Source organism: Moschus berezovskii, chromosome 9, assembly GCF_049115385.1.
Source record: "Moschus berezovskii isolate FMDL1 chromosome 9, NW_MosBer_1.0, whole genome shotgun sequence".
Lineage (NCBI taxonomy): Eukaryota > Metazoa > Chordata > Mammalia > Artiodactyla > Moschidae > Moschus > Moschus berezovskii.
This window is the reverse complement of record NC_142468.1, coordinates 103,473,847-103,545,935: the sequence shown is the minus strand read 5'-3', so window position 1 is coordinate 103,545,935 and position 72,089 is coordinate 103,473,847. Positions and strand designations below refer to the sequence as shown.

The 72,089-nt window shown below is 36.8% G+C and overlaps 3 protein-coding genes and 2 pseudogenes across 3 annotated transcripts; all 5 read left to right on the top strand.

Annotated features, from left to right (window-relative positions):
• Window positions 1-17,533: 17,533 nt before the first annotated feature.
• Window positions 17,534-18,594, top strand: LOC148776821 (olfactory receptor 4K13-like). The gene has a single exon (XM_088840102.1). It carries the CDS (start codon window positions 17,534-17,536, stop codon window positions 18,464-18,466), a length of 933 nt encoding a protein of 310 aa, XP_088696228.1. The 3' UTR covers window positions 18,467-18,594.
• A 15,049-nt stretch (window positions 18,595-33,643) lies between these two features.
• LOC148776820 (olfactory receptor 4L1-like) lies at window positions 33,644-34,572 on the top strand (annotated as a pseudogene).
• A 10,315-nt stretch (window positions 34,573-44,887) lies between these two features.
• LOC129535947 (olfactory receptor 4N5) lies at window positions 44,888-46,111 on the top strand. The gene is given in 2 exon segments (XM_055394717.2): window positions 44,888-46,071; window positions 46,074-46,111. Coding segments are annotated over 2 exon segments (924 nt in total). The 5' UTR covers window positions 44,888-45,185.
• Window positions 46,112-56,198: 10,087 nt separating this feature from the next.
• On the top strand, window positions 56,199-57,139 carry LOC148776819 (olfactory receptor 4K13-like; annotated as a pseudogene).
• Window positions 57,140-66,428: 9,289 nt separating this feature from the next.
• On the top strand, window positions 66,429-67,370 carry LOC148776818 (olfactory receptor 4L1-like). The gene has a single exon (XM_088840093.1). The coding sequence runs from the start codon at window positions 66,429-66,431 to the stop codon at window positions 67,368-67,370; it is 942 nt and encodes a 313-aa protein (XP_088696219.1).
• Window positions 67,371-72,089: the final 4,719 nt, after the last annotated feature.

Here is a 72,089-nt window from a genome sequence, read left to right as displayed (position 1 = left end):
AGTTCTCTCAAGAAACACATAAAGTAATTTATACACATTTTAGCATCTGTGCATGACACTTAAATATCTGTTGAAAGAATGGTTGAATAAGTGAATTATGCATTATATATTCAGGATCTAGATTAAAATTAGTTATAGAGCAAAGTCAATAGAAATTGGAAATTTTAATCATATGTCAAATTGAATGTTGAATCTTTTAAAACAGAAACAATCACCATTTTAAAATATTTGTTAAAAATATAGTTTTCCTTTAGATTACTTTTTAAAAAGTAAAAGTAGCTTATACTAATGGGGAAAAAATACCATGTCACACATAACAGGATCACTAACTGTAAGCCATTTGTATCCTAGATAGCATTCAAAAAAAATAATAACATACTAGTATAGTGTTTGTGTGTGTGTTATGTATATTAGTGTATATATTTATAAGACAACAAGTGTTCATGCTACACACATAGTCATTTCCCTTGGGTTTTTCACTTAAAAATTAAAGATATGTTCATATGAGTGCACAAAAATTATAAACTTTTTGCAGCTATACAGAATTTGATTTTACATCAATAGATGATGCATATATAATCACCCCACAAATGCAGTTGATTTTAGGATTTTAACATTTCCCATAAAAATTCTGTTTTCATCATATCATTGTTTTCTTAAAAACTTATATAAATTTCTAACTATATTATGAGTCCCCAAATGTACTTAGGTCTTCATAGTCAGCCCTTCACCAACCAATCCAATACTATTTTCTAGTATTGAAAAAATTCAACATCTCTTTCAGCAGAAACTTCATGGCTTTCTACATTCTTCACGCATTTTTTTTTCCCATCCTTGCTTGTTTTCTCCTTCTTAGCTACACAAATTCCTTTGTCGTATAACCAAACCCTTCAGAGCGCATTAAGGCCTCTCTTATACACAATAAAAACCCTCCATAAATTTGAAACTCATGATAATTTCCACTGCATTTATTATCCATTTCATGCATCCTATAACTTAACTATTTCCCATATACATCACATATGTTACATGTATTAAATCTCAGTCTTCTAAAGGAGCACTAGAACAAGAGTTGTTTAAGTTGCTAAGTCATGTCCGACTCCTTAGTTACCTTATGGACTAGAGCCCACCAGTCTCCTCTGTCCATGGGATTTCTGAGGCAAAAACACTGTAGTGGGCTGCCATTTACTTCTCCAGGGGATCTTGCAGACACAGGGGTTCAACCTGCATTGCCCACATTGGCAGGCAAATTCTTCACCACTGAGCCACCAGGGAAGCCCAGAATAAGAATTCAGTTCAGTTCAGTTGCTCAGTCATGTCCCACTCTTTGTGACCCCATGAACTGCAGCACGCCAGGCCTCCCTGTCCATCACCAACTCCCGGAGTTTACCCAAACTCATATCCATTGAGTTGGTGATGCCATCCAACCATCTCATCCTCTGTCATCCCCTTCTCCTCCTGCCCTCAGTCTTTCCCAGCATCAGGGTCTTTTCAAATGAGTCAGTTCTTTGCATCAGGTGGCCAAAGTGTTGGAGTTTCAGCTTCAACATCAGTCCTTCCAATGAGCATCCAGGACTGATCTCCTTCAGGATGGACTGGTTGGATCTCCCTGCAGTCCAAGGACTCTCAAGAGTCTTCTCAAACACCACAGTTCAAAAGCATCAATTCTTTGGCGATCAGCTTTCTTTATAGTCCAACTCTCACATCCATACATGACTACTGGAAAAACCACAGCCTTGACTAGGCGGAACTTTGTTGGCAAAGCATTACTTTGCTTTTTAATATGCTATGTAGGTTGGTCATAACTTTCCTTCCAAGGAGTAAGCATCTTTTAATTTCATGGCTGCAATAGCCATCTGCAGTGATTTTGGAGCCCCCCAAAATAAAGTCAGCCACTGTTTGTACTGTTTCCCCATCTATTTGCCATGAAATGATGGGACCAGATGCCTTGATCTTAGTTTTCTGAATGCTGAGTTTTAAGCCAACTTTTTCACTCTCCTCTTTCACTTTCATCAAGGGGCTCTTTCGTTCTTCTTTAATTCTTCTAATAAGAATTAGGCACAATTTATTTCAACACTAGGTATCTCTGACTTCTAGGGTTAAATTGCTAGTGTGTTTTCCTTCCCAAATAAGGAATTTTTAAGGTACTTGAAAATATACAAATTATTTCTCATAATACTAATACAGCTTATGAAAGCCATCAATAAAGCTGTTGAATGAGTGAAAGCATATAGATATTTAAAAAGAAAAAATTCTAAAAATTTGTTGATATTTTTACGGTAATATTTCTAAAAATACATAACTAATAATTTTTACAACCAAAGGATTTTTCTACTTTTATTTCTTTCTGTTTTTATAGTGTTACACTAATCTATGATTTTCCTTTAAAGAACATTTTTATATATAGGTTTTTAATCCAAAACCTTACACATATACATACAGAAAGCACACATACACACATACACACACACTCATACACTCACCCACACATACTCCTAAGGGTATGGAGAAGGCAGAAGACAGAGAAAAGAATCTCTTTTGTTTTCAAACAAAAGATTTGATTGTCTGCCTGTCATCTTCCCTTTCTGCAAAAGCAAAGTCCTTAACTTACCTTTGTTAGATGAAAAACTTTCAGATTATTCTAAAATGGTTGAGGATAAAGATGGCTATATGAAATCCTGAAATTAATATTTTAATTCTAATGCTCAAACAGTAAAAAATCTTCCTGTAATGCGAGAGAATTGGGTTCATTCCCTGGGTTGGGAAGATCCCCAGGAGGAGAGCATGGCAACCCACTCTAGTGTTCTTGCCTGGAAAACCCCTGTGGACAGAGGAGCCTAGCAGGCTACAGTTCACGGGGTCACAAAGAGTCGGACGTGACTGAGTGACTAAGTACAGCACATAGACTCATGTGCAGGAAGTACGACTGAACTAAGTTTTAGAACTTGAAATTTACTCATAGAAGATTATAGTCATCAAAATCCGATAAGAAAAGGACAAACTGTGGTTGATTACCTAGTGCTTTAGGGTTTCCCAGGTGATGCTAGTGGTAAAGAATCCGCTTGCCAATGCAGAAAACATAAGGTCCCAGTTTCGATCCCTGAGTCAGGAAGATCCCCTAGTGAAGGCAATGGCTACCCACTCCAGTATTTTTGCCTGGAGAATCCCAAGGACAGAGCAAACCTGGAAGGCTACAGTCCATGGAGTCACAAAGAATTGGACATGACTGAAGCAACTTAGCATGCACCTAGTGCTTTATCTAGAAAGAATAAAATGTTCAAGTATTAGAGAACAGATACAACATTTATTCTATTTAAAGTTTATATTTTTAATATTTGTAATCTTAATAAAAATGTTAAGTAAAAGTGAATATTCTTAGGTCAGATTTGCCAATTTAGCTGACTTATTTTTCTTTAAAAACAGAATAGGATAAACTGATGTGTTAGATGTGGTAGGTGGATAAGCACAAGAGAATAACACATTTCTTGGAAAACAAGAGGGAAGTTTCCATTCACCCAGTTACTGTTTTCAATAAACACTGTTTGGCATAGTTCGCCATAAAATTTTTGTTGGTAATAACATTGACATGATAAAGTTTGACATGGACGCTGTTTAGCAGATTGAAAATAAAATCACTTGAGTTGTATCAAAGTATACTCAATCATATAATGTTCTTCATGTTGTCACACACATATGAGACTATGCTATATTTGTATGACAACTAGAGTAATAATGCCTCCTAGAATTCAATAATTGTATCAGATTGTTCAGCTTCTGAATGACTTTTCACATCTGATTCTACCTATGGACAATGTGATTATAAGCCAGTATCCAGGAATGTTTCTGTATTGTCTTAATCTACATTAAAACTGACTCCATGACTTACCAACTGTACAGAGTGCTTCAGAACATCGCTTGACTCCGGGCACACTGAAACCTGAACAGTGTCTCATTTCAAAATAATTGCATTATTCCTAAAATAGTGACACATGTGAATATTCATTTTCCTAGGGAAAAAGGGATCATAAATATTGAGAGGGTGATAATAAAAAAAGGATATATTTTGAGACCTAACAATACCCAACTCATGATCAAATACCAATGGGAATTATTAAAGATGCTATACTGTTTTCCCTTAATTACAATAGTAGTAAACATTCTTTTCTAGTATCACATAATTATAGAAATTGATATGCTTTACTTATGGACAACAGATAAGAGGGCAATATAAAACCACTTTCAAGTCTGGTGTATTCAAATTATGAAAATTTACTTGAAGAGTATTAAAAGGCATCAAATGCAAAATATATGTAAAGTTTACTGTAAACTAACTTTAGTTTTTTTTTTAATGTATAATGTATTTTAAATAGAACTGGGCCTATTAAAATACAAGACTTGAAAAGATAATGTTAGGTAATTATATTTCCCTCTATTTCCTCATTTCCACCCCCCAGTTTTAAGAAAATTTTCCTGTGGACTATTTCCTTTTACTCTCATATTCAACTGAAAAGTACATTTTCCCATTAATATTAGCAGACTTCTGTGTCTGTGTCCACTCCTATTCAAAGTAAGATATGCTTTGAATTGCCTGTTTCAGTTTTCAGTAAGACCAATACTCTAAGAATGATGAGAACTGTGAATACCACGTAATTCAATGTTTCTTGGATAATTTTTGTATATTAATAAAAAAATGCCTTTCTTGACCAGAGGAATTGCATTCACATGAAGTACCCTGATAGACTCTGCAATGTTATAAATCTTTACTTGTATTCATGGTGGTTGCTTTTATAAGAGGCTAAGCAGATTTAAGAGCTGAATAGGTGTCAATTCTATTGAATATCTGTTTTTATACCACTGGGGTTTCAGGAGTGAATCCAATACAATCCATTTTCTGATTTTGTGCAGGTTTGCCATCAGAGAAATTTGCCTAAACTCATCTTCAGATTATTTTCCCCATGGGCACCGAGTTCAGTTCAGAGAAGTGGCTTCAGCAGCTGTGTAGGAGAGAAATATGCACATCTATTTTTTGTTTGATGTTCCCATGTCAATGTATTTCATGACTCCAAGTAGCTGTTTCTAAGAATTCTAAGTCATCTGAAAGAACTTGCAGATGCGTTCCAGTTTCCTGGATCTAAGTTTTGTTTTGTTTTTTTTCTCAAGAGATTTCTACATGACCTTTTAAATCTTCCTCAAAGTTCCCATGAAAGTATCCATGACCAAGTTCTCAAAATAAGAGTGGTTTTATTTTCCAATTATCTGGAGCCCATGTACTTGACCACATAGGAAGAAGGAAGAACACTGGTTTAAGAGACTATCAATGTCTGAAGATATCACTGTGACTATGAACAGAATTCCTATTGCAATACTAACATGGGATACTTGGCACATTTGTCATACAGATTTCCCTTTTTCAACATTTTTATTGCTTATTGGGACTGATTCTGGCTGATTAATAATGCAAAGAGCAACATGGGCTTCATTCTGGAAAGCCCATCGCTAAAAACGAGCCCAAAAGGCCTGTTTGGTTTGACCAGGAAAGAATCAAATGGCTTAGACTGGGTTTTCCAAGTTAGTAACTACTAGACAGACACGATTATTTTAGATAACCTCCGTTTCATTTCTCTTTTCTTCTTTTTTCCTTTCTTCCTTCTTTCTTTCCTTCCTCCTTCTGTCATACTCTCTTTCTCTGTTTCATTTCTGTGGTTTCTTTAAAGTATGTAATATGTAACTTTAAATTACATAACTTTTCCAGTCCTGGCCACAGGACTGGAAAAGGTCAGTTTTCATTCCAACCCCAAAGAAAGGCAATGCCAAAGAATGTTCAAACTACCACACAGTTGCACTCATCTCACATGCTAGCAAAGTAATGATCAAAATTCTCCAAGTCAGGCTTCAACAGTACATGGACCGAGAACTTTCAGACGTTCAAGTTGGATTTAGAAAAGGCAGAGGAACCAGAGATCAAATTGCCAACATCCGTTGGATCATTAAAAAAGCAAGAGAGTTCCAGAAAAACATTTATTTCTGCTTTATTGAACCGTGTCGATCACAAGAAACTGTGGAAAATTCTTCAAGAGATGGAAACACTAGATGACCTCACCTGCCTCCTGAGAAATCAGTATGTCATTCAAGAAGCAACAGTTAGAACCAAACATGGAACAACAGACTGGTTCCAAATTGGAAAAAGCCTTAGTCTTTCAGCTGTGTCTGACTCTTTGTGATCGCATGGACTATAGCCTGCCAGGCTCCTCTGTCCATGGGGTTTTCCAGGCAAGAATACTGGAGTGGGTTGCCATTTCCTTTTCTAGGGAATCTTCCCAACCCAGGAAACTAATTTGGGCCTCTTGCATTGCAGGCAGAGTCTTTAATGTCTGAGCGACCAAGGAAGCCCTCCAAATTTGGAAAGGAGTACATCAAAGCTGTATATTTAACTTTATATGCAGAGTACATCACATGAAATGCCAGGCTGGGTGAAGCACAAGCTGGAATCAAGATTGCTGAGAGAAATATCAATAACCTCTGATACACAGATGACACCACCCTTATGGCAGAAATGAACTAAAGAGCCTCTTTATGAGGGTGAAAGAGGAGAGTGAAAAAGCTGGCTTAAAACTCAACATTCAAAAAACTAAGATCGTGGCATCCAGTCCCATCATTTCAGGGCAAATAGGGAAACAATGGAAACAGTGAGAGACTTTATTTTCGTGGGCTCCAAAAATCACTGCAGATGGTGACTGCAGCCTTGAAATTGAAAAACAGTTGCTCCTTGGAAGAAGACCTACCTAGACCACATATTAAAAAGCAGAGACATTACTTGGCCAACCAAAGTCTGTCTAGTCAAAGCTATAGGTTTTCCAGTAGTCATGTATGGATGTGACAGTTGACCATAGAGAAGGCTGAGTGCTGAAAATTGGATGCTTTTGAACTGTGGTGTTGGAGAAGACTCTTGAGAGTCCCTTGCACTTCCAGGAGATCAAGCCAGTGAATCCTAAAGGAAATCTGTCCTGAATATTCATTGGAAAGACTGATGCTGAAGCTGAAATTCCAATACTTTGGCCACCGGATGTGAAGAACTGACTCATTGGAAAAGACCCTGACTGGGAAAGACTGAAGGCAGGAGGAGAAGGGGATGACAGAGGGTGAGATGGTTGGATGTTGGTTGGATGTCATCACCAACTCAATGGACAAGAGTTTGAGCAAGCTCTGGGAGTTGGTGATGAACAGGGAAGCCTGGTGTGCTTCAGTCCATGGGGTTGTAAAGAGTCAGGCATGACTGAGTGACTGAACTGAACTGAACTTTAAATTGTCACTTTCTGATTTCTGTCAACTTAAATACTCACAACCTAAAAGTTGAGAGCTTTTTTTTTTTTTCCAGTGAGGATTTTTAGAACTTCAAACCTAGAAGAAAGCATCTAAAATGACCCTGAGAGAACTGCTCCAAGGAGTTGAAGGGAAGAACCAGGTTATATAAAATTTTTTCAACAAAAGGCACATAGTCTGAACAACAAAATATTGTTGTTACTTAAAGAAAACTGGATAACTCAAGTTAAGGAATTTAGTTCTTTTCCATGTATGGGAAGATGCAAGAGTTTGGGCTAACTGAAATCATCCCATTTATTTGCATCTGAGCTGTGTAGGACCAGTATCTTGTGTTGGTCACATCCTGAGTTTCCTTGTGGCTCAATGTAGGGAGTGGCTATAATCTGATGGCTTCAATATGGCAGGTATTCTTCTCCTTCCGAGTTCCCTCAGAGCTTACCAGCTCACCATGGTGGTGGCTGCAATTGCTAATGACTGTAACATCTTCGTTTACTGATATGGCAAGAAAAGTTCTATTTCTCATACCTCCAGATAATTATAACATTTCATTAAATAAATGTAAGAAACTTCTTTATGCACTTTCTCTTCTATGAACTATTGTCATATTCAAATTTTATTTGTACATAAATAAATGTAAAAATTTTCATTACAACTTCATTTAACATATTTATATAAGCATCAGGTTGCTAAGAATTCTTTAATCTTTTGTATGCTTTAAAAAGTCTTGATTTCAACTTTAAGTTTTAAAGGTAGCTTTATTGTAGGTTCAAAGGTCTTCTTGATCATTTTAAGATATTTAGCAGCATTCCTTCTTCTATCCATTAAATTCCAGTAGCAGCCCCCACATGTGACATCCAACCAGGTCCCCAGATAATGCCAAATGTCCCTTCATGGAGAATCCCACTGATATATGACATCCAATCATTAGCTAATAAAAATTCAAAGAAGTAAGATATGATCTATATGATCAAGAGATACATATTCAGAAATGATTTAGATGAATAAGCTTTTAAAATTAAAAATTTTGAAATAGACATTATATAAATAAATCAAGAATTTAAAGGAAAATATGAACATGAGAGAAAAAAATGAAGATATGAAATAAATAACCAAATGGAATTGGGGGGCGGTAAAACAAAGGTCCGTCTAGTCAAGGCTATGGTTTTTCCCGTGGTCATGTATGGATGCGAGAGTTGGACTGTGAAGAAAGCTGATCGCCGAAGAATTGATGCTTTTGAACTGTGGTGTTGGAGAAGACTCTTGAGAGTCCCTTGGACTGCAAGGAGATCCAACCAGTCCATTCTAAAAGAGATCAATCCTGGGTGTTCATTGGAAGGACTGATGCTAAAGATGAAACTGCAATACTTTGGCCACCTCATGCGACGAGTTGACTCACTGGAAAAGACTCTGATGCTGGGAAAGGTTGGGGGCGGGAGGAGAAGGGAACGACAAAGAATGAGATGGCTGGATGGCATCATCGATTCTGTGGACATGAGTTTGAGTGAACTCCGGGAGTTGGTGATGGACAGGGAGACCTGGCGTGCTGTGATTCATGGGGTCACAGAAAGTCGGACACGACTGAGCCACTGAACTGAACTGAACTGAAAATATAATACAGAAACTGAAAAATTCCATTTGGGAAACAAAGGAAAAATAAAACACTTGGATAGAAAATAGAAATCATCTAAGCTAAACCAGAAACAGAACAAAATTGGAAAAAAACTTACAAGAGCCTCTATAACCTATGAAAAATATCACATAATATACCACATGTAGTACCGGAGTCAGGGATGGAAGAAAGAAATATCTAAAGACATAATGTTTAAAAAAATCTAAATTTAATGAAAAGTATGCTGGGCTGGATGTGTTAAAAGATGGAAACAAGACTGCCAGGAGAAATATCAACAACATCAGATAGGTGGATGATACCACTCTAATGGCAGAAAGTGAAGCGGAACTAAAGAGATTCTTGATGTGGGTGAAGGAGGAGTGTGAAAAATCCAGCTTAAAACTCAATATTAAAAATCTAAGATCATGGCATCCAGTCCCATCACTTCATGGCAAAGAGAAGGGGAAAAAGCAGTGACAGATTTCCTCTTTTTGGGCTCTGAGATCACTGTGGTTGGTGGCCACAGCCATGATATTAGAAGACGATTGCTTCTTGGCAGGAAAGCTATGACAAAACTAGACAGTGTGTTACAAAACAAAGACATCACTTTGCTGACAAAGGTCCATATAGTCAAGGCTATGGTCTTTCCAGTAGTCATGTCCAGATGTGAGAGTTGGACCATAAAGAAGGCAGAGTGCCAAAGAATTGATGCTTTCAAACTGTGGTGCTGGAGAAGACTCTTTAGAGGCCCTTGGAAAGCAAGGAGATCAAACCAGTTGATCTTTAAGGAAATCAACACTGAATACACTTTGGAAGCTTTGATGCTGAAGAAGAAGAAACTTTGGCCACCTGATGCGAACAGTTGACTCATTGGAAAAGACCCTTATGCTGGGAAAGACTGAAGGCAGAAGGAGAATAGGGTGACAGAGGATGAGATGGTTGGATGGCACCACTGATTCGGTGGACATGGTGAGGGATAGGGAAGCCTGGTGCGCTGCAGTCTATGGGGTTGCGAAGAATCAGACGTGATTTGATGACTGAATAACAACAATGAACCCACAGATCAAAGAACAAAATGAGGTTGATGAACTCTTTCAATTTTTGTCTGTCTCTCCTTCAATTCTCAGTGATAATCCTGCTGGGTAGAGTATTCTAGGTTTATTTTTTTCTCCTTCAGCAATTTATATCATGTCATTCCCTTCCAGACTGCAAAGTTTCTGCAGAAAATTCAGCCGATAGTCTGATAAGGGTTCTTTGGTATATGACTCTTTGGTTTTTCTCTTGCTGCCTTTAGAATTCTCTATCTTTAATTTTTGTCATTTTAGTTATGATATGACTTGGTGTGGGTCTCTTCAGGTTCTTCTTGATTAGGATTCTCTGTGATGAATATCTGAATATTTATCTTCTGCCTGAATATCTGTCTCCTTTTTTAGTCTCAGGAATTTTTTAGGCATAAATTCATCAACACTGAACACTCTGCTTGACAAAAGCAGTGTTCACTCTACTGGGGGGTTGTGCTGGAGGTAGAGGGGCCAGACTGGGTGACTGGCATGGGCAAAGGTACATGTTGGGGTACTTTCTGGAAACCAGCCAGAGCCTGAGGCAGTTTCAACCTGCTTCCTCTTCCTTGTTCCTGGGAATAAGAAAGATGTACATGCCCTTCACCAGTGGGTCTGGGTTTCTCACAGTCCTCTATAAGTTCCACTGGTTTTCAAATCAGCTAATGGGACTCATCTTCCTAGTGTCACACTCCAGGGCTGGGGTGTCAAATATGTGATTTGAACTGCTCACTCCCCAGGGAGGATCTCCAAACCCCTTTTCTTCTATGTGCCCTCTGATGGGTTGTGAGTCCTGAACTGATCTCTGCTCTTCCCTTCCTACCCAATTCTGTGTGTATCTTTCTTATAAACAAGAGTCTTTCTGCCAGTTTCAAAGTTGTTTTCAGTGAGAATTGCTCCACATGTAGATGTTTTTGATGTGTTTCTGGGGAGAGGTGCAATAAGCATCCTCCTGTTCTACCATCATCTCTGTCTACTCCAAGTTATTTCACTTAAAACATTTGGAAATTTTTTCATTAGTGAAACAAATGTTCCTTGTGTTTCTTTTTTAAAGGGATTATTTTAAACTATGGTTTTAATCTCTTTGATACACAGCATGTACATTTTCTTTCTTCTCTTGCCAGTAGTATAATTTGTGGTTTCAAGATTTGCTTGTTTCATTTAAGTTGTCCATTCACAAGATTTGGGCAAAAAGAGTTAAATAGGTATTTCACAAAAGGGAATATTCAAATAGATAATAATCATATGAAAAGGTATTCCTTATTACTAGTAATCAGGGAAATGTACACATAACCACAATTAGTATTGCTATGTACATAAGAACATAGCTTTAAATTAAAAAAGGTTGAGAATATCAAAGTCTGTGAAGGATATGGAACCTCTAGAATTCTTGTACACTTCTGGTGGGAGGATAAATTGGTGAAACAACATCGGAAACTGGCAGTTTCTAAAAGACATGCCTACCTAGGAGCCAGTAATTTCACTGCAAGGTATACACCTAAAGATAAAGAAATGATCATGTCCAAAAGAAATGTACAAGAATGCTTATAGCAGATTTGGGAATAACACATTAACCCTTTAACAGGTATGTTATTTTCTTAAGAGTATCTAAACTATGAATACGTGAAGTAATCAATATGTGAAACTGTCAATATAGAGGCAGAAAAGAAGTACTTTTGGATATTATTAACCAGGCTTTTCACTGAAATCACAATATAATTCAACAAAATAATTGGTTGCATAGGCCATTTATTGACATAAACATTGGCAGTCAAATGTGAGGAATAAATTAGCTGCTGTTTGACATGGAAGAAATAAAAAAACAGTAAATCTCTTTAATTTTAACCAAATTTTAACCAGTTTGAACTCTTCTGGAACAATGCAGTTATGGGGGAGCTTGCAAATCCAAGAGGAACTAATTACAGAGGAAAATAGAAAGGTATCAGAGGAATGTGACTCTTAGGAATAAGTTATTTCCAATATTTCCAATTAAATTTGTTCTCTTGACTTTTATTCAGATAATAGGATTAAAGAAAGAGATGTTTATGGCTAGGAAAGTATTTTTTTTTTGAAGAAATTTTCTATAATAAAGTAAATTATAATTAATCTTGTTTCTTATATTTATAAATCCTTCTTACTTTGTATTTTTGAAAATTCAATTTTATCTACACTTTATATAGACACAGTTTTTATATCCATGTCTGCTTTTTGAAATGTGGATGTATTGTTTTGTTGGCCAAGCCTTATTTTTGTCCCTTGTTATTGGGAAAAACTACACACTAATGAGAGAATTTGAATACTCTAGCTTGCCAAATACATGTCCTTTAAATTGCTGAGGGAATTCAGTTATAAGATGCCAGATTTTCCCAAGGTCAATAATTGACACATTTTTCATGCTGTCTTGTACATTTTCAAGTAAAATTCTCCTTTATTAGAATTTGCACATACAGAAAGAAGATTAAAGAAAGTGGGAGCAAGTGAAAAAAAAATTCTAGAAGAATCTCAGTGATTTTCAGCCACAACTCTCAAAGCAGGTACAAGGTATGGAGAAAAAAACTAAAGACATTTTTATGTTTGAATACATTAAATAAAATATTTATTCAAACATCTTTAATTTTAAAAATTAAATATCTTTATTACAAAATATTTGTGATGTATCAAGATATATGGGAAAATATAACCAGAAATCTAATTCTACCATCCAACTAAATCACCAAAACTTTGCTGTGTATGATCTCAAGCTATATTTTTATGGAAATTAATTTCTTTTTTCCACAGGTTCAAACATCACATATATTTTCCTAAACATTTTATACTTCACTTTGTCCTAATTTTTTTACATGGCTCTTGATATTGTCCTGTTGACTCATAAAAAATTGATATTAAGGGCATGTAAATTGACTGTTTCTCTCCAGTTTAGTTCTTGCCTCTTACAATCTTTTTTATGTTTTTGATATAATAGAGAGTTTACTCATCCTCACTGAATAAAATCTATTCACCTTTATTTTTGCCTTTTACATGATCCTAACTCAATATTATAAAATAACAAAATGAATATATTTACTTATAGGTTTATCTTGATCTTACCCAATATTAATACAAAAGAGTATATATATTCACATATATTTATGTCAGTATTTTATTTTTGAAATTATTGTCGAAATATTTTAAATATTTGAATTTATTTTTCTTTAAGATATGTAGCTAACCAGCCATATTTATTCTCAAATAACTGTAAATTTATCCTTAAGAACATATTCTTAATCTACGATTATTTTTAAATTCTCAGGTTTCTTACAGTCACTTCATTACTCCATCTAATGTTATGAAACTAAAATATCATTGTATTACTCTGCTCTGTAATACATTTTAATATCAGATTTCATTGTCCTTCACTTCAAAAATTTTTCTCATTATTCACAGAGGAAATTTTGGAAAGGCTGAAGGGTAAGGGGACAGAGATATCGTCCTGACTTGAAGTTTCCTTGTCAAAGTTGATATACAACTTAGAATATGTTTCCAATTCTGGCTAGGTATGATTGATTGCCAAATCCATAATTACCAACTTAGAGTTGCCACTGCAACTCTAAATGCTTTAGGCAGTAGATGATAAACTGGCACAGCAAGTTAATATCACAAGTTTCAGGTTACTTATGGATAATTTTAAATATTCCATTATGCTGCTGCTGCTGCTAAGTCGCTTCAGTCGTGTCCGACTATAGCTGTGTGTAAAATAAATGACTCTCTGATTCAAAGCTTTTGGTAGACAAATGCCAACTACATTTTTGAGAGCACTTATCCAGGACTAGACTCTAATTCAATTTTATTAAATTGTACAGAATTTGAACTTATAAAATTTAGAATCTTTATTAAACTTTATATGTTAATATGCCAGAGGTAGGCAGTCTTGGCAGTTTAGTGAACTGATAGTTCTCTGAAATTTGTTTGAAATATTTCATTAAAATATTGCAGCAATTTAAAATATAACATTTACAAATTTAATATGTCATATGTTTTTCCAGATCAGCACACATACATTTCCATTTTAAAATAATCCCACAAATAGTGGAATTTTGAGGAGCTTCTTGATTTTTGGTTATTAAAGACAATGATGCAAAAAGCATGCAATTATGTTTCTTTGAACACTTAGCCTATAAATCCCACAAGTGGAGGTTCTCCATTAAACTGTCGTAAAACCTTTAAATCTAAGATATAGTGCCAACTCCCCCTCCCAAAAAATATATAGGGCCAATATAAAAAAGAGAATTATTAAACTCTATCTCACATTCTGTCAAAATTAAATTTATTTTTAAATGTGATAAGTAAAATTACATATTTTGCTATAAATTGCATTTCCTTAATTATCAATAAAGTTGAGAAGGGTTTTTTAAAGATATTTGAAGTTCTACTTCTGTGAATTGCTAATCCATATGGTTTTTCCACTTTTCCACTGTTTCTTTAACCTTTTCTTACTAATCAAAGTTCTTAGTTTGAAACAGTTCTTAGTTTCACTTGTTGAAAGTATATTCTCATCTCTTTATGATCACTTTTTTATTTTTTACATTTAGTAAAGTCAAATATACTAGTCCATATCTTCCTAGAATTTAGTTTTTGCATCATATTTTTAATGAGCTATTTTGAATGGCTTAAAACATGTGCCTATGTTTGCTTTTACTGTTTTCATAGCTGTATTTTTCTAATCTAAATCTTTTACACTTCTGAGATTTATTTTCAAAAGAGAAGTGAAATTAGAGGTTTGATCTTGCCATTCCTGATTGCTAAGTAGTTGCCCCATTATCATTTACTATTTCCCTTGCTGATCCCCAAATCTATCTCTGTTAATATCTCATTTACCTATGTGTTTGTGTCTAGGTGTGGACAATACAATTGACTCTGAACACATCTGGAGAAGGAAATGGCAACCCACTCCAGTACTCTTGCCTGGAGAATTCCATGGACAGAGGAGCCTGGTGAGCTATATATAGTCCATGGGATCACAGTCAGACATGACTGAGCTACTAACTTGAACACATGGGGAGATTAGGGGCACCAACCTTCCAATACAGTGGAACTAAACAATTATATAATACTGTAGTATTTATTATTGGAAAAAATCTGCATATGCACAGTTCAAACCCTTGTTATTCAACGGTCAACTGTAGTTTTGTTTCATTTTTCTGTCTCATTCTTTCCGCTCTGGGTCCTTACTCTCTGAAATCTGTAATTTGTGGAATAAACAGTGCATGAAGACAAACACCGCTATGTCACATGGCAGAGTCATATGTGAAAAGTATGATTTAGTGGAAAAACTTATAAGTAAAAATTTAGCAAAATTCCTTCTTTTCTCATCATCTCGTGGGAAGCTGGGTTATTGCTGCATGTAGACTTAGAATGCGTCCTAGGAAAGTTATCTCACCCACTGCCTGGTCTACTTTATAATCAGGCAAACCTGAGAACAAACTGGAAGAAAAGATTAAAATATCAAATCTTTAAAGTTAAGCAATATTAATTTTGAAGCCAAATTTTTAGGAGAATATGACTAAGCCAACTAATGGTATTTATTGATACTGTGGAATTCTGACATTAGAAATGTCCTCTTTCCCAAAACAGAGCCACCAGCATCAGCTACTTATTACATACTGGCTCATCAGTAAACAGTTATATTTGTTTCTCCACAAATGTGCTTTACTATGTCATCTGTTGTTGTCATTTCTGATATTTCACTTGTTTCTTTGGTTTATTTTTACATCCTTGAACCAAAATCAAACTGTCTTATATGGCTTTATAAGTAGGTTTTGGCAGTATAAATTTAGCTTTGTTCTTCAAAACAGCCTTGGCTCATCTTGACCTTTTGTAATTCAATATACATTTTAGAATTAACATGTCAATTTTCCAAAAACTCCTACTTGAATTCAGATTGGGAGTACATGAATATATATATGAACTTAAAGATAATTGGCATATTTTACAATTTATGAATCCAATATTTATTAGATGCTTATTTTGTTGTCACTTGTAAATTATGTTACTTGCCTAACTCTTTAATTTTGTTAATTATATAAAGTGAGTTTCTAGTATTGAACCATTTTTGCATTCCTACAATAAAATCAGGTGGTCAGAATGAGAGCTAAAAAAATACCAATATTTGTGCAAAGTAGTATTTATATAAATCTTTATTGAGAAATTTGCATTATTTGATTAGTTGAAAATGACTAGTAATTGTGCTTCTGGTAATGTAATCTTGAAAAAATTTTTTACATGTAAATGGATATGTACGAGTATATTGTACAATTTTAGAATATCAGTTTGTCAGTAAAAATAAAATCATTTGCAAAATGTTGTTATGACAGGATATCACGTAATCATTTTCATGTCATACATAAACTAGATGATAAGTGAACTTTACCTCTGCCAGTATTTTTTATTTTCTTTAAAAAATTTGATGCAAAATGATAAAAATGCACATACTTGTTAATTCTTAAAACAGGATGATCTTTATTATAGTATTTTTTACTTTTCCGAATTCTTAAAATATTTAAAAATATTTTCCTTTGCCCAGCTAGAAACTCTTCCGTTTTTTGTTTTTTTTTAGATCTCTTAACAATGTGTTGTGTTACTATCTCTTCTTAGATACCTGGTATATATTCCTTGTTATTTTGTTTCAAAAATTCTGGCTAGCATTATACATGGTATAAGTGGATGTCATTCTACAAAGGTCTGCTTTACACATCCAGAGCAATATGGATGTGTTCCCTGATAAACAGATTTCCTTTTGTTTATCAGGGATCTACAAGCCAGCAGCAAGCATCCATTTAGGCTATCACTGCACTGTACTTCACAATCTGCTAAATTCATAGGCCCAAAGGAAATCAGGGCCTGTGGGAGAAGACTCAAATATTTGGACACTTCTTCCGTCTCAGAAAAAAATAAGACGAGAAGCTATCTCAGTTTGCCAGCATAGATTCATTTGTCTCAAAGACTCATCATGTTTATTATCTCTGTTCATCTAACTTTCAGCCGCAAATACAGAATGACTTCTAGATTGTTGATGCTCTATATTCCAGTTACTCAGTTTCATTTCTCTCGGTCCTGCTTATAATTAGAAAACCACTTGGCCTTTCTTTCACTTACATGACCCTTACTATTATTAGAGTTCAAGATGGTAGACCTTATTTTTTGTCTATGGAGGATGAATAAACCTATTTCTCAAAATCTAAAAACGTGGCAAGGAGCTTGAATATTCCCTCACCAGCTGAGATAATCACTTTTCTTATAATTAGCCCAAATATGAGTTACATATTGATAGTTTCAATTTTCTTCAAACATCTTGGTTTATGGTAGATATTCCTCATAATTTTTATTAATAAATTGTGTCTATCTCTTTCAAAAAGCTGGATTTAGTGTTGATTCTTTTTTATCCTTTTTAAGCATTTCAGTGAATTTTAGGGAAAAAAAGTTAAGTGACTATGCACTTATCTTTCAAGTTTAACTAACAGACTTTCTATTTTGATTTTGTTTTAGGTAACATATGCCAACAGCCAAACAAATGGAAAAACAAAATCACTCTGTAGTGGCTGAATTTATTTTGCTGGGACTCACAGAGTTTCATGAGTTACAGATTTTCTTTTTTTTCTTTTTTACCATTATTTACATAGCCATTTTATTATGTAACCTCATTATTATCTTGGTAGTGAAACTGGACCCTCCATTACAGTCTCCAATGTACTTCCTAGTGGTCAACCTGTCCTTTATTGATATGTCTCTGGCTTCCTTTGCTACTCCTAAAATGATTGGTGACTTAATTAGTAAAAATAAGGCCATTTCTTATGAAGGATGCATGGCCCAGATTTTTTTCCTTCACCTTTTAGTTGGAAGTGAGATGATGTTGCTTGTAGCCATGGCAATTGATAGATTAATTGCCATATGCAAAAATTACAAAAATATTATGAGCCACCGTATTTGCATCAGACTTGCACTTTTCTCCTGGACTACTGGGTTTGTGCACTCTGTTAGCCAAATGGTTTTTATAGTGACTTTACTATTCTGTGGCCCCAGTGTTGTAGATAGTTTTTTTTGTGACCTGCCTCAGGTGATCAAGCTTGCCTGCACTGACACCTATGTCTCAGACCTATTAGTCATCGCATTTAGTGGACTACTTTCTTTGTTCTGTTTCACATTTCTGTTCATTTCCTATAGCATCATCCTGATAACTGTCCATCATCACTCCTCCAGTGGATATTCCAAGGCCATGTCCACTCTTTCAACCCACATCACCGTGGTGGTACTATTCTTTGGACCTTGCCTCTTTATCTATATATGGCCATTCAGCCATGTTTTCATAGATAAGATCTTCTCTGTGTTTTATACAATTTTTACTCCCCTTTTAAATCCAATCATTTACTCATTTAGGAATAAAGACATGAAGAAAGCAATAATAAAAATAAAGTCCAAGAATGTGAGTTCCAGATCAGCCTTTTAACTTAAATATTACAATCATCAAAGGCATCATCGTTGTTGTTATTGTAATCATCATCCAGAGATACAGGTATAAGATTTTACACTGAACATAAGTCATATTTTGGGAAATTATTACTTTTCCTTACACAAGCATATATGCAACAAAGCATTCTGAATTGTACATCCAAGTGCAAATCATTCCAATATATTATCATTCATTTATGTTGCAATTTTAAATTTTTCTATAAATTCTTAGATTTTAAAATACTGTTTGTTGAGTTCTAACCATGTCTAAGGCATTTGGCATGCATTTTCTCTTAACCTCACACAATGAAAATAGAGAATATTATTTATATTTATCACCAGAAACTGCACATTAAAAATTTAACAAACTTGTCACAAAAATTGTTAAGTACTAGACCTAGAATCAGATCCTACATGTAACTACAAAATCTATGCTGTTATAAGTAAAATATTTTTATCTAAACTTTAATTAGTATTCATACATGTTTGCTTCCTGTCCTCTCCCTTACATGTCGTAGTCCCAATAATTAAATCTTCCCAACAAAAGGTTAAAATGATTTTCCCTTGATCTGAAAGTGAAAAGAAGCCAACAATTTCTGTTTCCTTATGCCTCTGATTCAATAAAAAGAGTTTATTAAAATAGCTAAGAAGGTTGACCCACTGAGCAAGGTGTACTAGTACTACTGATAGACAGCAGGGCAGGAAAAATCATGTTTGAAACCCACGTGATTCTCTATGGTGCCTCACAGTATGTGCATATCAAGCAGATTCATGTCAATGTATGGCAAAACCAATACAATGCTGCCGACTCTGTGTGACCCCATAGACGGAAGCCCACCAGGCTCCCCCGTCCCTGGGATTCTCCAGGCAAGAACACTGGAGTGGGTTGCCATTTCCTTCTCCAATGTGTGAAAGTGAAAAGTGAAAGTGAAGTCGCCCAGTCATGTCCGACCCTTAGCGACCCCACGGACTGCAGCCTACCAGGCCCCTCCATCCATGGGATTTTCCAGGCAAGAGTACTGGAGTGGCTTGCCATTGCCTTCTCCGTAAAACATGCTATATACATATAATGGAATATTATTTGGAAATAAAAATGAATCAGGTACTGGCATATGCTACACTATGTATGAATCTTGAAAACATTTGGCTAAGTTAAAGAAATGAGTCACTAAAAACTACACGTTACTTTAGTCCATTCGTATGAAATATCCTTTATAGGCAAACCCTTAGAAGTAGAAAGTAGACTAATGGTTGCCTAGAGCCGGGAGTGTGAGGGAAGCAAGGATGTGGTCTTTTTAGACTGGCTTCTCTTCAATGTTTTCAAGACTCATTCACGTCACAGCTTACCTCACTACTTGATGCTAAGAGTGACATGAGCATCATGAGAGGAGGAATCCCTGGTCCATTGCTCTCCAATAAACACACCAATTTAACAGCAAAGAGGAACTCAAAAGCCTCTTGATGAAAGTGAAAGAGGAGAGTGAAAAGTTTGGCTTGAAGCTCAACATTCAGAAAACGAAGATCATGGCATCTGGTCCCATCACTTCATGGGAAATAGATGGAGAAACAGTGGAGACAGTGTCAGACTTTATTTTTTTGGGCTCCAAAATCACTGCAGATGCTGATTGCAGCCATGAAATTAAAAGACGCTTACTCCTTGGAAGAAAAGTTATGACCAACCTAGATAGCATATTAAAAAGCAGAAACATTACTTTGCCAACCAAGGTCTGTCTAGTCAAGGCTATGGTTTTTCCCATGGTCATGTATGGATGTGAGAGTTGGACTGTGAAGAAAGCTGAGCGCCGAAGAATTGATGCTTTTGAACTGTGGTGCTGGAGAAGACTCTTGAGAGTCCCTTGGACTTCAAGGAGATCCAACCAGCCCATTCTAAAGGAGATCAATCCTGGGTGTTCATTGGAAGGACTGATGCTAAAGATGAAACTCCAATACTTTGGCCACCTCATGCGATGAGTTGACTCACTGGAGAAGAGTCTGATGCTAGGAAGGATTGAGGGTGGGAGGAGAAGGGGACGACAGAGAATGAGATGGCTGGATGGCATCACTGACTCGATGGACATGAGTTTGAGTGAACTCCGGGAGTTGGTGATGGACAGGGAGGCCTGGCGTGCTGTGATTCATGGGGTCGCAAAGAGTCGGACATGACTGAGCCACTGAACGGAACTGAACTGAACTGAACTGAACTGAGTGAACAGATTTTCTTTGTGGGAACCCTGAAACCAATTGAAAATCTCTTTTACCCCTGGAGAATGAAAAATCAGACTCACCAAATCAGGCAAGGAGATTCAGGTCTTGCTAGTATTGGAGCTCTTACAGGTCTGTCACAGTCTGGCTGTCTGGGGGAAGACAGAGGCAGTTAGCTGGACCAGTTATATAATTGATTCTCCATAACTCAGCACAGAATGAGTGGATAAAATATTCCAGCTCTCAGCTTCCACCTGTAAAGGAAAGAGTTAATTTACGGATCTAGCATCCCAACTTCACAGAGGATTCCCAAAGAACTAGTACTTATCTCACCAGGCTTGGAGCTGTGATGGTTCTGATAGAGTCCAGGTGCTGGGGGAGAATAGGGATAGGAGGTTGGGCTTCTAGACACCAAAGCTTCACCACATACCCCACCACGATCTCTCCACAGAGTGAGAAAACAAAAATCACTGCCAAGAGGCATGCTTCCTCCTGAGGAGGGAAACCATTGGCAGAGGTCTCCAGAACCTCCGTTCAGGTTTATTGGTGAGGACCTCCTCCTGTACAAGGCCAATCTGTGAAGACTGGCAGAGGTGCCTGCACGGTCTAATGTTTAGAGACCAATGCAGAGAATCAACAGAGAACCAGGCAAAGATGTTCTAAAGAAAGAAGCAAGGTAAATCTCCAGAAACTGACACTAATGAAACACTTCATGATTTGCCTGACTGAGAATTGAAAGTAACTGTCATAAAGATTCCCTTTGGAATGAAGAGAGCGTAGCATGAATACTCCTTTCAGTAACAGTCTCATGACTCCCTTCAATAATAGTCTCACGGCTCCTGCCAGAACATGACAGTAAAATCTCACAATTACTTTAGTATATAGTCTCTTTCATTTTTATCAGGCCCAGTGTATCCCAGGGATTATGCTGGGCTTCTACTTTAGTTATTAAGCAGAAGAGGAAGTTAGTCCAGGCCTAAAAGATGACCTATCTCCTTGCAGAAGTGACGCCTCTGAAGCTCCTTGAGCAGCAGAAAGTTCTAGCTCTTACTGATGTTGAGGAATCTGTAGAACCAAAGTCTATCAGGGCATTTATCCAGATGTACTCATTCCATACTTCAGGGTTTTAAACTTTTCCCAACCAGTGCTCTGACCTTATCATGATACACATGCCTGGAGTGTTTGTACTCTTTTGGATCCGTGTAACTGTGGAAGATCCCCTAGAGAAGGGAATGGCAACACACTTCAGTATTCTTGCCTAGAGAATTCCATGGGCAGAGGAGCCTGGCGGGCTACAGTCCATGGGGATTCAGAGTCAGACACTCCTGAGTAACAGTTTCAAAGGTGAAGGATATTCTATAGGTATACTTGTGTAACTCTGTTAGATCTTCAGTATCTTGCTTGTCTGTGTCTACTTACTCAGGAGACAAGGAACTCTTTGTAAACTACCAAAGAGTTTTTAAATCCTTACACCTAACCTTTAACGTTTGTGAGTTAACGACTTTCAATTTCTTTTTATTTCAAGGCATCAATACAACTTACAGTAACCAAACAACTGCTCTCTTTATAGGAATTTCTCTTCTCTTTCTTCCAAATAAAAGCATCATTCACCTGCAATAGCATTCCTTTCCAACAGGTTGTATTTCCAGATCACCACCCATGAAATATTTAGCCATCAGCCAACTGCACTAAGCGAGGGCCTGTGTCCCATCTACCACCTGAGTGAATGTGTGCTCACTCAGTCAGTCAGAGCCAATTCTTTATGACCCCATGGTCTGCAGCCTGCCAGGCTCTTCTGTCCATGGAAATTTCCAGGCAAGAATACCGGAGTGGGTTGCCATTTCCTCCTCCAGGGGATCATCCTGAGCCAGGAATTGAACCTACATCTCCTGCACTGGCAGCTGGATTCTTTATCACTGAGCCACCTTGGAACCCTACCATTTGCAGTGGAATCTTATCGGCCACCAGGTGATGAGCCAGCTACAAATCCCCATTTTCATCTGTTTCTCAGACCACTCCCAGTACCAACTATGTTAATTTAGGTCTTCTGAGAAATGGATACCAAGATGAGGTTACATTCATAGTACATTCACACAGTGGAATAAAACTCGGTAATACATTAAAAAAATTAAACTTGTACTTTAAACAGTCTGGATACATCTCTAAAAGACTGTTATTTTAGGGAGAAGATACTCAAAAGCATACACATTGTAAGATTTTATTTAAAAGAAATTCAACAATAGACAAAACTGATATTATGTGAGAGAAATGAGAATAGTCCTTATCTCTGCTGGTGAATGTTTATTGCAAAGCAGTAGAAGGGAAATTTTTGGTGTGAGAAAATTTTATTTAGAAATTTGACAAGTGTGGTAGTTTCATAGATGCCTGCACAAGAAAACAAAATTTTCAAACTATACATTTAAGATTGGTTCATCTTAACATCTATAAAGTATTTATCATGTAGATAACAGAATTTAAAGACTGGCTTTAAAAATGGCAAAAATATCAAATAAAGTTATTTGGGATGGTATCCTTTCAATAGTTAATAAAAGAAATTTTGAGGATGCTTTATGGAAATAATATTAATTATAATAGAGCAATATCTTGATTTGTTTTCTTACCAAAAACCTTTTTCTCCTTCTCCTGGGATGCAGCTATAAGCTCTTAAAGCCAATGTCTAACTCATTTTCCATGGTAAAAGTAGGTGTGACAGAGAGGAGTTCTGGTTTTACTGATCCTAATAGAAATTTTATTTTTATTTTTTTAATATTCTCTACTTTGGGGCATTTTTGTGTGCTATATTTGTCTTTAATTTTGCCTTATATGTTAAAATTAAACTAGCAGTGCACTAAAATTAATGCCTCTTCAAGTTTTCTATTTTTTTTTTCAGAAAAATAGATGCAATTCACTAGTAAATTACTTATTGCCTTATCCTTTCCTTTTCCCAAGCACTAAGACTACCATAAATGACCATCTTTTATAAATTAAAACATAGTTTAGAACATTATATGAACTTCTCAGTTCAAACTGAAGTAAACTAATCATCAAAGACATGGGTTATTTTATACGATGAGAGAGAGCTTCAGTTGTATTCTTTGACAAGATAATTTGTCAAGTTTTTTGGGAAAATCAAATCCTGGGTCACAATTTTATTATAAATAAATATAAGTATTTAATAAGACGTATCCCAGGGGTTCTATTTATTTTAAAATGTTCAGATTATTAATTGAGAACTTAGTTGGCAATCAAGATCCAATGATGAATGGTGGTATATCGGGTTCTTTTTTTATACTGAATTATCTCCTTTGATGATCTGCTTATTTCAATACAAGCCTTTGACTATGTGGATCACAACAAAACTGTGAAAAATTTTTTAAAATTTTTTTTCAGTTTATTATTCAGTAGAGGATCATGTCATCTGCAAACAGTGAGAGTTTTCCTTCTTTTCCAATTTGGATTCCTTTTATGTTTTTTTCTGCTCTGATTGATGTGGCCAAAACTTCCAAAACTATGTTGAATAGTAGTGGTGAGAGTGGGTACCCTTGTCTTATTCCTGACTTTAGAGGACATGAAAGAGATGAGAATACTAGATCATCTTACCTGTCTCCTGAGAAACTTGTATGCAGGACAAGAAGCAGTATTTCTAACATTACATGGGACAACTGATTGATTCAAAACTGGGAACAGAATATGTGAAGGCTGTATACAGTTGTCCTGCTTATTTAACTTCTATGCAGAATACATCATGTGAAATGCCAGGCTGGATGACTCACAGGCTGGAATCAAGATTGCTGGTAGAAATATCAACAACCTCAGATATGCAGATAATAGTCACTCTAATATTAGGAAGAAAAGAGGAACTAAACAGCCTCTTGATGAGGGTAAAAAAGACAGTGAAAAAGCTGGCCTAAAACCCAACATTCAAAAAACTAAGATCATGGCATCCAGTCCTGTCACTTCATGGCAAATAGATGGGGAAACCATGGAAACAGTGATGAACTTTATTTTATTGGGCTCCAATATCACTGTGGATGGGGACTGCAGCCACAAAATAAAAGGTGCTTGCTCCTTGAATGAAAAGCTATGACAAACCTAGACAGTGTATTATAAAGCAGAGACATCACTTTGCCGACAAAGGTCCTTGTAGTCAAAGCTGTGGTTTTTCCAGTAGTCATGTACAGATGTGAGAGGTGTACCATAAAGAAGGTTGAGTGCCAAAGAATTGATACTTTTGAACCGTGATGTTGGAGAAAACACTTGAGAGTCTTTTGGACAGCAAGGAGATCCAGCCAGTCTAAAGGAAATCAGTCTTGAATACTTACTGGAAGGACTGATGTTGAAGCTGAAACTCCAATACTTTGGCCACCTGATGCAAAGGAAAATGCATTGGAAAAGACCCTGATGCTGGGAAAGATGGAAGGCAGGAGGAGAAGGGGATGACAGAGGTTTAGATGATTGGATGGCATGACCGACTTGATGGACATGAGTTTGATGGACATGAACTGGCTTCAGGAGTTGGTGATGGACAGAGAAGCCTGGCGTGCTGCAGTCCATGGGGTTGCAAAGAGTCAGACATGACTGAGCAATGGAACTGAATTGAACAAGTGTAGTGTTACTACAGAGGAATATTTTCTTCAAAATTTTCAGCTAGAAATAAACAAGAACAAGCGAATAATTGCAGAGTAATGAAATATTTCTAAGTTTAAGATAACATAAATTTAGGAACTAAAATAGAAGAAAGAGAAATAAATTTCTGGAATGCTGGGAAACAACGAGCAAGCCTGAATCATGGAAGACACGGCTGGAGCAGAAGCTTTGAAAAGGCAGGGTAGTGCAGGAGAAACAGGTATCAGAGAACAACCTCAGGGCTGCTTTTTTTTTTTTTTTGATTTCTGTCTTCAAGTCATCCAGTAAACATGCCACTGAGACACCAAACTTACCAAGTAGCTCTCCTATGTCCCCTGTATCTCTTAAAAAATTTTTTTTTTTGTTTCTTCTCTGTTGTTTTCTAAGCTGCTGATTATCTTCTGCTTTTAAAATCAGAAATTTATGATTAAATGAAATACAATTTTAAATTACAGGTTGTGTTACACGATCAAGTGCTCTGTTAATTTACTAAAATATTAAAAATCTCTTTGTAGCTATTCATACCTTATTTGCTAACCTGGATATAAACGAGATTGACTGGTGTTACATCTTGTAAAAATGAAAATTATTTATTTTCAAAATAGAAGTAGCACTTGTAAGTATTTATGCACTCAGCGTAGGAACTCCTAAATACATAAAGCAAATATTAACAGACATAAAAGGACAGTACAATAATGGTAGGGGACCTTTAACACACTTCTTATATCAACGGATATTCTTCCAGATAGAAAATCGTAAAGAAATATTGGTCTTTAATGACAGATTAGAACAGAAAAACTTAACAGATATTTATCGAACGTTACATCATTTTTTCAATTGCACATATTTTTTCAATTGCACATAGAACACTCTCTATGGTTGATATCAAGTTAGGAGATAAAATAAGTCTCAATAAACATAAGATTGAAAATTATCAAACACCTTTTCCAATAATGTCATAATGAAACTACTGATAATTTTCTTTGAAATATTAATAGTCATATAATAATCAATGGAAGGCTTTAACATTTTCACTTAATGTAATAGAAAGTGTTTTAGAATGTTTCTTATTAATAGCAGATGAACAAAGCCACATTCCACTGAGAAAATACTTGTTTTTCTGCTATTCTGTAAAAATGGGTAAGATGAGCAATATGACAATAAATAAAATGCATTCCTTATCAGCAAATACCATGGAAAGGTACACACAAACCATTTCTAAGGCTTGCAAATATAGTGATAGAATAAATTAAATCTTGTGGAAAGGAATTTCGCTTATTGTAAGACTATGGGAGATTTTAACATTTGTATATGAGAAATTCCCATCAACTACAATGACTCTTGCAAAAAAGCAATATCTATGCAGAAACTCTATATGAAACCATGGGTTAAATGATGAATTTGACTAGAATTAAATAAAGATTTGGAGATAAGGAACAGAGATGTCAACCAATTCAAAAGTTATTCAGGGCAGCCCTTGTTATCAAGTTATTGAAACAGACTTTGAAGCCTGTGTTGCAGAGTATACCAGAAATATCAATATGATTATTTCAGTAAAAGCAACACCTTACAAAATAAGAATTTATTATATTTTATTTTAAAAAAGATAATGATGATGAAAGGGCTTCCTGGGCGGCACAGTGGTAAGAATCCCCCTGCCAATGCAGGAGATGCAAGAGATGGGTTTGGTCCCTGGGTCGGGGAGATCCCTGGAGGAGGAAACAGCAATCCACTCCAGGATTCTTGCCCGGAAGATTCCACGGACAGAGAAGCCTGGCAGGGTACAGTCCACGGGGTCACAGAGTCAGACACAACTGAGCACACAGCACAACAGTGCCGGGAGCCAGCGAGGGAAATCCTACCCGTGGCAAAGGTCAATTGGGGAAGAGGCCTGACGGGCAAAGTCGAGGAACCCCCTGGACTTACCTGAGCATCTACCCCAAAGAAAACTGGAGTCTGACTGCCTTACTATCTTACGCCTCTTATCAAGTCCTCTAATACTTATGGGGGCTTTCCCCCAACCACTTTCTCTGAAAACATTAATTCAGAGCTGTAGTTAAAAAGTTCTCCTTGGCTTAATTGGAGTGTTCCAATCCAAGCCCCTCTGATAGCTTTCTAACTTGTATGACAAGTTTGTCCGGGCTCTTACAACTATGAGTGTGACTGTTTATAGCCTCCCAGCCATGCAAGGACAGAAAGCCTAATATTCTAAAATACAGGAATCTGTTGAAGAAGTTAAAATCATTAGAATAGTACTAAAAAAGATTTCGTTGTTGAATCATTGCTTGCTGCAAAGTTTCCTCTATCTATTGTATCCTTGGAAATATATTAATCACATATAGAGAATATAAGTAGTAGCCTTTGATTTAACCACATCAGATCTTAAGTTAATAAATTCCTTTCTTGTAGCTCACTACACCTGTGCCTTATAGGAATGTAACCTTGTCATGTGTATAGCACCTGACTCTAGGAAAATCATCTTAAAAGAATATAAGACTTTTTCTAGCTAACTAACCTTTGTTAGGAGAGAGGGCCATAAACTGTTAGCAGGCCACCTGGCCAGAAGATGATGTAAACCACCCAAAACTTTTGTATATCACAAGACATACAAAAATGAGCCCTGATCCTGATAAGGGTCAAGACTGCTGACCCCGCCTGATTTTGGCGTGACTCTATACCTCTCTTTCTCTATTTTTTATGTGCACAACTTAGGGTATAAAAGCAGCACTGGAAAATAAAGTTTTGGGCCTTGCTCACTGAAGCTTGGTCTCCCCGTGTCGTTCTTTCTCTTTTTCCATCCTTTTCTATATTCTCCTTTTTCTGGTTGAGATCCTTGGAGCGTTGGGCCCTCTGAGTTTACTTATCTGCCTGGGCTTCTAAGACCCATTCGAGGGGGTGCCCTGGTGGGGTGCCTCCAGTGATTCGAGAGGGCGCCTGCGGCCTATGTAAACAGAGCAAACCCCGTGCTGGGGTTTTATTGGTTTCCAGCGTAAACCAAGGAATCATCAGCCCCTCTCTCTCTCTAACGCCGACGCCGTTCATCCCGAGGATACCCTGGGCCATATTGAGGCTGGTCCCCGATACAACAGCACATAGAAATGATTATGAAACTATTTTGTGCCAAGTATAAACATTCTCTCAAAATTTCATAGAAAGATACCTGAATAACGAAAATAGCTATACTTTAGTTAGCTTAATGATTAATCATTAATGAATATTAATTTTAAATAATTTAACATAATTTATTTCAATTTTATCTTTTAAAATTTCTACTGTAACATGTAAACATATACATAAGATGTGCTTTTATACAATATGTGTAGATCAATTTTTATATTAATATTTTGATGGACAGAACGATTTTTCGATTATTCATCTCAAAAATTACTGCAGAATTGTTAGAAGGAATGTAAGGAAATTTCTTGGGAGTGAAGTGAGGAAAATAAAGTGTGTGTTAAATCAAAGCTGTCTACACTTACTATATCACAATCAACCAACACTCTCATGCCTATTTTAATCATTCCAACTTCCCACCAGGGAAGCCCCTCATATTCAAGAGAATAAAGGAAAATTTGAATACTCCAGGAAATGACAGGAGAGTGACAGTATATTCCAGGATCAGAAATTAAGTGTGAACATCTTGCCTCAGTGATTTAACTACTCCCACTGAAATTTGGATTCCCAGAGATCCAACAAGTCTGCCTCCAAGGTGGTTCACATTTTTATAAAACAGGCCTAAAATAGTACCCAGAACCATATGAATGGAATCACAGAGAGTGAAAAGTAGATTTGTCATTTTGAATAAACCCTTGAACATGCTGCTCCTAATATTGTGCCTTTAGAGCAGGTAAGTGAAAATGTTACAGAGAGCTAATTCATTAGAAGGTTCATACACTGAAAAAGGTATTTTAATTACTCCTGTATTGGCTGAAAGGAAAAGGCTATGGATTTTAAGATATGAAATCACATCCTTATTTCACAATGAGCTATAATCAACAATTTTCATGAAAATTTAAAGGATAAATATTCTCAAAATGATATTGCAAAGTAAGATATGACAATAGATGATGTGATTAGGAATCATGACTAAAATTAAGAAAAGTAAATCCTGAGTATCCAGGTAATTCACACTATCATTGAAAATAATGGAAAACCTAGAAACTCATGATATTTTCTGCAGAATAGGGATCAAGCTTCAAGTGTTGGCAGAACATGTAAGTATGCATATATAATGACAGTTGAAGCAGGAGTTGGCAAGGTAGAATTAGGTAGACACAAACTAGATATTTAGAAAATCTCTGTATAAAACGTACCATTAATACAATGAGATTTTAAATAAATCTGAAAGAGTGAGAAGTCCCTACAGGATATTCGTATTAAAGTGCGAAGTCGCTTCAGTAGTGTCTAGCTTTCTGCAACCTTATGTACTGCAGCTGGCCAGCTCCTCTGTCCTTGGGATTCTCCAGGTAAGAATACTGGAGTGGGTTGTCATTTCCTTCTCCAGGACCTCATCTTGACTGAGGGATCGAACTAGGGTCTCCTGCATTGCAGGAAGATTTTTTTATTGTTGAGCCACCTGGAAATCCTTCATATTCAAGAGTGCAGTTCAGTTCAGTTCAGTCACTCAGTCGTGTCCGACTCTTTGTGACCCCATGAACCTCAGCACTCCAGGCCTCCCTGTCCATCACCAACTCCCGGAGTCCACCCAAACCCATGTCCATTGAGTCGGTGATGCATTCCAACCATCTCATCCTTTGTCGTCCCCTTCTCCTCCTGCCCTCAATCTTTCCCAGCATCAGGGTCTTTTCCAATGAGTCAGCTCTTCGCATCAGGTGGCCAAAGTATTGGAGTTTCAGCTTCAACATCAGTCCTTCCAATGAACACCCAGGACTGATCTCCTTTAGGATGGACTGTTTGGATCTCCATGTAGTCCAAGGGACTCTCAAGAGTCTTCTCCAACACCACAGTTCAAAAGCATCAATTCTTCTGTGCTTAGCAGTCTTTATAGTCCAACTCTCACATCCATACAAGACCACTGGAAAAACCATAGACTTGACTAGATGGATCTTTGTTGACAAACTAATGTCTCTGCTTTTTAATATGCTGTCTAGGTTGGTCATAACTTTCCTTCCAAGGAGTAAGCATCTTTTAATTTCATGGCTGCAGTCAGCATCTGCAGTGATTTTGGAGCCCAGAAAAATAAAGTAAGCCACTGTTTCCACTGTTTTGCCATCTATTTATCATGAAGTGATGGGACCAGATGCCATGATCTTAGTTTTCTGAATGTTGAGCTTTAAGTCAACTTTTTCACTCTCCTCTTTCACTTTCATCAAGAATTTCTTTAGTTCCTCTTCACTTTCTGCCATAAGCATGGTGTCATGTGCATATCTGAGGTTATTGATATTTCTCCCGGAAATCTTGATTCCAGCTTGTGCTTATTCCATCCCAGCGTTTCTCGTGATTTACTTAGCATATAAGTTAAATACGCTTGGTGACAATATATAGCCTTGACATACTCCTTTTCCTATTTGGAACCAGTCTGTTGTTCCATGTCCACTTCTGACTGTTGCTTCCTGACCTGCATACAGGTTTCTCAAGAGGCAGGCCAGGTGGTCTGTTATTCCCATCTCTTACAGAATTTTCCACAGTTTATTGTGATCCACATAGTCAAAGGCTTTGGCATCATCAATAAAGCAGAAATAGATGTTTTTCCGGAACTCTCTTGCTTTTTTGATGATCCAACAGATGTTGGCAATTTGATCTCTGGTGCCTCTGCCTTTTCTAAAGCCAGCTTGAACATCTGGAAGTTCATGGTTCACATATTGCTGAAGCCTGGTGTGGAGAATTTTGAGCATCACTTTACTAGGATGTGAGATGAGTGCAATTGTGCAGTAGTTTGAGCATTCTTTGGTTTTGCCTTTCTTTGGGATTGGAATGAAAACTGACCTTTCCCAGTCCTGTGGCCACTGCTGAGTTTTCCAAATTTGCTGGCATATTGAGTGCAGCACTTTCACATCATCATCTTTCAGGATTTGAAATAGATCGACTGGAATTCCTAGCTCCACTAGCTTTGTTCATGGTGATGATTCCTATGGCCCACTTGAATCACATTCCAGGATGTCTGGCTCTAGGTGAGTGATCACATCATCGTGATTATCTTGGTCATGAAGATCTTTTTTGTATAGTTCTTCTGTGTATTCTTGCCACCTCTTCTTAATATCTTCTGCTTCTGTTAGGTCCCTACTATTTCTGTCCTTTATTCAACCCATCTTTGCATGAAATATTCCCTTGGTATCTCTAATTTTCTTGAAGAGATCTCTAGTCTTTCCCATTCTATTGGTTTCCTCTATTTCTTTGCATTGATCACCGAGGAAGGCTTTCTTATCTCTCCTTGCTATTCTTTGGAACACTGGACTGAAGGAAAATTTGAATATTCCAGGAAACTAATTATGAATATTCAAAATAGTATGAAAAGTATGAAGAAAACTGTTTAACAAGAACAGAGAAGAGCAAGTTTCCAAATACTAAAGGTAGCCAAAATTATAAATTCAAATAGGGGATATTAATACATTTATAAGTAGATTCGATTGGACTGCAGTAGGTCATTAATTATCTCACAATGAAATATATTTGAGTATAAGCAGTTGTACAGTACTAGAAAACTATAATTTACAAACACAAAATTTTAACAAGAATAAAAGTTAAAAATGTATAATGGTTTACATTTTATTGAATATAATTCACATAGTATACATTTACCCTTTTTAAGTACACATTTCAATGATTATTTTTATACTCATATATTTGTGTATCTATCACCACAATCTGATTTTAAGTCATTATCATCAGCAGTGCCCATTGGCACTCACATCCCAACTCACGGGGACTACTGACATAATTCTGTCTTTATGGATTTTTGTTTTTAAATATTTCATATAAAGCAAGCTATATAACATGTGGTCTTTTGTGTTAGGTCTCTTTTATTTAGTTTTTGAGATTTGTCTAGGATAAGTGTGCATAGGTTTTAAAAAATATAAAATGCATCAATATTGAAATTATGTTTGTCTTCTTAAAATGTCTATAATAAAACGGAAAGAGAATATTTAATTGTTACATTAAGTAATGTGTATTGTTCATATCTGATAATAAAATAAGCCTTGGTTTATTTCTTTTCTAATAGGGATTTATATAAATTATTCTCAGACTTTAATCGTGGATTTATATGAATAACTGATCAATATACGCCTTCTTGGTGCTCATTCTGTGCCAAGCCAGGAGATTATATATACACTATCTCATCTAATACTCACTACACATTCTTGGGAGTGGTCTTGCCTTTAGGACGCGGGGAGATTTACTTACTTACCTAGACCTTGATTTTTCATTTACTAAATAAGGTGTGGAGAAAAGTGATTAGAAAGTTCTTTCCTAGTGCTAATGCATTATTTATCTACCTTCAATTTTCTCCAAAGTAGATCATAAATTTGTGAAAGTAATAAAATCTAATTGGCAATTAATTATTTAAGAGGAATAAAAGTTTTTTTACCAATACATGTTGTTGTCTAAGCTATATAATAATTTCTTTCCTTTCATTTATGTTACCTTTGTATTCATAATAGAAGAACAGGTCTATTAAGTGCAGAAATAAATATTTTGAGAAGACTTGCTCAGGAAGAGAATAAGAGACACAAGCGCTGGGAAAGTCATCAACCGAAAGTCATGCCGTCTTTCCCTCTGAAATAAAGTAAAAGGCCAATATAAGTCTTTTTAATCAATTTCTGCTTAATTGAATTAATTTCATATTCAGGTTTTTCTTTTGTTAGTTGTATCATGGGTTGTAAAATTTCATGTAACATAGGAACTATGTGAAAAATACAGTCTGTTTTTCATTAACAGGAGCATTTATAATAGAAACTTTTCTTTATGTTTAGTTTTAAAAAATAAGAAAATATAATTCTGGAAGGAAAAAAGAAATCCATGTGACAAAGGCAATGGTTCCCAAATTATAGCTGGTTTTCATTTTAATAGTTATTGAGCCTTGTCATTTCTCCATAGTGCATGTAATTATTGCATTTACTGCCACAAAAGTGTCAATAGTAATATTTATGCTCATGTACATTTTATTCATGTAGCACAACTTTTCATAGAAGGCTTAGTGTGCTTCTGTCCTCTGTGTACTCCCCAGGTAAACAGTCAACATTTCAGTATCCACTCTGTATGCTTCTGGAGGCTAACCTACAGTAACAACATTATTTTCATTTTATTTTCTCTAATTTGAAGGCACTAATCATTTCTTGAAAATATCTGAGATAAGAAAAACTTCTGGAACTTTTTTTGAGTTGAGTAAATGGATCTGAAAAGTGGATCTGTAGTGACTGAGTTTATTTTGCAAGGATTTTCTGCAGGATGGGAACTTCAGGTTGTCTTCTTCGTGACATTCTCCTTGATCTATGGGGCTACTGTGCTGGGAAACGCTCTCATTGTGGTCACAGTGACACGCAGTTCCACCCTTCGTTCTCCCATGTACTTCCTCCTCGGAAACCTCTCCTTTTTGGACACGTGTCTCTCCACGGTCACCACACCCAAGATGATCAGAGACTTGCTCACTGAACACAAGACCATCTCTATATGGGGATGCATGGCTCAGATGTTCTTTATGCACTTGTTTGGAGGTGCTGAGGCAACTCTTCTGGTAGCCATGGCTTTTGACAGATATGTGGCTGTATGTAAACCCCTGCACTACAGGAAAATCATGAATCAAGGTTGCTGAACGGCTTTGTTATACTCTCATGGACAATTGGTTTTATACACACCATGAGTCAGATGGTATTAACAGTAAACCTGCCTTTCTGTGGCCCCTGCATCGTAGACAACATATTCTGTGACCTTCCCCTTGTGATTAAGCTTGTGTGTGTGGAAACATACACCCTGGAATTATTTGTCATTGCTGACAGTGGACTCTTGTCACTTATATGTTTCCTCCTCCTGCTTATCTCCTACACTGTCCTCCTGGCCACTGTGCAACGAAGATCATTGGGAGGCCTCTCCAAAGCTCTGTCCACACTGTCTGCTCACATCACTGTGGTCAGTCTGTTGTTTGGGCCGTGTATCTTCATCTATGCCTGGCCATTCAAGAGTTTTGCCAGCAATAAAGTCCTTGCTGTATTTTACACTGTATTCACACCCTTATTGAATCCTATTATTTACACCTTGAGAAATCAGAAAATATAAGAGGCCATGAAAAAATTAAGGTTCCAAAATGTTAGCTCCACATAGAATTTTTAGATTTTTAGTTCAGTTCAGTTCAGTCGCTCAGTCGTGTCCGACTCTCTGCGACCCCATGAATCACAGCACGCCAGGCCTCCCTGTCCATCACCAACTCCCGGAGTTCACTCAAACTCATGTCCACAGAGTCGGTGTTGCCATCCAGCCATCTCATTCTCTGTCGTCCCCTTCTCCTCCTGCCCCCAACCTTTCCCAGCATCAGAGTCTTTTCCAGTGAGTCAACTCATCGCATGAGGTGGCCAAAGTATTGCAGTTTCAATTTAGCATCCGTCCTTCCAATGAACACCCAGGATTGATCTCCTTTAGAATGGACTGGTTGGATCTCCTTGCAGTCCAAGGGACTCTCAAGAGTCTTCTCCAACACCACAGTTCAAAAGCATCAATTCCTCGGCGATCAGCTTTCTTCACAGTCCAACTCTCACATCCATACATGACCACGGGAAAAACCATAGCCTTGACTAGACGGACCTTTGTTGGCAAAGTAATATCTCTGCTTTAGATTTGCTTTTAGAATTGTATAAATAACCCAGCTTTCAAATATAAGGCTAACATAATTTGAATATATTATATGTAATACATGGTTTTACTCTTTTATTTTAAATCATAAGTGGTGCAGAAAAAATTAATGATAAAATGCTTTAAATTCACAGTTAATGCTGTTATAGCACATAATGATAATTAGTTATCTGCAGCAAAATAGACATATAATGTCATTAAATACTTTATGATATATTCAATATTTATTTATTAGTGAAGAGATAAATATAAAAATATGTAGTGTTGCTATTAGAATTATTTTAATATAGATTGCTAATGATTATCACTAACTACTACTACCATAAATGCGGTACCCTGAATAAATCATGATTAAAAGAATGATAACAGCAAAGGCAAAAATTTAATTTCAACCTCTTGAACCAATGAGATAAAGAACAAAAATAAATAAATTTGATAATATAGTTACTATAAGATGACAGAGTGAATATGAGATACCAGAAAGGAAAAAGAAATAACGGAAGGACAATTTCAATAGAACTACAAAGAGCAGCCTTGAAACCACATGCCGGTAAGTGTGATTTGACTTTCAAATGTCAATTAAAAAAAAGAAGTACATTGCTTGATTTTATGCTATATATCATAATTTAAGAATATTTGCCATAAGAATTATATTCAACTCTTTTTCTACATAGTAAACAAAAATATCTCAGTCCTACAATATAGCACACCTGATATTAAAGGAATCCTAACTAATTGCAAGGTAAAGTATCCAATCAGTGGTAGATGGAATTATATGTCATTTCATAAAATATTATGTAAGATTATTGGGTCTATCAGTATAAATCGCTCAAGCTCTTCAGTCACTTGGTTGACAAAACATATAGAATTGTCAAAAATCATTTAAAATATTTTTTAAATTCATGATTTTTAAAAGAAATTTAAAAAATTCACACCTGAATTCTAGTTTGAACTTTGAATGGCATTCCAGGAAAATACACCAACATGGAACCATTACCTACTTTGAGAACATCTAGAGAATACACTGCCTAGAGCCTGCTAGTAAAACTGAATTTGGGAGAGCACTGTGGACTAGACTTTGAGCTTGAACAGGGATGGCTCAGACTTCGCTTGAACGAGAGCTCAGAGTCTGGGGGAAAAGAAAGAGAAAATCAGTAGAAAGCTTGCCCAGCAGAAGCAGACAGCAAGAAAAAAAAAAAAAAAAGTTTCTCAAACTTGATTTTTAGTGGAGTTGAAAATAAGTGCTTCCCTAACAAGGGTTTGTCTTGTCATCAAATTATTTGTATGTCCTAAAACATCAAGGCGAGAATTTTCTTTTAACATGCAACTTCAAAGTGATAGGCTTGGGTATTTGGTAGAAGAAAACACAAGAGTTCACTGAAAAAACTGTGGTTTGAAACACTGGTTAAAATACAAAATTCAGCTGAGTAAATTTGCAGATCTAATTGGCTTATTAAACAATTCATGTCAGGTAGAAAGGCTCATCTGCCAGAAAGATACTATGAGATACACATGGAAGCTTTGATAGTGAGGAGAGTAGATAAGCAAAGGAAGTCACGTAAGTAAAAAGAAGAAAGTTCATTGAAAGAAAGTAAAAGTTCAGATGAAGTCTGAGCTTAGGCATTTTCCTTTGGCTTGAACTTGTTGCTGGACAAGAAGAAAGTATTCTTTCCTCCTGCTGGGAAAGTAGAATGATTGTCCTTCCTTTTTGGGAGAACTATATACATCTATTCCCGTTGAGGTTAGTGCCTGATTACTTCCTGTTTGGGGTAACTGAGGATAAATGGTGGGGCATGAGAGCTCCCTTTACAGGCCTTCCCAAATCCAATTTTAGTTAAGGTTTCCTCTTAATTTTCAGACAGGCTATACTTACTCTCATAGAAATATTTTAAAAGAGAACTCACAATAAAAGATGTTTCCATGGTGGCTCAGACAATAAAGAATCTGCCTGCAATTCAGGAGACCCAGGTTCAGTCCTGAGGTTGGGAAGATCCCCTGGAGAAAGGAATGGCTACCAGTTCCAGTATTCTTGCCTGGACAGAGGAGCCTGCCAGGCTACAGTATTCTTGCCTGAAGAAAACCATGGACAGAAGAGCATGACCAGATGACAGTCCATGGGATCACAAAAGAGCTGGACATGACTGAGAAACTTTCACACTTTCACAATAAAAAGACCCAAGACAAGCAAAGAAAAAGTTCAGCATAACTGAGAATTGGGAGAAAGGGAAAAGAAAATACACAGAATGGTATAAATCGATTATAAATCATATGTCTGATTAGGGACTTGTATCCAGAATGCAAGAATTTAGAAAATTCTAGAATCAAAACACAACTCAATTAAAAATGAGCAAATAATCTAAATAAATGTTTCCATAAAAGATATACAAATGGCCAATAAGTATCTAAAAAGATGCTGAACATCATTGGTATCAGGAGGAAACCCAAATAAAATTCACAATAAGAAATCACATCACACCCACTGGGATGGCTATAATCCAATAGATAGACAATTCCAAGGGTCAACAAAGATGTAGAACAATTGGAACCCTAATACATAGCTGGTGAAACATAAAATGGTGCAACACTTTTAAAGAAAATTCTGGCAGTTTTTCAAAATGTTAAGCATAGAATTAACATATGACCTAGCAAGTTTATTTCAAATATCAATGCAACATAAACAAAAACACATATGCACACAACAAACTGTAGACAAATGATTACAACAGCCTTAATCATAATAATAAGAAAGCTAAAACATCCTCAAGTGTTCATCAGCTGATGAATGGATAGAACAAAATGTGCTGTATCCACAGTATAGAATATTACTTGGTGATTGAAAACCTCAGCTCTCAATTTCTCCCTGGGGAGGGAAAGAATCGAGCCATGCACCTAACACCTCAACTTCTCAGAGGCTTCTCAAAGAACTAGAATCTTTCTTATCAATCAATACTGAAAACTGAGATCCCTGAGAAATCTGTAATTATATAAAAAAGCAATAAAAACCAAAACCAAAAACCACAACAAAAGGCACTGCATTTCCAGAGATATTTCATCTCTCTCTGACACCCTCCTCTCTCTGTCCCCTCTCTCCTTTTTTTGTATCTGCATACATGCCTCTGTGGCACAGGCATCTCTGTGGGCATGGTTTCTTTGTCTCTACATCTTTTCTCCTATTTTTTCCATTATGTCTTTCCCTTCTCCCCTCTTTTCTCCTGTCTTTTCCAATTACATTTCAATCTGTCTTTCTGGGAATTTATATTATTATATTCATTTTACCCAAGCAAAATGACATATATTCAAAGTTATTTATGTGCACCACATATGGCTGAATTGGATATAAATTTGAATGAAAGTACACTTGATCATATATTGTATTCCTTTTGTAAAAGATGTTTGTTATTTTAATTTTAATGTAATAGGTTTATTTCACTTCTTAAACAAAAAGTTAAATTAAGTTTTTACAATTAAGTATTTTTCTTCCATATATCATTAATTTAGAAACTAAAAATTCTTTATTTTGTTACAGCTGAACACACATTAAAAAAGTGAATACCTATAAATACAAAAATAACAGTAGAATAATTCTTTTATTTGAGACAGCATATCCTTAGAGAGACTATTCTACAAGACATCATGAAGTTCTCTTATTTAAGGAGAATTATTCCAGAAAAACATTTTGAGCATAATATATTCTCTGTCTAATTCTTCTATACAAAGAAATGCAGGTAGTAACATATTTATCATTGATTTATTTTCACTATTTAATTTCTGATTAAAAAACCCAGCATTTTCATCACTTGTATGAATTGTATAATAAGATCTAAAATAATCTCCCTAGACTTTCTACTTTCATTATGCTTAATAAACATATGTGCCATTCCATGATCACTGTCACTGATAAATTGTCAAATTCTAAATCCTAACAAGACCTGTGTGGCTCTAGCTGGTACATTTTTTAACAGTTAATCCTTAAAATATTCTCATCTTTCCCTCTTTCTAATTCTAATATTGCCACTGGAAGTACTCTGCAGGCTTAAAGTAGCTATAATACCCCAAGCACTCCTTGTTGCATTATAAGTAGTAGAACAGATTTAGAATTCATCATGTTTCACCATGAGAATATATATTTAAGGAAAAATTCTGGAATGATCAGTTAATCTCCTTTTCATCAGGAGGAAGATAATAGCTATTTGTTTGAGAGTAACAATAAACACCTGGCGAGGTGAAATTTTTGCTCAGTCTTCCTATTTGAAAGACATTGAAAGGAAGAAGATAATAGAAAACAATTCACATTGTAACTGTCCGGGACGTTTGCTGCCTGAAAATGCATGATGATAGGATACTGTTGCAGGAACAGAGAAAAGGTGAGATCTACATTCCAACAGCACTTCTACCCTGTGCCTCAAATACACCTCCTGCCACATCCTCGTGGTGCTTAGTGTTACTTTAAAGAAATTAAAATTTTTATTTCCACTATTATAAAAAAGTGTAAATGCCAGTAGCTTTAGGAGATTAATCATCTGAATTTAAATTGGGATATCATACGAATGATTTTTCCTCACGCTAAATCAGATATAAAGGGAGGAAGAATCAGAGTCCTAAGAGTCCCAGAAACAAACTACACTGACCTCACAAGTTTGCAAATTTCTTGGATCATGCACTCAATGGGCATGAGTATTTTCTTTTGCATCTGGTCCTAACATACAAAAACGTAAGGCTCCAAGTTAAGGATCTTAAAACAAGAAAGACTTGATTCACAAACCCTAGCTGAAATAGTTAAGAAAACTTTACCTGGGCACTTTCTTGAACATCCACAATCTTCTACCCTGAAATGATTCAGATCGAAGCTGTCATCATCTTTGATGGAATAAACTCCATGGCAATGACCAAAGATCTATTGACATAGTGTCCATTTATCATTTTTTACCAGAATTTGTCTAATTACTGGATGTTTTAGTTCAGTCTAAGTAGATGTGAATTGGCTACTGATCGTCTCATTTGACCCCGAAAGATGGGATATATTATTTCTCCTTTTAAGATTAAAAGAAGATTTTAAAACACTAAGTGACTTGCCCAAGGTTATACAGTTACCAAACTATAGAAATAGTCACTTATGTTAAATAGAACATCTTCAAATAATATTCATGATATTATATAAAATCTTGGAGTATTAAAGGAAAATAAAAATTTCTATGATCTAATTTAACTATTCCATTTAATTTATAAGATACTGTATGGGTGAAGATTTGTGCAATCGAATAAAATTTTACATAATCCTCAATTCTACTGTCAATTAAATATTTCTTATTCTTCTGCCTGATCCACATTTTTTAAAATTCGTAGTAATGGTAACAATATATTGTATTAAAATATAGAAAACATTACATTACCAGAAACCACATTGTCATATTTGAACTTTCATCTTGGCAAGGGTGGTATTAAGGAGATTAATTTTAGAGCACAAAGTCATTCCGTATCTATCAGAATGAGTTAAAAACAGACAAAACATGTGAGAGAATGTGTGATTGAGTGACTAATGTGTGATTGAGACTGAGTAAATTTCAGAGGATAGTATTCAGGAGAAAAGGCCTAGCACTGAAGACCAAGTGAAGAATTTTCAGTCTGTAGAAAATCCACTCTAAGTGAAAATTTAGGAAGCACCTACCATACTCCCTCTACCATGGAATGAGAAAAACAATCTATTATCTCAGAACTAATGGAAAGACAGGCATGGAACACGATGAAATAGAATACATATAGAGAAGAAAGTGAAAAGGATTTAACACTGAAAGAATTTGGGCAAAAAGAGGGAAAAGAAAGAGAATGACAAGAAAGGAAGCAAGGAGGACGGGAAAGCAAGAGCTCTAACAAGGAAGAGAAACTGCAAGAAAAAATAAAAGAATAAAATTGAAACTAAAAGAAGCTAAAGAAAATATAAATATAAAAAGAATAATTGAGAAAATGAATGTATTAAGGTAGAATTAACAGGAAGAGAATGGGAAATTATAGAAAAACAAGAACAGGAAATAAATGGGGAAAGATTAAAGAGCGAGATGCCAGGGTGGTAATCAGGTCCCCAGAGGGGAGCTGATCTGACGGCAGCTGGAGGCTAGGCATGCTCAGCATTGCTTGTGGATGGAAGCTGCGGGTCCGCACTCTGAGAAAGAGGGAAAAGAGATAGACATCTCTCCCCGTGCATCTTCAGTGCCAGATGTGTTTTTGTACCAGTTGAAATAACAAGGACTATTAGAGATGATGAGAGCATTCAGAGCTCTATCTTAGCCTACGCTGACAGTACTTCTTTGCTTTATAGGATTAGGACAAAAGCTTGTCCCTCTAAGAGCCACTGTTTGGGGCTTTTTTTTTTTCCCAGAATGCTTTTTTTTTTAAATTTAATTTCCTGTTTTAATTGTTAGAAAATTATACAAAGAAATACAGTAGCAATTTATTATATATATATATATATGTTTATAGCATATTAAAGAATATGAAAACAAGAGCATAAAGCATGGAGGGAGAAATTACAAATGATACTCGAAGCCATTATTTTCTATGTACAGTATGATGGTATTATTTGAATTTGAACCATGGTACCTTAAAGATGTATATTTTTAAATTTTATTTGCCTATTTGTTTTTAATTGAAACATATATGTACAATATTATATTAGTTTCAGGTATTCTACATAGTGATTTGACATTTGCATACATTATGAAATGATCACCACAGTAAGTCTAGCAGAATGCTTTTTTTTTAGTCATCCAAGGCACACCTGTCCTTTATCTCTGTGATGAGCACAACTTGAGAATCACTGGAATAGAAGGTATGTACGTGAGAATGGGAGAAGAGTAGTGAACTTAAAATATTAAGTGGTATAGAGTTTCATTTGTTAATAACAAATAGGAAGTAGAGGTGGATGATGGAAAATAAAAGGTGGAGTGGAAGAGCTTGTAACTCATAGTGATCCCTCTGTCCTGGAACTATTAACCCAAAGAAATAACCTTGAGCACCTGAAATGCACAAAACTTAAGAGCAGATAGAGGGAGCTGTAGACTTACTTTCCTAAGAACATGTTTCTACAGGCAGAATGAAGAATGAATGTGGAGACAAATCAGCGTTTAAGTGGATAAAAGAAAGAAAGACGCTCCTAAACTAATCTGAAGGTCACCAAAGGTACTTTTTTCCTATTTAAATTTTCTTAGACTCACAATGTGTGAATACGTATTTTTATGCACAAATATGTGCCCATGAGTTATGGTTTGGTTGGTTTAGTCCCAAAGTCGTGTCCAACTCTTGCAACCCCACAGACTGTAGCCTGCCAGGCTCCTCTGTCCATAGGATTCTCCAGGCAAGAATATGGGAGTGGGTTGACATTTCCTTCTCCAGGGGATCTTCCCGACCCAGGAATCGAACTCAGGTCTGCATTGCGGGCAGATTCTTTACTGCTTAAGCTATGAGGGAAGTCCACCCCTGAGTTATAAACACCTTTTTTGTCACACTTGGCTGCTCCTTACAAATGTTACTAATCACACAGAACACATGTTCTGATGTTTCTTAATAAGTGTGCCTAAAATACTGGTGGATTGTCTGAATTTCCCATGAGTTCCCTATACAGACTTGTTAAAGCTGATCTTCCTTTACTCTTTCCTTTTCTTTTTTCCTCTTTCTAGGGATACTAGTAATAATTATGTCAAATTTCAATTAGAAATTTTTTCCTCTCTACTCTTCTCTGCCACACTAAATAGTAGTTAAAGAAATCTGGAGAAGGAAGTGACAACCCACTCCAGTATTCTTGCTGGGAAAATCCCATGGACAGAGAAGCCTGGCAGGCTACAGTCCACGGTGTCACAAAGAGTCAGACACAACTAGAGCGACTGAGCACAGTACAAATAATACTTATTGAGATACAAAAAGCATATCATAAATTTACCATTTAGACCGTATTATTCAGTGCTAAGTGTATTTAATGAGCTATGCAAGCATCAACATGATATAATTTTAGAACATTCTGTCACTCCCCATGAAATCTCATACTCATTAACAGTCACTCTAATCCCATTCCTATTCCTTGGCAAACTCTCTTCTACTTTCTATATCTACAGATTTGCCTTGTCTGGACATTTTGCATAAATTGAATTAAACAATATGTGGTCCTTTGTGACTGGCTCCTCTTATATAGCATAATGGTTTTGAGTTATATGCATGTTGTAACATACATCAGTACTCCATTCCTTTTCATTGCTAAATTGCATTCCACTGTATGCATAGCATTTTTGAAAATCAACATTGTGTGCAATTAAAAATCAAGGGAAATATTGCTACATGTCACATTATAATATTTTGTTATAGTCAACAACCTTTCTTCTTTTACATCATTCTTCTCAACAAATATGCACAAATATCACATATGTGAATATTTACTTACAGAATGTTTCTACAACTATAGCAATGTAAAACTTAGAAATCAATCACAAATACTTTTAAAAATTCAAAGCATGATTTATAATAATATATGGAGAAGTTCCACTGTTTTTATGCACCCTAATGGATTATCTTGTTTATCCACTGAGATGAGCATATTCCATTTTGGAGACCACTATATAGACTAAACCTTCATTCTGGATGTCATGAACAGAATTCTTTAGATCAGATTATAGCCCACAAGGACGAAGCATTTACATAAGCAAATAGCAATTATTTAAGCACCTAAATAAAATCATACAAGTTGATAGTAGTAACTTTATTGCCTGGAAAGTCCCATGGACAGAGGAGCCTGGTGGGCTGCAGTCCATGGGGTTGCAAAGAATCAGACACAACTGAGCACACACACACAATCTGTTTAAACTGAGGAACACATACCTTTTCTCCCCTATGACTTACTAATTAGAATAAAAAAGAAAAGTGTCATTGTAAATTTAAGAATCTTAACTGAAATTGCTCTATTTTTCTCATCTGTTAAATGATATATTAGACTACATGTTCTATATGGTCATTTCCAGATCTAGCTTTGATTTTATTAGTTGAGATAGTCAAGATATTTTATATATTCTAATAAGGTTTACATTACAAGAAAATATTTGTGGGAATAGCATTTGGCTATCATCCTGAGATCTGAGGGAAAAGTAGACTGTGGATATATATGGTGAGCAAGTAAGACCAGACTAGTATTCATTAGAATTTAAGAACAGGGTGTGGAACACATGCAGGATTGGGGACCAGTCAGAGGTGTAAGTCGGGGAATGTGTGCTTAGTTGCTCAGTCATGTCTGACTCTTTGTGACCCCATGGGTTGAAGCTCCTCTGTCCATGGAATTACCCAGGCAAGAATGCTGGAGTGGGTTGCCATTACCTCCTCCAGGGGATCTTTCTGATCCAGGGATCAAACTTGCATCTCCTGTATTTCCTGCATTGGCAGGTGAATTCTTTAGCACTCAGTCACCTGGGATGCCCCAATTAGGGGAATACCTCTGAGTTAGGTGTAACGTAGTGGACTTGCTGAGATCCAGGTGACTAAATGGAGTAAGGTTGCACAAGGGCACCAAAGCAAAACACTGTGATGGAACTAATAAGGCACAAATTCTGAAAACAAGGTACACAGCTGCAAATCAGGAACTGGGGATTCTGCAGGAACTGGAGGAAAGAAGCATCTGCAAAATATCTTTGCTCTGTGGAGATGAAGAAGGGGACCAAAACTCAGCACCTAACCTAAGCATTAGAGACAGTGCACCACTGACAGCAACAAGAGCAACAGCAGCCTGACAACCTTAATAGTGACCAGTGTCGCTTTGATCAGGAGTTTTCTAGCATGCTTCAAGCAAAATAGCTTAGGAACACAATTATACAGAAACACACGCTTAAATAGGAATGCAAGTGTGGCCATAAGATCAGTGTCTTGGAGAATCAGGAAAATGAAAGGTAGAAAATTTAACTGAAAACACAGGAGACCTATGATGCAAAAACTGCATTCAGCTGGCAAGGTGCTGGATGTGGAAAATATCATTTTTATTTGGAGCATAGCTAGGGGATAGATGGAAAGGTGGGTATAACAGATGGTATTCTGCTCTTGGTTATTCCGCAGACTGAGCACTGATGGAGGGGGAGAACAGCACTGCAGTGACAGCGTTCATCCTACCTGGTCTGACCCAGTCTCAAGATGTTCAACTCCTGGTTTTCACACTAGTCTTAATTTTCTACCTCATCATCCTCCCTGGAAATGTCCTCATCATCCTCACCATCAGGTCAGACCCCGGCCTCACGGCCCCCCTCTACTTCTTCCTTGGCAACCTGGCCTTCCTGGATGCATCCTACTCCTTCATCGTGGCTCCCAGGATGCTGGTGGACTTCCTCTCTGAGAAGAAGGTGATCTCCTATAGAGGCTGCATCACTCAGCTCTTCTTCTTGCACTTTCTTGGGGCAGGGGAGATGTTCCTTCTTGTTGTGATGGCTTTTGACCGCTACGTTGCCATCTGTCGTCCTTTACACTATTCAACTGTCATGAACCCTAGGGCCTGCTATGTCTTGCTGTTGGCTCTGTGGCTTGGGGGATTTACTCATTCCATTGTTCAAGTGGCTCTTATTATCCACTTGCCCTTCTGTGGTCCAAACCGACTGGACAACTTCTTCTGTGACGTGCCACAGGTCATCAAGCTGGCCTGCACTGACACCATTGTGGTGGAGCTCCTGATGGTCTCCAACAGTGGCCTGCTCACCCTGCTGTGCTTTCTGGGGCTTCTGGCCTCCTATGCAGTCATCCTCTGCCATGTAAAGGGGCACTCCTCTGAAGGGAAGAGCAAGGCTCTTTCCACGTGCACCGCACACATTATCATCGTGTTTCTCATGTTTGGACCTGCCATCTTCATCTACACCCGCCCCTTCAGAGCCTTCCCAGCTGACAAAGTGGTTTCTCTCTTTCACACTGTAATCTTTCCTTTGATGAACCCTGTGATTTATACCCTTCGCAATCAGGAAGTAAAAGCTTCATGGGGAAGTTGCTGAGTCATCACATGGTTTGCTGAATGCAATGGAAAGACTGGAAAACCAAGGAAGGGAGTAAGTTCATTTGGAATTAAACAAGTTATTTACTCATTAACACACCGAATCAATCAAGCATTTAGCAAATAATGTATTTATTAAACACTTTCCGGTTACAGGCATTATTCTAAGTATATGAATGGGACAGATAAGATTCCAGATCTGCTGTATTTGAGTGGATAAAGACAGGTTATACTATTAAACTGAAAAAAAGACACAATGTCTGAAAGAGATAATGCTCTAAAGTTAACTAAAAATAATGGCATGTTAGAGTTTGACTGAGAGATGGTAGTTACTTTATTTTTGGTTGTTAAGCAAGATATTGAGTGGTATTTAGCTGATATCCAGATGATTTGAAACAAACAACCATGCAATAACCATGGGAACTGAATATTCTAGGCAGAGAGGATGACTAATACAAGGACACAAAGATCTTATAAGCTTGATCCATTTGAAAATCATAAAGAAAAATAGACTGGCTGTAGCATAGTTAGTGTGAAAGTGGTAGAAATTGAAGCTAGAGAGATTGGTATATATATTTTAGGTGATAAAAAGATGTTCAATATATTCAAATTTCAAAGAGAGGCCAAAAAAGGTATTAAGTAAAAGAGTGACTAATGTTTCATATTTGATTTAAAGCAGGATTTTCGAGATTCTAAATAAAGGGTTTTGCATAGTAAAATATCATTAAGTACAAAGTATCATACTGTTACATAATTTTAATGGACACTTAAAGATGTAGTTGTTTGTTTCTAATTTGGTGGATTGAGGTAAAGAAAGCTGTTATATCCTACGGAAAATGGTCATGAAAGAGTTTAACTTCACATTTCAAAGTTTTGGAGAGTTTTGTGGTTATTCATAATGGTAATTTTTTAAATCTTAGAAAGGAATTTGAGTTCAGTCAAAAATCTTTTCACTTAATACAATAATGATAGGTATTTTGTATACAGTATATTTGGTATATTATTATTTGGTTACAGATAACTAAACTTTTCTGGTTATTTTGTAAAGAAGGTAATATAAGGCATTAAATGCTTACAAAATCATGGAAAGTGCTGTAAAGGTATATTTGGTATGGTACTCAGTGATAATCCAAAAACATTGCCAACAAATTGGTATATAAAACAAGTTACTGTCCTCATAGCAATTATAAAGCTGGGGGATATAGAAGCAGATTGTCAATTATGTTGATACATGTAAAAAAGTACATACTGAAAATTGACTGTACAAAAAATAGTAGATATCTCATGAGACTTATATATATGACATATGTATATACATGTATAAATTCATGACAATAGTGCAAAATGAAAGATCACTTATATTTAATGATATTATTGATATGACTACATTAAAATTTGTTTTCTTGCCAGATGTTTTGTATTACTCTATTTTTTCTGCTTTCTTTTGGTTTAATTGAAAAAGGAGAAGAAATGAGGGCTTCCCTGGCAGCTCAGATAGTAAAGAATCTGCCTGCAATGTAGGAGAATGCGTTCGATCCCTGGGTGGGGAAGATCCTCTACAGAAAGGAATGGTAACCCACTCCAGTATTCTTGCCTGGAGAATGCCATGGACCGAGAAGGCTGGGGCCTAGAAGACTACTGTCCCTGGAGTTGCAAAGAGTCAGACTGAGTGACTAACACACACACACAAGGAAATGAATTCTCTCCTATAGCTTACAGAAAGAAATGCAAATCTGCCAACACTATGAATTTAGCCCAATGAGAGTGCATCAGACTTCTGACCTAAAAATTGTAAGATAATAAATTATGGCATTTTAAATCACTAAGTTTGTGGTAAATTTTTATAGCAGCAGAGGTAAATCAGCACATCACAATTTAATTAAACAATAACATATTAGCATACTTTTCTTTTTCTGTCTTTTTACTTTTAATCTAAGTATTAGATTATTTTAATGATGGCTTTAACAATGGCTTCTTGTCTGCAACATATATTTTACCAATATGACAATCTCTGTGTTTAATTGGGTTATTAAGCCATTTATATAAATCATGATTACAAGTACAGCTTGGTTAAAACTGACAAAACTCTCTATTTTATATTTGTTTCACCCATTTTTTCTGATTTTGTCCTTTTTCTTTCGGGGGATATATTTAAGTATTTTCCATTATTAATTTATATATATTCATATTAATAATGTTGACATAGTTATATTTTTCCTGTGGTTTTTAGTGGTTATTTAGGGTTATAAATATACACTGTACATCTTCAGTTCAGTTAAGTTCAGTTAATTCACTCAGTCATGTCTGACTCTTTGCGACCCCATGGACCTCAGCACGCGAGTCATATCTGTCCATCGCCAAATCCCGGAGTCACAGAAACCCATGTCCATTGAGTCAGTGATGCCATCCAACCATCTCATCCTCTGTCGCCCCCTTCTCCACCTGCCCTCAATCTTTCCCAGCATCAGGGTCTTTTCAAATGAGTCAGCTCTTCAAATCAGGTGGCCAAAGAATTGGAGTTTCAGCTTCAACATCAGTCCTAGCAATAAACACCCAGGACTAATCTCCTTTAGAATGGACTGGTTGGATCTCCTTGCAGTCCAAGGGACTCTCAAGAGTCTTCTCCATAATCACAGTTCAAAAGCATCAATTCTTCGGTGCTCAGCTTTCTTTATAGTCCAACTGTCACATCCATACATGACCACTGGAAATACCATAGCATTGACTAGATGGACCTTTGTTGGCAAAGTAATGTCTCTGCTTTTTAATATCCTTTCTAGGTTGGTTATAACTTTCCTCCCAAGGAGTAAGCATCTTTTAATTTCATGGCTGCAATCACCATCTACAGGGATTTTGGAGCTCAGAAAAATAAAGTAAGCCACTATTTCCCCATATATTTGCCATGAAGTGATTGGACTGGATGCCATGATCTTAGTTTTCTTAATGTTGAGCTTTAAAGCAGCCGTTTCACTCTCTTCTTTCACTTCATCAAGAGACTCTTTAGTTCCTCTTCCGTTTCAGACATAAGGGTGGTGTCATCTGCATTTCTGAGGATATTGATATTTCTCCCAGCAATCTTGATTCTAGCTTGTGCTTCCTCCAGCCCAGCATTCCTCATGATGTACTCTGCATATAATTTAAATAAGCAGGGTGACAATATACAGCCTTAATGTACTCCTTTTCCTATTTGAAACCAGTCTGGTCTTCCACGTCCAGTTCTAACCGTTTCTTCCTGACCTGCATATAGGTTTCTCAAGAGGCAGGTCAGGTGGTCTGGGATTCCCATCTCTTTCAGAATTTTCCACAGTTTATTGTGATCCACACAGTCAAAGGCTTTGGCATAGTCAATAAAGCAGAAATAAATGTTTTTCTGGAACTCTCTTGCTTTTTCCATGATACAGCGGATGTTGGCAATTTGATCTCTGGTGCCTCTGCCTTTTCTAAAACCTGCTTGAACATCTGGGAGTTCACGGTTCACATATTGCTGAAGCCTGGCTTAGGGAATTTTGAGCATGACTTTACTAGTGTGTGAGATGAGTGCAATTGTGTGGTAGTTTGAGCATTCTTTGGCATTGCCTTTCTTTGGGATTGGAATGAAAACTGACCTTTCCCAGTCCTGTGGCCACTGCGGAGTTTTCCAAATTTGCTGGCATATTCAGTGCAGCACTTTCACAGCATCATCTTCCAGGATTTGAAATAGCTCAACTGGAATTCCATCACCTCCACTAGCTTTGTTCATAGTGATGCTTCCTAAGGCCCACTTGACTTCACATTCCAGGATGTCAGGCTCTAGGTGAGTGATCACACCATCGTGATTATCTGGGTCATGAAGATCTTTTTGTACAGTTATTCTGTTTATTCTTGCCACCTCTTCTTATCATCTGATTCTGTTAGGTCCATACCATTTCTGTCATTTATCAAGCCCATCTTTGCATGAAATGTTCCCTTGGTATCTCTGATATTCTTGAAGAGATCTCTAGTCTTTCCCATTCTATTGTTTTCCTCTATTTCTTTGCATTGATCGCTGAGGAAGGCTTTCTTATCTCTCCTTACTATTCTTAGGAACTCTGCATTCACATGCTTATATCTTTCCTTTTCTCCTTTGGTTTTCGCTTCCCTTATTTTCAGAGCTATTTGTAATGCCTCCTCAGACAGGCATTTTGCTTTTTTGCATTTCTTTTCCATGGGGATGGTCTTGATTCCTGTCTCCTGTACAATGTCATGAACCTCTGTCCATAGTTCATGAGGCACGCTGTCAGATCTAGTCCCTTAAATCTATTTCTCACTTCCACTGTATAATCCTAAGGGATTTGATTTAGGTCATACCTGAATGGTCTAGTGGTTTTCCCTACTTTCTTCAATTTCAGTCTGAATTTGGCAATAAAGAGTTCATGATCTGAGCAACAGTCAGCTCCTGGTCTTGTTTTTGCTGACTTTATAGAGCTTCTTCATCTTTGGCTGCAAAGAATATAATCAATCTGATTTTGGTTTTGGCCATCTGGTGATTTCCATGTGTAGAGTCTTTTCTTGTGTTGTTGGAAGAGGGTGTTTGCTATGACTAGTGAATTCTCTTGGCAAAACTTTGTCCTGCTTTATTCTGTTCTCCAAGGCCAAATCTGTCTGTTACTCCAGGTGTTTCTTGACTTCCTACTTTTGCATTCCAGTCCCCTATAATGAACGGACATCTTTTTTGAGTGTTAATTCTAGAAGGTTCTGTAGGTCTTCGTAGAACAGTTGAACTTCAGCTTCTTCAGCATTACTGGTCGGGGCACAGACTTGGATTATATAGGGTTAGCAAGAGGCAATGGAGAAGGCAATGGCACCCCACTCCAGTACTCTTGCCTGGAAAATCCCATGGATGGAGGAGCCTGGTAGACTGCAGTCCATGGGATTGCGAAGAGTCGGATACGACTGAGCAACTTCACTTTCCCTTTTCACTTTCCTGCATTGGAGAAGGAAATGGTGACCCACTCCAGTGTTCTTGCCTGCAGAATCCCAGGGACGGCGGAGCCTGGTGGGCTGCTGACTATCAGGTCGCACAGATCTGGACACGACTGAAGCGACTTAGCAGCAGCAGCAGCAAGAGGCAAAGAGCATAACTTGTTGGTGAGTCAGCCCTTATAGGGAATTTCCACCAAGTAGCCACATGATAATATTGTTTTGTTTTATGCTATTTGCCAGTTCTAATTACAAGAGAGGCTGTACAATGTCTCTAAATGAATTCAGGTATCCATTACAAATGACGAACAGGAGAAGGCCACACAGCAGATAATAGCAGTCTCTGCTACCTGGTCTATGATCATGTCTAAACTAGATACTGGTGAGGAAAATAGTGGAGTTGGGATTGACCTTGGTTAGTGAGATGCAGATTTTTATAAAGAGTTTGAGGCTTCGTGGAAGTACATAGGCAACTAATCCCAAGAAAATGAGGTGGCATTATCAAGAAAAAAGAAAGTCATGGTTGGGAAGCTAACAGGTTTTGCCCATAGCAGTTATTGTCACTGTTACTCAGTATTGCTAGAAAATTTTAGTTAACAAGATAAGTAATATAAAAAATATTGTTTGGAAATCATTTTATCATTAACCTAATACAAGGAAGAGAAAGTAGTAGAAAAACTATTAGAAATGAGATGTCAGCAATGATACCATTTACCACCTATATGTGTAAAACAAAAACAGTAACAGTGAGATCAATCATGTTAGGGGAAAACATAATTTAAGTGTAGCACCCAAGTACAAAGTGTGCAAGATTAGATTTAACAAAAATGTGTTACCAAAAATGTGTTGAAATAACAAACATGACAAAATTTTGCTGTGTCATGATAGTAAATATTTAAAGGGATGTAAGAATTTCCTATTATACTCAATTTTGTAATTCTATTAATTTTTTCTGCATTTTATAAGTTTAATATTGTGATATCAAAATGACTAGTAGAACTTGTTTTAATTTTAGAAAAAAATCAATTTAGAATAAAAAGATATAAAAATATACAAGAACCCTTTGAATGAATAAAGCAATGAGATAGGACCTGCTCTTTCTAACACTAAGATATACCAACAAACATAATGAGTAAAAATAAAGTGCATAGGACCTCCTCAAAAGTTAACAGCCAAGACAAGGAATAAAATGAGCAGACCCAAAAAAGAACCTGATGCATCTACAAATTTGCTAGGTTATATATATATATACAAGAAAAAAAATTGTTAGTGGAGTAACTATTTCATTGGAATGATGGAAAATTTCCTTATATCATTTCTCAATAAATTTCAACAGATTTGAGTTTAAATGTGACATTTTCAACCTTAATAAAATTTATAGTTAAAGTCACCTGGAATATATATTTGCCTAAATATAACATTTCTTAATGCTTATTTTAGAAATTAAACTACAACAACAAAACAAAAGAAACTATACAAAATCCCGCAATTCACAACTAGTGACAGCTTCCAAAACCCCCTTGATTATCTATTGTACCCTTTAAAGAATTGTCAATTTGAGAAGTGAAAAATGGTATCTCAATTTCCATAATGGCAAAAGTCTCTTTTAACAATCCCAGTTACTTTTTACTGCCAGTCTCTGAGGACTCTGAAACAAGCCAGTGAGTTTTCTCCTTTATACCTCCTATTAAGGGATACGTTTATATATTGAGCAGTTTGAAGTCCAGAGCAGAAAATAAAATCACTGGATAATAACTGAGCATTCAGGATTTCATAGTGATGTTACTTCTAAAGTACAAGTGCAACTGGTAGGTTACATCATCCTGATGTGTTTCTCTACCTGTATATCACATCTGTCACGCTAGTTCATTTATGATATAAATGTGTCTGTAAGTGATAAAATTCAAATGCCAAAATAATAACTGAGGTGAGGGTTGAAGAGTGAAATTGCACTGGAAAAAAAACCTTATTTTTATATAAGTGGAAAAACATAAAAATCACTGTAATCATGTTTGCTGGGAATTAAGGCAGCAATCCAGGTCGAAGAAATTATTCTTAGAGAATAATATTCTTAGAAGTATTCTTAGGTAATTATTCTTAGAGAATAATTATTCTTAGAGAGAATTATTCTTAGAGAATAATTATTCTTTTTTATGTTTTCAAGATATTTTAATTGGAGACCCTGATCAGATTAAATGACTTTATTCTTTGAGCTACTACATAATATAGAGGAATTTGAATATTTGTTTCTAGGGATGCAGTTACTATAAAGGGAGTTAGATAACAAAACTGCAAGGATAAAATGCCTGATTCATGGCTTGGACAATAATAGAGTTTCAACACATACAAAATATTGATGCTTTCATTACACTTGTTCAGAATTACGGAGAGGAATATATGACAAACTATCCAGTGACAGCAGTCTGAAAATGGCCATGTATTTAAACAAACATTAGTTTTTCTAGTAGTCATGTATGGATGTGCGAGTTCCGAAGAATTGATGATTTTGAACTGTGATGTTGGAGAAGACTCTTGAGAGTCCCTTGAACTGCAAGGAGATCCAACCAGTCCATTCTAAAGGAGATAAGTCCTGCGTGTTCACTGGTAGAACTGATGTTGAAGCTGAAACTCCAATACTTTGGCCACCTGATGTGAAGAGCTGACTCATTTGAAAAGACCCTGATGCTGGGAAAAATTGAGGGCAGGTGGATAAGGGGACAACAGAGGATGAGATGGTTGGATGGCATCACCGACTCAATGGACATGGGTTTCTGTGACTCAGGGAGTTGGTGATGGACAGGGAGGCCTGGCGTGCTGAGGTTCATGGGATCGCAAAGAGTCGGACACAACTGAATGACTGAACTGAACTGAGTTTGTAAAAATAAAAAAAAAGAGAGAAGAACCACCCTGTCTAGGATGTGATGTTTGCCAGGTCAATGAGCACCTTCAAATCTACTTATGTGCATACTTCAGAAAAACACAGAAGATCCAGTGGCTGCAGCTTAGATAAAATCATTGTCTTGCATTAAGAGTGCGAAGCACAAAGAAGGAATGATGATTCACATATCAAAGATTTCCATTTTCTATCTGACTACCTTCTCCAGTGTTCTTGCCTGGAGAATCCCAGGGTCAGGAGAGCCTGATGGGCTTCCGTCTATGGGGTCACACAGAGTCCGACATGACTGAAGTGACTTAGCAGCAGCAGCAGCAACCATGTGAAAGAATGAAGTTTCTATGCAACCCTGATAATGGTGTCAAACATAATGGTTAGAGTACGGCCACTTATCAAATGTGTGTCTTACTGATATTAATCTTACATACCTAAGTGCATAAAACGTTCCTTATGATCAACCGGATATCAGTTCAGTTCAGTGGCTCAGTCGTGTCCGACCGGATATACTGTGTCTCTAAAAACTACACTGTGTGATTAACAGGTTAAAGGTACACAAATAATCAAATATGTCCTATTTTATTCTCTCATTTTGGCATTAGGTCTGACTCTAGGCTCTGAAAAAGGCAATAAAAGCACTAGGGATGATCACTGAGCCTGTAATTAAACTTGAACAATAGAGCTAAAGTCAGATCTACAGGGGAGGCAATGAAATAAGTGAATTTATGTAAATGAAATATTGACTTTTCCTTTTATTCATATTTTAAAAAGATAATTTCGCTTAACAGAGTCCACCTCAATCAGCACCACAATATCTATGACTTCTATCTATCCTTGACAAAGTTAAAGGTTAAAGGAAAGTTAAGGAAAATCAACGAGAGGAAATAGGTCCAAAGGTGAGAAGTAACTATCCAAAGATGCTACTCTGTTCAAACAGTTCATCATACTTTTAGTTTGTTTGTTTAGATGCACAATGGTAAACAATTCAGTCACCCTGCTTCTTACATCTCTTTGAGTGAAAAGTTGAACAGGACTACCTTGGTTACATCACTAGCTCATGGTCTTAGTAACAGTATTTTTGGTATTTCTACATACTCATTGTATTTATGAAAATATGTGAGTTAAAAAGCAAATATCAGATAAAATCGGTCACAGATTTTGCAACACTTGCCTGCCAATGCAGGAGATGCAACTGATATCCCTGGGTCAGAAAGATCCTCTGGAGGAAGGCAAAGCAACCCACAGTATTCTTGCCTGGCAGGCTACCGTCCACAAGGTCGCACAGAGTTGAACACAACTGAAGTGACAGTATGCAGCATGCAGGGTAAGAATGCACAGATGGAATAAACTTATTTACATAGCCACATAAAGGGAAGATTTAGGAAAATAGGTGAAATGAGTATCTGCACTTTTGAGAGTTAATCTGGTGTTTCAGGTGTAAAGGAATAGGGTTTGATCTCAGTAAACCACGGAGCTGTCTCAATACTTAACTGTCTATCAACAATACATGTCTTTAATCAATCTACTTCAGGAAGCATAATGCACATAGTGTGATTTTGGCAATAATTTTTTATTTATTTTATAGAGTTATTTACTATCCTCATAATGTTTATGGGATGAGTAGACCAGTAGTGATGAATTCTCCTTCATTTCTGATTTTTCTAAATTGCATCTTCTCTTTTCTTCTTAGCCTATTTAGAGTATCATTGCTTTAATTCATTTTTTTTAACAACCAAATCTTGGTTTCACTGGTTTCTTTTGCTATCTTTCTCTGAATTCTACATTTAATTTTTGCTATAATTTTTGTTATTTATTTTCTTCATGCTGCTTTAGGCTTGAATTGGTCTTCATAATATCTTTTTTAGTAAAGTAAACTTATTACTGCATACTGAGGATATCATAATGTACTTCTTGAGATTCACAAAAGATAAAAATCTACCTCCAGTAGATTTGAAAACTCTCCTTTGTCACTCTAATACACAGTGTGATCTGGAGTTGAACATGAAAGGAGACAAGTTTTCTGTGTCTAACTGAACTTGCTTTGCACTAACCATCAGAAAATTTGATTTAACTTGGTCCATAATCATCACCTTTTTATGGTCTCAAGGTCCTGTGAAATATCTCCAACTGCTAAATACCTAAAAAGCAGTCCTACTGCCAAACTGTCATTACTCTGAATAAAAGGCAAAATGCTTAAGTAAATATTGAGTTCCCTGATCTGTTACTTCCTATCACACCCTCTTTGTTTTCCCTTTTCAGACAGCTTCTGCAGAAGGATGAATGGATCTCCTGAATAACAGATCAAGTGTTTCTGAGTTCATTTTGGTGGGACTTTCTACTTCTCAAGGAACTCACATATTCTTTTTTGCAATCTCCTTGCTGGTCTATGTCGCCATCCTAGTAGGAAACCTCCTCATTGTCATCTCTGTGATAGCTGATAACCATCTTCACTCCCCCATGTATTTCTTCCTGGCAAATTTATCATTTTTTGATGTATGTCTTTCTTCTGCTGCAATTCCCAAAGTGACTTCAGACTTCCTCAGAAAACACAAGACCATCTCCTGGTGGGGTTGCCTGATCCAGATGTTCTCTATGCACTTCTTTGGGGGTGCAGAGATGTCTCTTCTGATAGCTATGGCCATTGACAGGTATGTTGCCACATGCAAACCCTTGCACTACAAGACCATCGTGAGTCACAGGGTGCTCATTGGGCTTCTACTGCTCTCATGGGTGATTGGGCTTATCCATACTACAAGCCAGATGGTTTCTACGGTGGGTTTGCCTTTCTGCGGTCCCAATGTATTGGACAGCTTTTTTTGCGACCTCCCCCTGGTCATCAAGCTTGCCTGCACTGATCCTTACATCCTGGAGCTCTTGGTGATCGTGAACAGCGGGCTCTTGCCCTGATCTGCTTCATTCTCTTGCTCGTATCTTACGTGGCCATGCTGCTCACCATCTGGCAGCACTCCTCCAGTGCACCCTCTGAGGCTCTGTCCACACTGTCTGCTCACATCACTGTCGTCACTCTCTTCTTTGGCCCTGCCATCTTCATCTATGCTTTCCCATTTAATAGTTACTCTGTAGATAAATTTCTGTCTATGTTGTACTCTGTCATCACTCCTCTCCTTAATCCAATTATTTATACTCTGAGGAATAAGGAAATGAAGGCAGCCATTAAGAGACTGAGCAACCAGTACATTGGTTCCTGGTTCACCCCCTAAATATTGTCTGCTGTATACGATCATTTTTTGTTCCCTGCAATTGGGGGGTTGTTATTGTTACTGTTTAGTTGCTCAGTGTTGTCTGACTCTTTGCAACCCCAAGAATGGTAGCCCAAGAGTCTCCACTGCCATGGAGTGGATTACTATTTCCTCCTCCAGGAGATCTTCTTTATCCAGGGATTTAGCCCATATTTCCTACACTGGCAAGTGGATTCTTTATGGCTTAGCCACCAGGGAAGATCATTTAAATATTTCTTCAAATAATTGAAATCAAATGTTAAATAATATTAAATTTCTACCTTACTAAATGTGAAGAAAATAAGGTATCTTTTTATTTTATTGGAAAATATTCTTAGCACAAATGTAATACATCAATAAGCTTGCATTCATTGCCTCCTTTAACTCCTTGTTTTAGAATTCAAGGGAACTCTTATGAATGTTTAAAATAAATGATACACACTCGTGGTTATCACACAACACTGCTCTCTGCCTTGCAGAGAGTAGTGAGGAGGCATCCATATTAGGCGTGGTGATGTTAGAAGATCATGTTAAGAAGTCTTCACAGAAAAGCATTAAAAAAGCTAAAGAATAGACATTTGAGTGGGAAAAAGAGCATTCTAGGCAGAAGGAAAAGTTTATATGGATATTGTAAAGTGAGAAAGTCATATTAGGTACCAAAGACAGACGTTTATGAGGGAGGCTGATGAATAAAAGGAAGAAAGGCATGTGCAGAGATTATATAGAAAGGTAGAGACCAGAGTATTTAGGCCTCCTGAATCCTAGTTTTTAGCAACATAAAGCAATTAAAGAGTTTTGAGAATGGGAGGTTTGAGAATAGATTCAACATACTTCTAAAGTGTCATGAAGGTTTGTCCTCTTAAGTGGAGAATAAATTGTAATAGAAATGAACACAGAGAAAATAGTGGGCTATTTGAGGTTACAAATCTGAATTTATTAATGATTCAGTGAGTTTATGGAAACATTGCAAAGAGTCTTTCTAAAGATGTATTGAAAACCTAAATTACGCAAACATCTTCAGGATCAACTCTTTTGATGTATTTTATTAACATATTGCAAAACAAGGAACCTGGAATAAGGCATATATTCTCTCATTTTCACCTTGTTTTTTCCCTTGTGTTCGATTGTATCTGCCTGTAGGGAAAAAGCAAATTAGCCAGGATGGCATGGTCAGGCTCTCTCACCCTACAGCCTCACGCTCTTGCCCCACATCTTGCAAATAATGATTATGTAACAGCTCTGATCACTTGGAGCGCTGTGCATTCACATCACCAGGTGCTGCTGGCCTGTGGGCTACTTTGTGTGATACAGATATGTGAACTCCACCTAGAGAGCAGTGGCATTACTGCTGCATCACGGCTGCGTCCGTTGGGTAAGCCACAAGAGGAGAGAAGACAGCGTGACTGCTGCTACCACTGCCGCATCAGCCAGGAGAGAACACAGTTATGACCGCTGTGCCAGCCTAGAGAGAGGTTGTGCTGTGGTTTTCTTCCAGCTTCCCCACTTGCACCTTCTCTACCATGGGTTCAAGGAACAGAGAACATAGTATGAATTGGCATCACAAACAGGATGAGAAGCAATACACCGCCCTGTTTTAGTTTGACCTTAGACATTGTGCACCAAATATTTAAGTTTATTCTGAAAAATTAAATGTGTACAATCCTTAACAACTGGTATGGGTAATCTCATCTGGATATCAATATTGTGCTCATATTATCCTTCTAATTTCTATTTTTAAGAATGCTCGGCTCTCTTGCAAACATCTCCTCCAAGGTCATGCTATGTTGAGGTGTATATCTCCTTAGCTGAAATACTTTTCTAATAGCATTCTAATTGCTGGCAGTTGCCTGGAGAACTACATTGAAAAAAATTCTGAGGTTCAGTTAGAAAGAATAAAAAAATTATTAGCAATATTTACTATGGGCTTTGGAAATGAATCATATTTATCATATATTTACAACCCTCGTTTTCTTGTAACCTTTTCAAGAGGATTTTAATTGAGGAGACATGGCAGAGTTCAGTTCAGTTCAGTCGCTCAGTCGTGTCCAACTCTTTGTGACCCCATGAATCACAGCACGCCAGGCCTCCCTGTCCATCACCAACTCCTGGAGTTCACTCAAACTCACGTCCATCGAGTCGGTGATGCCATCCAGCCATCTCATTCTCTGTCGTCCCAGTCTCGTCCCACGCCCAATCCCTCCCAGCATCAGAGTCTTTTCCAGTGAGTCAACTCGTTGCATGAGGTGGCCAAAGTATTGCAGTTTCAGCTTTAGCATCAGTCCTTCCAATGGACACCCAGGATTGATCTCCTTTAGAATGGACTGGTTGGATCTCCTTGCAGTCCAAGGGACTCTCAAGAGTCTTCTCCAGCACCACAGTTCAAAAGCATCCATTCTTCGGCGATCATCTTTCTTCACAGTCCAACTCTCACATCCATACATGACCACGGGAAAAACAATAGCCTTGACTAGACAGACCTTGGTTAGCAAAGTAATATCTCTGCTTTTTAATATGCTATCTACGTTCGTCATAACTTTCCTTCCAAGGAGTAAGCGTCTTAATTTCATGGCTGCAATCAGCATCTGCAGTGATTTTGGAGCCCAAAAAAATAAAGTCTGACACTGTTTCCACTGTTTCCCCATCTATTTCCCATGAAGTGATGGGACCAGATGCCATGATCTTCATTTTCTGAATGTTGAGCTTCAAGCCAACCTTTTCACTCTCCTCTTTCACTTTCATCAAGAGGCCTTTGAGTCCCTCTTCACTTTCTGCCATAAGGGTGGTGTCATTTGCATATCTGAGGTTATTGATATTTCTCCCGGCAATCTTGATTCCAGCTTGTGCTTCTTCCAGCCCAGCGTTCCTCATGATGTACTCTGCATATAAGTTAAATAAGCAGGGTGACAATATACAACTTTCACGTACTCCTTTTCCTGTTTGGAACCAGTCTGTTGTTCCATGTCCAGTTCTAACTGTTGCTTCCTGACCTGCATACAGGTTTCTCAAGAGGCAGGTCAGGTGGTCTGGGATTCCCATCTCTTTCAGAATGTTCCACAGTTTATTGTAACCTCCATAATATTCTTTTAATATTGTTGAGCCATCATGAAGTTAAACATAATTGTAAGACTACATGAAATTCCAAATCTGCTAAACTCCATTAACTAATCACTTATTGAGTACCACAAATCATTTTGATCACCCTGGTGAAGGCCAGGGGTTTCCCTGGTGGCTCAGACAGTAAAGTGTCTGCCTTTAATGTGGGAGACCTGGGTTCGGTCCATGGGTCGGGAAGATCCTCTGGAGAAGGAAATGGCAACCCACTCCAGTACTCTTGCCTGGAAAATCCCATAGATGGAGGAGCCTAGTAAGGTACAGCCCATGGGATCGCAATGAGTCAAACATGACTGAACGTCTTCACTTCACTTCACTGGTGAAGGCCTCCTCTGCTTGTTCTAGCTCCTGAGTGTGTGTGCTTCTTTCTCTTTCTCTCTCTCTTATTCCCTTGCAGAGTAAAAGGAAAGTTTTCTCTGTGCTAAGAACTAGTCTATAGTCTATGAATTTTCTTACATGCCTTGCTCTGTGTGTATCTATTTATTTTAATTCTAATTGAATAAATGCATTCAATTATCAAATTATAAATATTCAGATTGTAAAGCCAAATGAATAGAATTATAGTTTTCTGAAGTCCATCATCTATGGTAGATCCATTTTCATAAATTTGCTTACCCTCTACCAACCAAAACACTTAATGCTTTTTTTCTGGAAAGCACTTATTAGGGAGACTCCACACAACTCATACACTTGAAGGATTCATAATCAACTTAAATAATGAGAGACTAAGTCCTTACTCTGAACTCTAGAGACAACTAACTAGCACCTTTACTCTAATAATTCCCTCTGGGCGTTAATCACTAATCTACACCTTATGTATGTGTTTTGTGTCCTTTTTCTTTCTGACCTGCAAATGATTGTCGTGTATATCCACAGAGGCATAAAAGATAAATATATATTCAGAATCTTACTGTGTCTACGTATCTTTGAAGAGGCCATTCCTCAGCTAGAACTGGTAGGTTTAAATAGCAGTGCTAATAACGTAGAGAAACTGCATACTTTAGTAAAGGAGGAAACTTTGTATACAAAACCTAGAAATTAATGAAAACCAGATTATTCTGATCATGAAGGCAATGGTAAAATACAACTTGGGTCAGATAGCATCTGGACAAATTTACCCAGTTTTAATAAGAAGAAAACCAGTCTGTGATGGAAAAATACCACTGACATACTGATCTAAAGGGTCAGATTTATAATTTGAGTTTGTATTTTGAGAACATAAATTTGAGTTTGTTTATTGTTTAACCACTATTGTATAAAAAGACAAAATAATTTAGAATGTGGTAAAATAACAAAAAACTAGTTTCATCCTTGGCTACATTTAACATCTTTAGCCAGTCCAAAATATAGTCTAATAAAAATTGCATATCAAGAAAATGTAAAACATTGACTTATTTTATTTTATGTTCATTTAATTCTTCATATTTTTACTTTCCTACATTGGATATTTACTTCAACTGAGAAAACACTTATGGAATTCTAAATTAAATGTGATTAATTTAAATGAATATCTAAAAGATTTCCCCTCAAGTCTATATTTATTTTTCTGAAGTAACAAACCTTCTATTCAATATGATTGTCTAATTAGACTGCTAATATATTTGTTTTGGTGATTTTGTAACCTAAGGACTATTTCCAATTTTTCTAAACTTACCACCTTTTTCTCCCTACATTTATAACAAAGACATACTTTAATATTTTAAACTTGATATGGGAAAAGAGTTCTTTGGGCACATATAATGTTGGAACTTTTCTACCAACTGTGAAAGCTTATTTTTTAATTAGGAAAATATTTATAATGGTTATTTTGGCAGAAAATCTGACTGTTCACGTCAAACATTTTTTGTGATAAGTGAATATTACTCATGGGTTATCTAATCCATACACAGCTTAACACTATGAGGATAAATAATCATTAAAAAAATTCAAGATCAATACAAACTTCACAGCCTTTATTACTTAACAAAAGAGCTTCCAGTTACATATCTCCACATACATTAAGTGCTTTTATGAAAATGTGTAGAAAGGCTTTATTACTGAATACAGACACAGAATATTAAACATAGTTTCCTTTCTTCAAGTTTGCACCATAGATGAACTAATAATTCTTACTCATTTAGTCACATAAACAGCACAAAAAGAGCTAGGCTCCCCAGTCACAGGTAACCATCCCATTCTCAGAAATTTCTGCTAGAGAAAAACCAAACCTTGCCTGATTGAGCGTTATTCAATTATTTTTTCATTCCTTTTCAGTTCAATATTATTTGTATAAATACATACCACTCAAAAATTTAAACTTTTTACGTGAGTTTTAAACTGTGCCTCAAGTTAGCAATAACTGTATTATTTTTCTGATTCTAACTTATTTTTACCTGTGTCTGAGTAGAAGAGTGAGTATTTCAAAAATATTTCACATTTGATCATATGTAAAAATTGTAACGGAGAAGGCAATGGCAAGCCACTCCAGTACTCTTGCCTAGAAAATCCCATGGTTGGAGGAGCCTGGTAGGCTGCAGTCCGTGGGGTCGCTAAGGGTCGGACACGACTGAGCGACTTCACTTTCACTTTTCACTTTCACACACTGGAGTTAAGGAAATGGCAACCCACTCCAGTGTTCTTGCCTGGAGAATCCCAGGGACGGGGAAGCCTGGTGGGCTTCCGTCTATGGGGTCACACAGAGTCGGACAAGACTTGGAGTGACTTAGCAGCCCCAGCAGCAGCAGCAGCAAAAATTGTAAAAATGAATTATTTTGTATCATAATATATTTGAATCATGTTTATGTGCATTTAGATGGATATATTTTACAAATATGCTTGCAATTTTTTTAAAAGCATAAATTAATAAATATAATTTTTGCTTTTAATTTTCCAATTTTACATAATAAACTATAAAAATTACTTTTAGGATTCTCCTCAAGGTTTTCTTCTATTAGTATTTTGAGATCAAAGAGTGCATAATTTTGATAATTTCATAACTATATGTAGATTTTTTATTGCATTAAATATAATACCAATGATGATGACAACAACTCTTTTAAAATTATCACATATTTAATAAGGAAAATCATTTTCATTAACACTAAGTGTACTTTACCAATTCTTGCAGAGTAAAAATCCTCCTGTGGTCCTTATTGGTTTGAGTATCCTCACAATCACCAGGAAACAAGATAAAGTTAACGATAGAATTTGGGGAATGCACATAGGTATTTAGCACCTATGTGTAGAATAAAATAACACAAAAATAGATCAAAATCCTTCAAGCTAGTCTTTAACAGTATGTGAACCAAGAACCTCTAGATGTATAACCTGGATTTAGGAAAGGCAGATGAACCAGAGATCAAATTGCCAACATCCATTCAATCACAGAAAAAGAAAGGGAATTCCAGAAAAACATCTACTTCTTCTTCATTGACTATGCTAAAGCCTTTGCCTGTGGAAAATTCTTAAAGAGATGGGAATACCAGACCTTCTTAACTGTCTCCTGTGAAATCTGTATGCAGATCAAGAAACAACAATTAAAACTGGACAGGGAACAATGGACTGGCTCAATATTGGAAAAGGAGTATGTCAAGGCTGCATATTGTCATCTGGCTTATTTAACTTACATGTAGAGTGATAGTGACAGTGAAGTCACTCAGTCGTGTCTGACTCTTTGTGACCCCATGGACTCTAGCCTACCAGTCTGTAGCCTACCAGGCTCCTCCCTCCATGGGATTCTCCAGGCAAGAATACTGGAGTGTGTTGCATTTCCTTCTCATGTAGAGTACATCATGCAATATGCCAGGCTGGATGAAACACATGCTGGAATCAAGATAGCTGGGAGAATTATTAATAACCTCAGATATGCCAATGACACCATCCTAGTGGCAGAAAGTGCAGAGGAAATAAAGAACCACTTGATGAAGGTGAAAGAGAAGAGTGAAAAGGCTGAATTAAAACTAAACATTCAAAAAACAAAGATTATGGCATCTGGTCCCATCACCTCGTGGCCAATACTTGGGAAAAAAGTGGAAACATTGACAGACTTTATTTTCTTGGGCTCCAAAATCAACGCAAGTGGTGACTGCAGCCATGAAATTAAAAAATGCTTATTCCTTGGAAGAAAAGCTATGACAAACCTAGACAGCATATTACAAAGCAGAGACATCACTTTGCCAACAAGGTCTGTATAGCCAAAGCTATGGCTTTTCCAGTAGTCATGTATGGATGTTAGAGTTGGACCATAAAGAAGGTTAAGTACCAAAGAATTGCTGCTTTCAAACTGTGGTGCTAGAGAATCTGTTGCAAGTCCCTTGGATAGCAAGGAGATCCAACCAGTCCATTCTAAAGGAGATCAGTCCTGGGTGTTCTTTGGAAGGACTGATGCTAAAGCTGAAACTCCAATACTTTGGCCACCTCATGTGAAGAGCTGACTCACTGGAAAAGACTCTGATGCTGGGAGGGATTGGGGGCAGGAGGAGAAGGGGATGACAGAGAATGAGATGGCTGGATGGCATCACCAACTCGACAGACGTGAGTTTGCGTGAACTCCGGGAGTTGGTGGTGGACAGGGAGGCCTGGCGTGCTGTGATTCATGGGGTCGCAAAAAGTTGGACACAACTGAGCAACTGAACAACAAAAACAAGAAGTTGAAGAGTAGATATTATTTTATTTTTATAGAAAGTTGTATCAATTTTGAAAAGAATTAATGAGTATGTTTCCCTGGTACATATTAGGGCAGGACTAAAATTTGGTTCTTGACCCTTGGTTCAGTGTTTTGTTTTGTTTTTCCAAGTTTTGATAACTGGACTAAGCAATAACTTCTGAATATTTCGTGAACTATAAAGAAAAAAAAGGGAAATTCAGAGTAAATTCTCCACATTCTGTCCTTGTACTCTAGAAATAGAACTTGGTATAAGCATATGTGTGTATATCTGTGATTCTGTCTCTGTGTCTGTGCAGCTGGTATGTGCCATTAATAGTTTTTTAAAGGAAAAAAAAAGAAACAGGAAGATGGGGCCAAAAAATATAAATCAAAGAGAAAAATAGACAAAAGTAAGCCACCAGTGCCCACTCATTGTGGAAAAACTGTACAAGTATCAAGGATATTTGAACCAGGAATTATCAAGAGTCAGTCTGGACACAAGTTTGAAAAGTCAGAGGAAAGCAATCATCACCAAAAAGTAAGCATTTAGGAGCCAAGGGGAAAAAAAAGCACTACTTGTGAAAGACTTGATTGTTTAGAGATCATTTACACAGAGAACGCAAAGAGACAAGAAAGAAAACTCCAGCCAGGAATCCAGCAACAAGAGAGTCAGGGAAATAGACAAAAGGCAGAGGCTGAGAGTTTTATTCATGAACCAAATATGAGATACAGAACACAACTGAAAAAAAAAAAAGGAAAGAAAGAAAATAGAAGGAAGGAAAGGAGAAAGGGAAGGAGGGAGGGACAGAGGGAGAAGGAAAGAACAAAGGAAGAGAGAAACATTAACACAGAAATATTTACGTTCTTGTGCAGAAACTTCGTGGGAAGCTTATTTTATTATTATCTGGGGGAGGTAGGGACACATGACAGACTGTAGCCAGTTTAAACCTTCAGGAATAAGTTAAAGCATTTGGTATATATATTTGAGATGAAAGGGAAGGGTGAGAATGTAGTATAGGTGAGAGAAGAAAGTACTGTAGCAATTTGCTATGAACATATCTGAATATTTCAAACTAGGAAGGTGAAAAGGGTAAAAGATTGAATACTAGTTGCCAAAAAGTTACATGACTATATTCTAATCCACTTGAATTAATTTATGACCAAAGACCATTTGATTATTACATGATCCATTAAACTCAGGGGTCACAAATTCATAAACTCATGGTAAAAACAACAAATAAATGTGAAGAGAAAAGCTATACCCACAAACTATATTTACAAAATTTTACAATAAATTTCCCTTTTGTGCCTTTCTGTTTGATAATAAATGCAGTAATGTGAAAGTATATATGGGAAATATGCTTGCATTAGTCAATTAAACTGTATTTTTCAGAAATATCTACCTTTTCTTTTTCTGTAGGAATCAAATACTACTTTCTATATGCCCATACCTTCAAAACTCTCACAGATTAAATCATCACTTTTTCTGGATTACCTTCATTTTAAAGACTTTCTGAAAACACGTACACAAACTTGATGAAAACGATGAATAGCTCAATGATATCTGAGTTTGTTTTGTTAGGACTCACCAACACTTGGGAACTTGATCTTTTCTTTTTTTTCATATTTGTATTGGCCTATGCAGCAATTATGGCAGGAAACCTTCTCATTGTGGTCACCATAACCTTGGACTCTCATCTGCACTCCACACCAATGTACTTCCTCCTTGGAAACCTCTCCTTTCTTGATATGTCTATTTCTACAATCACAACCCCCAAGATGGTTGCAGATTTTGTCAGGGAGAATAAAACTATTTCTCTATGGGGCTGTATGGCTCAGATGTTCTTCCTTCACTTTTTAGGGGGTAGTGAGATGACACTTCTCATAGTTATGGCAGTTGATCGGTACTTTGCAATATGTAAACCTCTTCACTACACAGCCATCATGAACCACCGGGTACTCAGAGGCTCTGTGCTGCTGTCATGGGCTGTTGGCTTTGTGCATACAATGAGCCAGATGGTTTTTACCATCACCTTGCACTTCTGTGGTCCCAACATAGTAGACAATATTTTCTGTGACCTCCCGCTGGTTATAAAGCTCGCCTGCACCGAGACCTATGTTCTGGAGTTGCTAGTAATTGCTGACAGTGGACTATTGTCTTTCATCTCCTTCGTACTCTTGCTCATTTCCTACACTGTCATTCTGGTAACGGTTCCACATCGACCCTCTGGTGGTCTCTCCAAAGCTCTGTCCACACTATCTGCTCACATTACAGTGGTCACTCTGTTCTTTGGGCCGTGTATCTTCATTTATGCTTGGCCATTTAGTAGTTTTTCAGTGGATAAATTTCTTTCTGTGTTTTATTCAGTTATCACACCTTTACTGAACCCCATTATTTACACTCTGAGAAATCAGGAGATGAAAGCAGCCATGAATAGTCTGAGGACCCAACATATGAGCTCCAGAAAGACCTTCTAGGCAACAACCATGATGACAAAGATTTATGGACCATAATCCATATATAGTACCTCTTGGAATAAGTTGGTATTAAATTGTCTTTTGTGGTTTTTTCAATATTCATAATGTATTTTAAACCTACCAAATGCTCCATCATCATATTTCTATAATTTGTTTTATTGAAAGAATAATTTTTAATTGAATTCAATTCAGCTGGGATTAAATTTCTTAAATAAAGAAATAAGGAGGAAAAAAACAACTGACTCACTAACTATAGTGGGAAACCCAGAAATGTTCAAGACTGAACTTCATTAAATAAAGAGAAATCGAATATGAACTGGTCCACTTTTAAATTCAAAATGAGGGATCTTTCAGCTAAATTCTCCAGTTGCCCAAATGTGCATACAAAAGTATTAACTCACAAGCACATACACACATAAACTTACAATTTTGCGTATAATACATATAAGAATTATTGCTTTTTTGACAAGGAAAATTTTCTATAAGTTGATAGATCAAAATAATAGCTGTCTTCTGCTGGCAAGAAGCACATATTTAATTCTTTTTTTGTTTTGTTTTGTTTTTTTTTTTAGGTAATTAATTTATTTTTTATTGGAGGCAAATTATTTTACAATATTATATTGGTTGGTTTTGCCATACATTGATATGAATTTGCCCCGGGTTTACATAAGTTCCCCCTCCTGAACCCCTCTCCCACCTCCCTCCTCCCTTTATCCTCCCTCTGGGTCATCCCCGCATGCCAGCCCCGAGCATCCTATAATATGCATTGACCCTGAACTAGTGATTCGTTTCACATATGACAACATACGTGTTTCAATGCCATTCTCCCAAATCATCCCACCCTCACCCTCTCCCATAGAGTCCCAAAGACTGTTCTATACATCTGTGTCTCTTTTGTTGTCTCGTATACAGTATACTAACACATATATATGGAATTTAGAAAGATGCAAATGAGAACCCTGTATACGAGACATATTTAATTCTTAAGGAAAATAGAAATTCTACCCTAACATAATGACCAACCTTGATAGTATATTAAAAAGCAGAGACATTACTTTGCCAACCAAGGTCTGTCTAGTCAAGGCAATGGTTTTTCCCGTGGTCATGTATGGATGTGAGAGTTGGACTGTGAAGAAGGCTGACCGCCGAAGAATCGATGCTTTTGAACTGTGGTGTTGGAGAAGACTCTTGAGAGTCCCTTATACTGCAAGGAGATCCAACCAGTCCATTCTAGAGGAGATCAATCCTGGATGTTCATTGGAGGGACTGATGCTAAAACTGAAACTGCAATACTTTGGCCACCTCATGCGACGAGTTGACTCACTGGAAAAGACTGTGATGCTGGGAAAGGTTGGGGGCGGGAGGAGAAGGGGACGACGGAGAATGAGATGGCTGGATGGCATCACCGACTCTGTGGACATGAGTTTGAGTGAACTCCGGGAGTTGGTGATGGACAGGGAGGCCTGGCGTGCTGTGATTCATGGGGTCGCGGAGAGTCGGACACGACTGAGCGACTGAACTGAACTGAACTGAACTGAACATAAAAGTTACATACAGTTCATTTTACCTTATTCCATCATTCATGTTTGTATTCACAGGTGTTCTCATGTATCTATCAAGAGTCAAGTGAGAGCATTAGTACTATTTCAATCCACATGGAAAAGGAAAAAATAAAGAAACTCTCTATATTCAGTTATTTACTTCACAATAAAACAGAAAGTATTCAAGCTACTTGCATTGCATGAAGTGTGCCAATTTACAAGTTTGATAAACAGCTCGTGGGTATTAGAACACAAACACATTCTATGATCTCTTTGGCATCAAATTGAAATGCTCTGCTTTCCCCAGACATTCAGTGATCCTATTGTGGGTATCTGTCCAATACTTTTCTTCATTGCCTCGAAACAACTTGTTGTTGTTCAGTCATTTAAGGAGTATCTGACTCTCTGCAAGCCAAGGGACGGTAGCACCCCAAACTCCTTTCCTCCACTATCTCCCAGAGTTTGCTCAAATTCATGCCCATTGAGTTGGTGATGCTATCTAACCATCTCATTCTCTGGTGCCCTCTTTTCCTTTAGTCTTCAGTCTTTTCCAACATCAAAGTCTTTTCCAATAAGTCAGCTCTTCACATCAGGTGGCCAAAGCATTACAGCTTCAGCCTCAGCATCAGGATTGATTTCTTTTAGGACTGATTGGTTTGATCTCCTTTCAGTCCAAACTAATTATAGGCTAAAGTGTGCTTTTAAAATGCTTCTCTACCCATATGTGCTTGATATATTTCACACTAAATTTTTATTTTAAAAAATGCTTTGAGGAGGGTTGGAAAGGTCCTTGGAGATCACTGGACATATTTGTATCTTTCTTATAATCTATTTCAATTGTAGAGTTTAATCTAGACACTGATATGGCATGTGGTTTTGTCAAATTTTTAACATTTTACCTTATTTATTTCAGATTCCTATTTAGTATAAAAGTGGATTATTAGAAATAATAAAAACCTCCAAGCAATCCTCTATATTCAATTATTTTATCATAGAAAAAAAATAACTATCATCAACTCCATGAGTATCACTCCCCTGTATATTTTTTAAAAATATTTTCCTCATTTTTGATACATTGTGAAAAAGTACATTTTGCACAGTTTTAACTTGATACAGATGGTACCTATATATTATTGCTGTTATTCTGAAATTTATTTTTTCACTCACTGTTTTGTTGTAGAGATTCATCTACTTAAATATATCCTGCTCTAGTTCATTCTTTTTAAAAATGTGGTTAAAATATAACATCTTAATTTTCAATTGTACAATAATGTTAAATATATGCACCTTGTGAAATAGATCTCTAGAAATTTTTCAAAAACTGAAACTCCATAGCCACTATGCAAGTGCTCTTATCACCTCACCTCACCCTGGCAACCACCAGTCTCCATTCTATTTCTAAGGATCTGAGTACTTGAGTCAATCAAGAAGTATTTTTATCTTCTTGAGATGGACTTATTTCACTTAGCATACTGTTCTCAAAGTTCACCCATGCTGTAGCATATGATAGGATTTCCTTCTTTTTTAATGCTAAATACCATTCCACTGTATGTACATGCCACATTTTCTTTATCCAATCATTCATCACTGGACATTTAGTTTGCTTCCACCCCTTGCCTATTGTAAATATTGCTGCAATGAACATAGGTGTGCAAATATCTCTTCAAGATACTGCTTTCAATTCTTTATAAATATATATATATATACACTTAGAATTCAAATGTGTGTTTTGAGTGGTAACTCTATTTTTATTCTCTGTTTTTAATTTTTGAAGAAACTCCATAATTTTTTCCTGAATGGTTGTCACATTTTATATTCCCACTAACAATGTATGGATGTGAGAGTTGGACTTGAAGAAAGCTGATCGCTGAAGTATTGATACTTTTGAACTGTGGTGTTGGAGAAGACTTTTGAGAGCCCCTTGGACTGCAAGGAAATACAACCAGTCCATTCTAAAGGAGATCAGACCTGGGTGTTCATTGGAAGGACTGATGCTAAAGCTGAAACTCCAGTACTTTGGCAACCTCATGCGAAGAGTTGACTCATTGGAAAAGATTCTGATGCTGGGAGGGATTGGGGGCAGGAGGAGAAGGGGACACAGAGGATGAGATGGCTGGATGGCATCACTGACTTGATGGATATGAGGTTGAGTGAACTCCAGGAGTTGGTGATGGACAGGGAGGCCTGGCGTGCTGCAATTCATGGGGTCAGAAACAGTTGGACACAACTGAGCGACTGAACTGAACTGAACTGAACAATGCAAAGGCTTTCCATTTCTCTGAATGTCCACATCCTCATCAGCACTTGTTATTTATTGGTTTTTGTCTTGATAGAAGCCATCCTAACAGTTGTGAGGTAATATCTCAGTGTGGTTTTGATTTACATTTTCCTGATGATTAATGATGAACATCTTTTTCACATGTTTACTGACTATTGTATATTTTCTTTGAATAAATGTCTATTCAAGTCCTTTGGCTATTTTTCAATGGGTTATTTGGTTTCAAATTGTTAAGTTGTACAAGATCACTTCATGGGAAATATATGGAAAAACAGTGGAAACAGTGTCAGACTTTATTTTTGGGGGCTGCAAAATCACTGCAGATGCTGATTGCAGCCATGAAATTAAAAGACGCTTACTCCTTGGAAGGAAAGTTATGACCAACCTTGATAGTATATTAAAAAGCAGAGACATCACTTTGCCAACCAAGGTCTGTCTAGTCAAGGCTATGGTTTTTCCCGTGGTCATGTATGGATGTGAGAGTTGGACTGTGAAGAAAGCTGATCGCCAAAGAATTGATGCTTTTTTAAAAAAAATTTTATTTAATAAATGGTACAAAGCACAGTGCCAAAAATATTAAGTTAAAATTTCACCAAATGAAAAAATACTATAGAATACACAGTTGTAAAAAGCTACATTAAGTTATTTTACAACTGCCTAAGGCTGCAAAAAGAAAAAAAAACCCAATGCCATACCAAAAGAATTGATGCTTTAGAACTGTGGTGCTGGGGAAGACTCTTGAGAGTCCCTTGGACTGCAAGGAGATCCAACCAGTCCATTCTAAAGGAGATCAATCCTGGGTGTTCATTGGAAGGACTGATGCTAAAGCTGAAACTGCAATACTTTGGCCACCTCATGCGACGAGTTGACTCACTGGAAGATTCTGATGCTAGGAAAGGT

Excerpts from the sequence above, each read along its gene's own strand:
- LOC148776821 (XM_088840102.1), top strand. The coding sequence starts at position 17,534 with ATGGAAAAACAAAATCACTCTGTAGTGGCTGAATTTATTTTGCTGGGA.
- LOC148776818 (XM_088840093.1), top strand. The coding sequence starts at position 66,429 with ATGAAAACGATGAATAGCTCAATGATATCTGAGTTTGTTTTGTTAGGA.